Source organism: Alnus glutinosa, chromosome 10, assembly GCF_958979055.1.
Source record: "Alnus glutinosa chromosome 10, dhAlnGlut1.1, whole genome shotgun sequence".
NCBI lineage: Eukaryota > Viridiplantae > Streptophyta > Magnoliopsida > Fagales > Betulaceae > Alnus > Alnus glutinosa.
In genome coordinates, this window is record NC_084895.1 from 21,707,595 (window position 1) to 21,778,320 (window position 70,726).

The 70,726-nt window shown below is 34.5% G+C and overlaps 7 protein-coding genes and 1 pseudogene across 12 annotated transcripts in view; 7 read left to right on the forward strand and 1 right to left on the reverse strand.

Moving 5' to 3' along the window:
- Positions 1-9,152: 9,152 nt before the first annotated feature.
- Positions 9,153-15,682, forward strand: LOC133880111 (uncharacterized). Of its 3 annotated transcripts, none has more exons than XM_062318991.1 (9): positions 9,153-9,851; positions 10,870-10,979; positions 11,150-11,218; positions 11,485-11,600; positions 11,707-11,761; positions 14,175-14,295; positions 14,755-14,802; positions 15,020-15,114; positions 15,249-15,682. In XM_062318991.1, exons 1-9 carry the CDS (start codon positions 9,767-9,769, stop codon positions 15,348-15,350), a joined length of 801 nt encoding a protein of 266 aa, XP_062174975.1. In that variant the 5' UTR covers positions 9,153-9,766; the 3' UTR covers positions 15,351-15,682. The 3 variants fall into 3 exon arrangements, with proteins under 3 accessions (XP_062174975.1, XP_062174976.1, XP_062174977.1); XM_062318992.1 differs by lacking the exon at positions 9,153-9,851 and adding an exon at positions 9,906-10,111; XM_062318993.1 differs by lacking the exon at positions 9,153-9,851 and adding an exon at positions 9,907-10,138.
- A 2,711-nt stretch (positions 15,683-18,393) lies between these two features.
- Positions 18,394-20,314, reverse strand: LOC133879713 (nucleoside diphosphate kinase 1). Its single transcript, XM_062318413.1, has 4 exons — positions 20,159-20,314; positions 19,677-19,725; positions 18,985-19,216; positions 18,394-18,631 (listed from the first exon to the last, which is right to left on the reverse strand). Exons 1-4 carry the CDS (start codon positions 20,207-20,209, stop codon positions 18,517-18,519), a joined length of 447 nt encoding a protein of 148 aa, XP_062174397.1. The 5' UTR covers positions 20,210-20,314; the 3' UTR covers positions 18,394-18,516.
- A 9,482-nt stretch (positions 20,315-29,796) lies between these two features.
- Positions 29,797-31,978, forward strand: LOC133878874 (F-box/kelch-repeat protein At3g23880-like). The gene is made up of 2 exons (XM_062317428.1): positions 29,797-31,119; positions 31,753-31,978. The coding sequence occupies exon 1, from the start codon at positions 29,991-29,993 to the stop codon at positions 31,116-31,118; it is 1,128 nt and encodes a 375-aa protein (XP_062173412.1). The 5' UTR covers positions 29,797-29,990; the 3' UTR covers position 31,119; positions 31,753-31,978.
- A 2,375-nt stretch (positions 31,979-34,353) lies between these two features.
- LOC133878873 (F-box protein At3g07870-like) lies at positions 34,354-37,319 on the forward strand. The gene is made up of 2 exons (XM_062317427.1): positions 34,354-35,551; positions 37,167-37,319. Exon 1 carries the CDS (start codon positions 34,408-34,410, stop codon positions 35,548-35,550), a length of 1,143 nt encoding a protein of 380 aa, XP_062173411.1. The 5' UTR covers positions 34,354-34,407; the 3' UTR covers position 35,551; positions 37,167-37,319.
- A 5,452-nt stretch (positions 37,320-42,771) lies between these two features.
- Positions 42,772-47,342, forward strand: LOC133880470 (F-box/kelch-repeat protein At3g06240-like; annotated as a pseudogene).
- A 5,673-nt stretch (positions 47,343-53,015) lies between these two features.
- Positions 53,016-55,092, forward strand: LOC133880559 (F-box/kelch-repeat protein At3g23880-like). The gene is made up of 2 exons (XM_062319513.1): positions 53,016-54,202; positions 54,812-55,092. The coding sequence occupies exon 1, from the start codon at positions 53,074-53,076 to the stop codon at positions 54,199-54,201; it is 1,128 nt and encodes a 375-aa protein (XP_062175497.1). The 5' UTR covers positions 53,016-53,073; the 3' UTR covers position 54,202; positions 54,812-55,092.
- Positions 55,093-58,715: 3,623 nt separating this feature from the next.
- On the forward strand, positions 58,716-63,701 carry LOC133878885 (F-box/kelch-repeat protein At3g23880-like). 4 transcript variants are annotated; one of them, XM_062317445.1, is made up of 5 exons: positions 58,716-59,900; positions 61,272-61,424; positions 61,575-61,656; positions 61,950-61,998; positions 63,340-63,701. In XM_062317445.1, exons 1-5 carry the CDS (start codon positions 58,760-58,762, stop codon positions 63,388-63,390), a joined length of 1,476 nt encoding a protein of 491 aa, XP_062173429.1. In that variant the 5' UTR covers positions 58,716-58,759; the 3' UTR covers positions 63,391-63,701. The 4 variants fall into 4 exon arrangements, 3 of the variants coding, with proteins under 3 accessions (XP_062173429.1, XP_062173430.1, XP_062173431.1); XR_009902012.1 differs by having other exon boundaries at positions 58,720-59,900; positions 61,272-61,476; XM_062317446.1 differs by lacking the exon at positions 61,950-61,998 and having other exon boundaries at positions 58,719-59,900.
- Positions 63,702-68,870: 5,169 nt separating this feature from the next.
- The window catches only part of LOC133879986 (F-box/kelch-repeat protein At3g06240-like), a 2,122-nt gene continuing 266 nt past the window's right edge, over positions 68,871-70,726 (forward strand). Inside the window, exons 1-2 of the mRNA XM_062318822.1 lie at positions 68,871-70,054; positions 70,670-70,726. The exon at positions 70,670-70,726 is cut by the window's right edge and continues 266 nt beyond it. Coding sequence (XP_062174806.1) covers positions 69,271-70,053 — 783 coding nt within the window. The 5' untranslated portion in view covers positions 68,871-69,270 and the 3' untranslated portion in view covers position 70,054; positions 70,670-70,726. The remainder of the gene's footprint in view (positions 70,055-70,669) is intronic.

Sequence of the window (70,726 nt, forward strand, 5' to 3'; positions counted from 1 at the left end):
ATCCGGCACACCAATTTTGTAAAAAATTTGGAAAGTGTTGTTCACTCTCCAAATGTTAAAAAAATAAAATTGAAGTGTGTTACGATCCTTGTGTCACACATGGGTTAAATCTAGTACGTATTAATCGTGAGTATATAAGCTCTTAGATACCATTCCCTTCCAAGTTGGTTTTTAAGGGTGAGTTCTACTCAAAATTTGTATTATCTGGTATCAAAGTCAAACACTACGTTACGGGTTCGAGTCACGGAATGGGCGACCTATGGGCTGGATTAAAATACTAATAGGTGAGTAGAGCCGCCAAAAGATAAAAATTTACCATTGGGTCAATGTCGATAAAGTGAGCCGCTATGCACGTCGACTACGGAAGCGCAGTGGTATGTTACGATCCTTGTTTCTCACATGGGTTAAGTCAAATCTTAACTATGGGTATATAAACTCTTGAACACCCTCCCCTTACAAGCCGGTTTTCAATAGTGAATTTTACCCAAAGTTTGTATCAAAGTAAATGAAAATTAGAGGGGAAATTGTCTTATTTATATTGAGTGCATATGATTGTTGGAAAAGACAATTTTTTTAAAAAAAAAAAAAAAAAAATACAGTTAAGAAAATACAAATTATGAAAAATATGACCGTTATGAAAGACATATGAGAAATGATACAAATCTATCCCCTACCCATGTCATTTTTAAATTCACTATTGAATTTGTAAGAGCCACATTAGGTCCAACAAATTTAATGGTAAATTTGAAATTTTGTTGTATGAAAATTGATTAAAGATAGTTAGGAGATTGATGTCTAACACGTCAGTTTTCAAATATATGAATGTTAGACGGAGACAAATTTTCAAATATATGAATGTTGGAGAAAGAATAAATAAATCAAAAAAAAATGTTTAAATGAAATAGTGAAAATGAATCTCAATTTGCTGAGTCGGATATATGTGATTTTAAAAAAATAGATAGCTAAAATAATAAAATATAATTTTTAGCTAAAATAAAGAATAAATTTAGGGAGCCGTATAATGACTCTTTTTTCCGTCTAATATAATATATTAAATTGTCATTTATTTTTAGAGTACGTGCACCAATTTTTTTTAAATATATATATATATATATATATATAAATAAAAAAATCCTGGCCTCAATTTCTGTTTTATTTTTTCTTGGTTGTTGAATAAGTAGAAAGGTGTATTTTTTAGAAAAGAAAGGTTTATATTTTTACAAGTGGCAATGGCACATTGGCACCATTTCATTCCATAGTTATCTTTGAATTAGTGGACATGGCATTTATTTTTATAGTACAAGATCAGGTAAGCCTAGACCAAATTTGTTCCAATTGGACAGCTCATGGACATTTTTCAGTTACTAGTCTTTTCCTATACCTAAAAAGATATTTGATAATAAAAAAGGAGAACAACTTTTTGTTGCGAAAGGAAGTTTTGGTCCTCTCCTTTAATAAGAAAAAGAAGCTTATCTCCCACTTACGTTATGTGGCCATTTTAAGTGGTTGTGACACCATTTCTGCCTCTTTCACCCAAGGCCGGCTTAATAGGTATGAAAATTAAATTAGGCTATTGTTTAAGGTTATAAATGGAAGAGAAAAATAAATAAATAAAGGGCCTCAAAAAGAAGAAGGTCCTAAATATTGTTTTAAAAATTATGAGTATATTTTGTCTCTCTTCTTCGTGTAGGAATTTCAACACTTACGGGGCTATATATTCTCCCGGTAACAATTTTGTGTTCTGGTCGTTCATTTATACGCGAGTGGGAGATTTAGAGTCTATAACAATAAACCAACGAAAACTTCATTAGTAAAACGAAAAGAATGGATTTTAGAGAAGGGAAAAAATATATATATTTAATTAATTTTTAAAATTATAGCCTTAAACCTAAAAAAATTTCAAAGCCGTTATGTGTGCATGTTTCTATATCCAAATTGGTATGCTTTGTTAAAATGAGGAAAAATAAAAAATAAAATTGATGATAATATGTTACAAAATCTGAAGCTCATTAAAAAGAAGAAAAATAAAATAAAATTTAAGGAAGCTCATGGATTCAACATTAATGGATTCCAATGTGGCCCAAACATTAGATTTAGTTCAAAACAAAAGGTCATATTCTTTATTTTATATAAGGTGTTGTTAGGAATACTACAAACTTTATTATATATCTATTACAAATTGATCTAGTACTTATAAAGTAAGCCACTAAAACGTGCATTGTCACGTGATAATCCATGTAATACTTATTTTTCCACAAAATATGTAATTGCTTCTCTAGCTTAGAGTGGGAGGAAAAAAAAAAAAAAAAAAAACTCTTCTCATCGCCATTAGTTGTGGAGAAGTTCTATTTAGCAGTCTTCCGTCCTTCAAACTGTTGGATTTTGATTTTCAATATGTGGATTCTAAAGATCACATATGTCCTACAGATCTAATTGTTAATTTTAAAAAGAAATAATGATGAGAGAAGATGAGAGAATACTATCATTCTCTTAGTTGTGCTACTTTGTCCAACAAATATCATACTCATGTTTACCTAGGAAATCATTAAATTTCTAACAGTGCTTTTACTGCTTCAGCAATTTTTATTTTTTTTTTGGTGGTGGTTGTTGTTTTCAAGTGGGGGTATAGATAGGTTTGCTCTAATATTTTATCCTTTTAGCTTCTATTACCATATTGTACGGCACATTGAAAGGACCGAGTCACTTGTTTGACCCATTTCCTACCCTTTGTAATTATTTCAGTTCTATTTTAGTTTGGTTTGAGTCGACCGTTAGGAAGCCCACATCTTTTTCATTCATAGGATTGTTCACTTCTTCTTCATTTTGGATCATAAGAGGAAAATATCATTCATTGTAACCATTTTTCTTATTCAATTAGAAAGGGAAAAAAAATCATTAAATTCCCTTTTTCAATAATACTTTAGATAAAATTTTGTTTTAAATTGACTTTAAAGATTTTTGTTCAATTCTACCTCTAAAGTTGACACGTATTATTTAGTATGTAAAGATCACTTTTTTTTTTTAATAGAATTAAATCCTATTAAAAGAATTTGTAAGAATTCTATCAAAAGAATATGTGATTCTTACGTCTTCAAAGAATACATAAAAGTTTTATAGACTAAATTTCTTTTTAACTCAACTCAATTTAAAAGACAACTCTTTCCTTTTATATACACACACTATATATATATATATATATATATATATATTTTATTTTTTATTTTTTCTATTCAGAGAACCATGAAAGTATGAAACCCCAGTACCTGAGTCTGGAGTGCATCAGACACGTGGAATATGATCCGACAAAGGTCTTGATAGAATAGAGGTTCCACCTGGTCCTCAAGCTTTAACTTCAAGGAATATAAATAAATAAATAAAAATAAATATAAAAAAAAAAAAAAAAAAACAGTTGGTGTGCCACAACATGACAGGTACATCCAAATTTGACTAAATCTAAACAAAATCACGAGCATGCGTTGAGCAATGTTCCTCTCTGTTGTAATCGAAACCTAATACCCTTTGTGGAACAAAAATAATGTCCAAGTTCCAAGGACAAATGGAATTTCCATGCCATCTCGGATAATGAAACCCCATAAATTAATTAAATTTCCGCGAGATCCAATTCTGTTAAATTATTCATAGGATAATTACCTTTTTCTTTTTCTTTTTAATAATAGATGAGAAGAAAAAAAAAAATATTACAAGATCCTTTCCACCGGATTAGGATGCTCTTATAATTATTTGTCAGAATTTGAGATAATTCGAACAGGTAATTGTGAGAGACCACTTATAAAATCCATCTTACCAAATAAAAATTGGGTTGCCCAATCATTTATCGGGTTAGGTAAGTCTCATAAGTAGTTTCTCACAATCACATACCTAAATTCTTTCAAATTCGGACAAATAATTGTAGAGTATCTTGATCACGATCCACCTTCTAAGCCACGTTTCAACAAATGAAAAATAGGAGGAATGTCACCGATTAGTTAAACTGTGAGCGCGACCGTTTTCCCTCCTTTAAACTTTAAAAGTTGATCAATTTTTAAAATAAATTAGCTTATCAATTTATATACTTAAGTTATAGTTTTTTTTTAATAATGTTATTTAGTAAACTGTTACATAATTGTTATACAGTTTGATGATATGACAGAAAAAATTAATCATCACTCGTTAAAAAAAAAAAAATCAATAACTAATTTTGACTATATCGTAATCTCAATCGTATGACAGTTGTATTACGGTCTATTTTTTCATAATAAACTCGTAATTATGCTCCCAACCAATGTAATAATATGACCATTAGTTTAGTCTATTTTGGTCAAAGTGATAGTTGGATTGGTTAGACCAGAAGAACGAAAATACAAGTATAATAATGAATAGATATTTATCGGTTAGAGCATCATTAAGCAATGGGGGCAAAAGATTGCTCAGACTTTTTAAATTCTTTTTCTTGGGCCCTTATTGCCCAGCCTTGATGTTAGGATATTCTGTTGAACTAATTCAATTAAAACGGTTGAGAATTTTTGTTTTTTATAATTTTTTTTAAGAATTCAATATATGTACTTGGTAGAAGTAATTGTTGGTATGGGCAAATAAAAGCAATCGAATAAAAGTTTACTAAGGTTTCTGTTTGTTTCGGTGTAAAATATTTTTCACACATACAAAAAATCACAAATATATATTTTTTCATTAAATTATATTAGCCTACAAAAATTAATTTTTATGCGCAACATAAAAATATTAATATAAAATAATTAAAAAAATAAAAAATAACTTAATAATTTGAGTACCGACAGTGGTCTAGCAGATGCCCATTGATGGTTCGACTGTAGCCCAATGGTAGTTTGATGGTAGTCCGAGGGTGGATTAGTGGTAGTCTAGTGTTTTCAGCGGTGGCCCGATAACAGTCCGGAAGTGGTCCAATGTGGCTTAATGGTGGTTCGGGAATGGCTCGGTAGTGGTTCGAGGTGGGTCAATAATAGTCCAAAAGTGACTAGGTAGTTGTATGGTGATGATTCGGTACTAGCTTAGTAGTAGTCCGGAGGTGACTAAATACTGACGTAGTAGTGATCTAGCGGTTTGCAAAAGAAAAACTTAATCAAGGAAAAATGTTTTACAAAATTTAATAAAATGAAATTATTTTTTAAAACTAAATAAGTTTTTTTTTTTTTTGTCAAATCAAAAATATTTTTAATTTAACTATTATTTTTAATTGCACTATATATATATATATATATATATATATATATATATATAATATGCCGAAATAAACGACTTTCTGTGCGGATATTTTAATCTGAAAAGATATCACGAGTTTCTGTGCGGATGAATAATTAATCGTGTTGGCTTGTGTCCAGGACTTTCAGGCGGACAAGGTAGGGAAAGTGGCAAGGTTGTTTGTCGTGGAGGCATATATTTGACCACGATGTTTTTGTACACAAGCGATCTCCTGCCGGATTTTTCCCACATCGGAGTGGCATGCTTAGTTGGAATGCACATTACACACACATATATATATATATATGCACTTATGAGTAATGAAAAGCTTTTTAATCTAATAATGTCCCAAAATCTATTTGCCAGACTGCAAATCATTGTGCTTTTTATCTTGCCCAAGCAATGCCATGCTAAAACAGCTAGCTAGGTCTATTTCAACAAAAGCTGCCTCGCTACATCATTTATTCATTCCCAATGCTATGATGCTTTTATAAGAGTGTCTTCGGGGTGAAGATGTTTGTTAATCAAATTCTTATACTCATTGTTTTCTTGTTTGATTTGTCAGAACAGTTTCCTAATCTCAAATACCAGATCAAGAGCTTGTCAAGGGAGATATCGACCAAAAATAGCTTCGATGTTTAAGTTAGTACTGCATTTGAAGAGCAAAATTGAATGCAATAAATATGAATTTTTAGCTTAGGGCCAAAAATCATATTTTTCCTTGCTTCGGCTTACCTTTTTATAGTATTATGTATGTGTTAACTGCTTTTCTTCCACGTTTCAGCCTGCCACTTTCTATACTCTAGCCTTTAGGAATGCATTTGGTATAGTAGGTTTGAATGTGATTACATGGCCAGGTGTACGATTTATTGTTGTTGGAACGAATTTTCTACGGCGCATAGCATGGTGGGACTAGGTCCATAAACCGGTTTTTCACCTTACCAACTAATTTTCTGAGCCTATTTAACTATGTTTTGTGGGCCGTAGTGCTTTGTCGGCTCAATTCTCAATAATTACCATTCAAACTTGATCTATATATATATATATATATATATATATATATATATATATATATAGAGAGAGAGTAATGATACATGGGACGTTTTACCGTTTTTCAGCAGCCCCTTTTAACTAAAATAATGGTGTTTTAATGCAAAATGTCTTTTAATGTCACATCAAAAGACATTTTTGCATTAAAACACATTTTTTTTAATACAAAAGGCCTGTTGGGGGACGGTAAGACGTCTCCATGTATCATTACTCATATATATATATATATATTTGCTAATATTAATCATAATAAAGAAAAAAAAAAGAAGGTGTTAAAATATTAATTAATCATAATAAAGTCTTTTTTTTTTTAATCCAATATTGTTGGAATGAATGGTCCCAACCAGATTTTTTTAAGAACCCATATTAATTTTCAAAGAAATCCTTCTATATATATATTATTTTAGAAAACTTTCAAGGCACCCATTAAAGTATGGATACTTTCATGCTAGATTCAGCTCAACGTAAAGTGACCAAAACAGAAACTTTTGCTGGAGACCCATGCGGTGGACCCGAACTCTAATTGATTTGGAGGCATTAATCCTGATAATAAAGGAGCAAAGCACAAAATAATGTCAGTGTAGGGTCTCTCGCATAAATGAACCATATCCATCATCATGGTATGGTCCATGTTCGGTAACAACATCCCATGTGACACTTTCTTTCTTTTTCAAAGGGTGTTTTTGTCTTTTTGATTTTTATCCCCCCATCATTTTTTTAGTGACCAAAATTTGTAAAATTATCCAAACTTTTCGAAATTAATATATGCAGCATAGTACAAATATATATATATACACTGTTTTTCACTAGTGGCCTTTGAAAATTAAACGGGTCAAAATAAAATAAAATAATAAATAAATAAATTGGGGGGAGGGGGTGTAAAAATTTGATTTTAAAAGAATTGTAGAAATTAAAATGGGGCCTTTTTAATTTTAAACTATTAATATATTAAATATTAAAAATAATTCTTCTAACTCTTGAGATGTAGAATTACTTATTAATTTTTCATGTTCAAGTTTTGTTAATATATTATTTTTAATAAATAATATAACCAATATGTTTTTATCTTTATTGTAAGATAAAAGATTGTAAGTAAGATTTAATTAGTTGCGTATCGAAATCAACGACACTCAATTGGAACTCATGCCACCGACCAACTAAAAAGCAAAAAATTAGAATTGATGAAAGAAAATAAAAGTAAAAATAAATATAAAAAAAAACAAAAGTGAATCATGCTTTACTTTGAATTTTTTAAGATTTTAGACATCCGGAGAAAATTAACATTAGTGTTATTTTATTATGTTTGTGTGTTTTAGTTTTCATTTTTAATAAGGATTGACTTTTTCACTTTTTCATTAGGATTAGGATTAGGTTTTCTTTTTCCAATTAGGATTATGTTTTCATTTTTTAATTAAGATTTGTTTTTCTTTTTCACGTTAAATTATGAGGTACCTATCCTATAAAAAGGCCTATAGTATTTGTTATCTTGACAATCAAGCTTTGAATTATCAATTAAATTTTAAAGTTTTTCAGAGTTATTTTTTTATTTACTTATTTGGGACAATTAGAGGTTTTCTCTTTTCTATTTATTATTTTTTCTCTTTTTGAATTCTCTTTTCTATCTTCAATTCATAGTTTCTACTGTTCTCATACATTGTTTCTGTAAATTTGGTCTTTCCACCAATCTATGACATCGAAGATAATTTATTGAAGGAGGTAAGTTTTGTGGTTGATGAAATAAAATTTATTGAATAAAATAATGACTACCATGTGTTTGATAAAAGTCCAAATAATAAAGGATTTCAGTTGAGTAGTGAAGAAATTAGTTATGTTGATTTCTTTGGGATTGAAAATTTTATATCAAGTTCTCCTAGTAGTAAGTTGGATGTTGGATGACAATTCTAATTTTTGTGGTCAAGAAATAATTGATAATTCTATGAAGACTTTTATGAAGCGTGAATTGGATTAAATAAATTAAAGATGTGAGAAGAATGATTTATTTTAAGTTGGTGTGAGAAAATTCATATCTATTATTCGGAATCAACTTGTAATGGGTTGCAACTTGTTTATCTTATGGTTTCAAGTTATTTTGGTATTGAGAAGTATGGAATAAAATGAATTGATTGAGGCAAATATGATCTGAACTCAAGGGAGAGTTCTTTCCAACCCGAAGAGACTGATGTGCGTGTGTTTTAGTTTTCAATTTTAATAAGGATCGACTCTTCCCCTTTTCCACTAGAATTATGTTTTCCTTTTCAAATTAGGATTTATTTTGGCAATCAAATTTTGAATTATCAATTAATTTTTAAATATTTAAGAGTTATTTATCTATTTACCTATTTGGAGCAATTATAGATTTTTTCTTCCATACTAGTTATTTTTTTTTTCTCTTCCTTTTCTACTTCAATTCATAGTTTTAGGTACTATTATACATTGTCGAAATAATCTTAGTTCTGTCCGGTGTCAAGATCTTACATCACCACCTTCTCTCAATTTTTATTTTTTTTTGTTTGAAGCCTTTTTATTTTTATCTTGTTTTTTTTTTGACAAATTTAATATAAAATGTTTTATGAGTGGCTTAATTGGCCTAGCCATGAGCCGGCCTGAATTTACTAGAACAGCCTCGAATACCTTTTTACCCATTGGCAAAGCGGTAAACATGCGCCACTGAACACCCTTTCCCGCTTTTCAACTTTTTCAGTTCCACGCCACCATCCCATGTTCTATCACTCACTAGGGCCACTCCCAGTCTCCCACCATCATTTCACAATCCGTTACTCCAAAACAAATAAAATAAACCAAAAAACAAATTAAAATTAAAAATAAAAATAAAAAATTACTCCATAAAAACTAATTAAAATAACAGTACGCTTTTAAGATTCTAAAAACGTTTTGTAATCTCCGAAATCCTCCTCTCTCTGAAAAAGCCGTCCAAACAAAACGCCACCCACAGACAAAGAGAGAGAGAGAGCGACGAGAAACCAATATAAACGTAACTGAATCTCATGGACTCCCACTCTCAGATCTTGAGCGAACTATAGCCATAGCGATAGCAATATCCATTTCTTTTCCCAAAGATCTCCTCCATTTCCCTCAAGATTCTCCCTCGTTCTTCCAACAATCTGCTAGCTCCATTCCGATCCCTTTCTCGTCCGTTATGGTTGAGTTTTCGCCGGAATCGAGCTCGGTTTTTTTCTGGCTCTTCCTCTGAGCGGTAGAGTTTCTTGTTCTTGATCTTCGAATTCTGCGATTTCCGGCGGGTTTCGGACCGTTTCTTGCCCGTTCTTTCTCCGGCATTCTCTTTTTCGGACTGTACCGAACGAGCTTCTCGCGGTTTTCGTCCGATTCTGGTGATTTTTACTTGCAGGAGTCGTTGTGAGAGTTTCTTTAGGATTTTCTGGCTTGAAGTTCGGTTGTGGATTCTGGTGAGGGAGAGATTGGTTGGGGTTTGTGAGGTTGGCAATGAAGGTAGTAACGGTGTAGTGGCTTTGTGGTAAATATGGACGATAGAGGAGGGTCATTTGTCGCTGTCCGGAGGATTTCGCAAGGTCTTGAGCGAGGCAACACCTGCCATTCAACTTCTGGTAAACTTTTCTTGTGTATCAATTCTTTTTGTTTTCTTACTGTCTCCAACTTTCTCTCTCTAGAAAGTTACTCTGGCCTGTTATTCTAATGTTTCTCTCTCTAGAATTCTCCCCCCTTTATATCTGAATTTTCTCTCTTTTTTTGTTTTTTGATTTGAGGTTTAGATCTGTGACTTGGAAGTGAGTCATTAGGGCATATCTCTGAGAATATGCGAAGTTCTAAACTGACTTCATGTCTTCTGCTATTCTAGATTGCTTTGGTGGGTGATTTTTTGAGATGGCCACAGGTTTTTATTATAATTCATTATTTTATGTGATTTTTTTTTTTATGTTGTTGTGTAAATTTAGTGTATGCGAACCTCGGGAGCGAGAATATGATTATAACACTTTTATATGTGATTGATTTTTCTAGAAAGTAATTGAACTTGATTTGTACGCTAGGTTCCTTCACATTATGCATTTTGTCCTATTGATACCTCTAAAATCGCAACAATGTGTCTGTGGAAAAACGGTAACTATAACAAACTCATTGATCCATCACTGTTGATGCCTTTTCGACTGAGACTAGACGTTGCTTCTCTGCATCTCCTACTGGCCGGGGGTTTTAATCTGTGCTCTGCACATGTAGTTTGTTTTTAGATTTTACATTGTGATGTGCTTTTATTTTGCGTTGATTTAGTAGTCACAAATTGATTATTCAGTTATTAATTGTATTTTTATACCTCATGCGAAGCCCCAAGTTCTGGAAGTGGCTTAAGATGAAATGTTTGGTACTTCCAATTTTGGTAGCGTTTGCTGGATATGACTGGTTAAGCACAGAACGCACGATGTTCTGCTCCCTATTTTTGGCTTAGCTAATTGTTAGGCAATACTTTGTCCACACTCTTGAGACTACCCAAAGTATTGCAGCTGAAAAAAAAAATGAAGATATTTCTAGATCTCTGGTTAATTCTAAAACTTTGCGGCTGAACATTTATAAATTTGATTTTCATTAGTTTGTGGTTTTATTTTGTTACAGCTGAAGTTGTGGCAGGATCAGCGGCATGGCTTGGTCGAGGCCTTTCTTGTGTGTGTGTACAGAGAAGAGAGAGTGATGCTCGTCCCTCATTTGATTTAACCCCTGCCCAGGTAAAGTTCTTGTGGTTGATGATGGTTTCATCTTATTTCTCTATCATTAATGTAACATATTAACCATTAAAGCTTGCTAACTTGTCTTCTCAAACAGACCTTGTGGTTTATAGTGATTAGCATTTGTTCCATGATAGTCTACGTAATTTCTTTCACTTTGGTGCCATCAGGAGGAATGCTTGCAGAGGCTACAGAGCCGTATAGATGTTGCCTATGATAGTTCAACCCCTGAGCATCAGGTACCCCCTCTTGCTGAATATTCCATTGACTTTCTGGAAGTAGATCCAATTTTCAATTAAATTGATTGAATATGCACGAGTGTAATTTGCGTGGCTTCCTAGATTCTTTCTTTTTTATATCCTTATGGTTTGTTTGTTTGTTTGTTAAATTTACATGACTCATCTGTACATTCACCCAAGTTTGTTAAAATCCACATGGCTTATCTGTACATCAAAGTATTGAATTGTGAAGGCTCTGATATTTATATGCCATCTCATTGTTTTAGGAAGCTTTAAGGGCTTTATGGAATGCTGCTTTTCCTGAAGAGGAACTCCGTGGTTTAATATCTGAGCAGTGGAAAGATATGGGTTGGCAAGGGAAAGATCCATCAACAGATTTTAGGTAGATAGTGTTTCATCTATCATCTCTATAGCACATTTGTTGCTAACTCTTGCTTTCATTTTTTAACCTTTCATGTTTCATTTCAATTTGAACTTTTATCTGGCAGAGGCGGCGGTTTCATATCATTGGAGAATTTGTTGTACTTCGCCAAGAATTTTCCGGTATAGCCTATTTCTTATCTTGTTCTCAGTTCCCCTTGTTTCTCATCTTGTTTTCTATCCAAATCCCACCCCCCCCCCCCCCCCCCCCCCCCCCCGTCCTTTTCCCCCCCTTCAATAACTTCCATTTTAGTTAGGTGTTTCCTTTTGGATACTCCCGATGTACTTGAGAGCACCTTATGCTTTTAATAAGATTGATTTATTACTTATCAAAAAACAAATATTTCAAATGCTGACAAATAGATGTTTGGATGTAAGAGAATGCTTCCGTTAGCAAGTTGTTAAAACGTCTGATTATATGAAATGGAGAGGCAGTTGTGAAGTTTTTGAGTGATGAGCTTTTTAACATTGGAATGAATGGAAGAACCACTGGCCATCTATTTGTTTTTGTTTTTTCATTTTATAACATTTTCTCTAGAAATATTGTTACTAGTGGTTAGATGCTTTTTTCTTTCTTGGTGCCTACAGCTTTATTTGATGGTTGTTATTGCATTTAATAGTAAGAACAATGTTTTCCCTGTTTGAATGAATGTTATGCATTATTAATAAGTTAATTTGTTGGAAAGTAATTTATGAGGCGGGGATATATTTAATGAATTAAAACTGGAAATTTCTTACTAGTTAATTTCTATCAGGAGTCCTTTTGACCAATTCCTGGACTGGAGTTTTCTTTTTAGTAATAATTTGAGGTTCAATGCATTGGAGGGGTTTTTCGAGTGGTAAGTCACTTGGCCCTAGTATCTCATGAAGCATCAGGTCTAAGATTTGACCCCCCATTGAGTGCAAACAATTCATTGAGCTATTCATGTTGGCGAAAGCCCGAGCTTTACCTGATCCGTGTGGAGGGGCTGCTTTGCACGATCTCCCAGGGATCTAGTAGAGGTGAAGCCCCTTCGCCTCGATACCTAGGTTATCAAAAAAAAAAAAAAAAAATGCATTGGAGGGGTTTAGTTTTTCTTGAACTACTTGCAATGTTTCATCTAACATGACTTTTTATATATCCTTATGGGACACACTCACATTCTAAATACATCCAAAGATGAAGGTCTTTTGCCCATCGGAACTTAACTTGTTTAATGGGAAACGCTCTCACACTCTCTAAACACAACCAAAGATGAAGTTTGAAAGCTGTTGAGGCATAAATTTGGAAATTTCTCGAGTCTATGAATGGTTAAAACAGAACCTTGATATGTTTGTGGGATCTCTCTTTCTCTCTCAGCACCCTCCAAACTTTGCCATGTCAACACCTTCCCCTCTTCCAGTCCAAAAGATAAAAGAAATTAAAAATAAAAAACCGTACCTTTCTCTCCCTACTCTCACCGTCTCTTCATTTACCAGAGAATTTGGGAAGTCCTACATTTAGTTGCTTCTTAAACAATTTATCCACAAAAAAAAAAAAAAAAAAGATAAAATAAAAAGGATAGATAACCGGAAAAGTAAAAAAAAAAATCACTGAAGAAAAGGAAGAACACTAAAAGGTGGAAGACTACAACTGAAGCCACTGGATTTTGGTGGTTTATTCCTTCTTGGGCTGTGTTTTAAGCTCATTTCAAAATCCGAAGAACAACCTGCTCACCTTCCTTGTGATATTCCACATGTCTCTTCTGTTGAATGTAAAGTATTTTGAAGGGCCCCAAATGGATTTCCTTCCCCAAGATAACAATATATCCTGCTTCCCTTAACAATGATACTGTGAAGTGTTATGTTGCCTCCTTAAGTTCCATATATTTGAAAGCACTACCTGATACAAGTCACCGAAGCAAATGATAGGAGTTTTTCCCTTACATGTATCTTGAGTATCCTTCCACCACAGAATCCCAATAGAAAGGTTATACTGGGTAAAACGTTATGTGTAAGGAATGCGGAGCAAACGTTATGAATGACCGGTAGTATGGACTATTCCATAATCTTTGGGTCATTGGACAAGTTTGTTTGTTTGTTTTTTTTTTTTTTTTTTCTGTTGTGGGGGCCTTGTACCAAATTGCTTCAGGTCTAAACCTGGTGCCTGTCTGAATACTCTGCAATGATGATTTTTTCTACCTTTTGCTCGTCATCCCTTGTTTATTTTTTGATGTTGACATCAGGATGTGGGCGGTTGATTCTGATAAGCTCCTTGGTAAGTGGGCAATAACTAGTAAGATATAAATTATTTCAACATACATCTGTTATACATATGAGACACTTCTGTGTGTAACGTTGCATGACATAGTAAGTGCAAATATTACCAGATGTATAATACCTGCATGTCTGTCTGATCAACTTGTTTTTATTTGTTTAAAGTTGGAGGCACTCTGCAAATTTATTTTTAAGTTTCTTCGAAGGAAAATTTTCAGGTGGTTTAAATATGGGCCTTATCAGAAGCAGCTTTTGTTTCTATTTTTTCTAATCCGAAAACTTATGAAACCTTTAAATGCAGAAATCCTTCCAGGATCTACTCCGAAAGCAGGAAGGTGATCGGTCAGTGTGGGAATACCCATTTGCTGTAGCTGGTGTGAACATCACATTCATGCTAATTCAAATGCTTGATCTGGAATCAGGTTAATAACTTTTCTTTTTAGATTTGTGTTCAGATTGTTAGAAGGATTATCTGCCTTTTTCTGAAAGGAATGACAAATTTTCAGGGGGCAGTGCACCATGCCCTGTGGAAATTCTCATTCTTTGATTAGTGAATACTTTTTAGTCCCTTATTCTTCCATTGCACTTTGGCATGTGTGCGTATTGTGGAGTGTATTTTAAGTCTACTTAAAATGATTCCGTCCTTTTTCTTTTTTCCTTATTTTTTTTTTTTTGGGGGGGGAAGTACCTCTGGCACACCCAAGGTATGCTTGGTTGCGTCTCTTCTGAACTTAAGAAATACTTGTGCCCTATACAGTATGCTGGTAGACGAAATTGCCAGATTTGAGAGTCAACCTTTAATGGTCTTCTGTGTCTTTCAAGTCAATTTGAATAGGAATTTGACGCTTTTCATCTCTTAACTGCGTGATTCAACTGTACAGTGAAACCAAGAACACTGGTGGGAGCAACATTTTTGAAGTTTCTTGCAGGTAATGTTGGACTGGTTTTTAGTTCACAACACCTGCATTGTTTTACGTTGTTCTCCCGGTTAATTATGCTTTTCTGCATGCATTGTGTATAGAATTTGCCGGGATGCTTGCTGATGTGAATGTTCAACATGATAATCTAATTCATTCATTGAATTTAACCTCTGTTTGCAGTCAAATATATATATCCTAAAACATCGTAATTGCTTTTTGCTGACAGAAAATGAATCAGCATTTGATCTTCTATATTGCATCACCTTCAAGCTAATGGATCATGAATGGCTTTCTATGCGTGCATCATACATGGATTTCAATGTATGTATTCTCTGACCAGAAAGAGATGCAGTGTTTATGAGCAGCAGAGTCTATTATATTAACCTTGATGATTTTGGTTTGGTCGTAATTTTTCTTGATAAATTGTGCTTCTCTTGTGTTGTGTTTCCTCACAGACGGTGATGAAATCGACTCGGCGTCAGCTGGAAAAAGAGCTTTTGCTTGAAGACATAACATGGTTGGAGGACCTGCCCTCATACAGCCTTCTTACACGATAGTAGAGCAGTTGCTAGAGTTTTAACAAGCCATTATGTGACAGCAAGATTGATGCAATCACTGGAGACACTTGGTTTTAGCTAGATAGTATTTGTATATGATGTGGTGCGCCTCGTTTTTAACACTGCTTGCTCCCAATACAGCGTGTTGCGATTTGATTTCTCAAAAAGAGGGTTTCTTGAGTTTGTAAGGCTGAGACAAGTGCAGAGAATAATTTCAATCAGCAGGTTTAAACCCTGCAAGTTAACCTTTTACGAAGGTGAAGCAGACCATGGCATTCTCTCACTCATTACTGCAAATTTTGGTTTGGTTTAAAGTCGTTTTTACTCGATAAGTGCTTATTATCTCAAGTTGGCCCCAAAATGCAAGGGAACTCAAGAATAGAGTTTGGTCTTTTCTTTTTGATAACTTCATAGTTTTCTCATTGAGATTGATTCAATAAAGGACGCCCTTTTCTGCTACTTCCCCTAACATTAGCAGAATCTGAAGGTGTCCTTACTCAGTGTTCTATGGTGAATTTTTGGTTTATTTTTGTTGGATATTTCTATGTTAAAGGTGCAATCATTCTTTTCAAGGCATGCAGCTCTCATACGCATGCATGTACGCCCATGTTCACAGCCTACTATTTGTGTCCAAACCACCAGGAATAACCTTCAAATTTCAAGAGGCTGAAATGCTTTACCAAATACAATCTAAACGGTGATTGGGGCATGAAAACTAGAGTGGTGAATAGCGTGTGAAATCTTCAGCCTAACAACCTCTTCCTTTCGTTTTGGCATGAGAGTTGGATGGAGATGTCCGAATTGCTAGGGAGTTCATAGGAATTTAAAGCCCAAACTCACTGTTAAAGCCAAAACTCACGCTTTCTACCGACCTTTTTTTTTTCTCTCGCTCTCTTTGCGTGTACGAAGCCTCGCGCCCTCTGCAAAAACAGACCTTTTTTTTTTTTTTTTTTTTAACGAAGCCTCTACTCCTCTGCCTAGAAATGGATCCATCCTCTCTACTCAGAACTGGAGCCGTTGATTTTGCCAAGGATCCCAAACATCTCGGCAGGACCGCAGGTATCCCATTCTCACTCTCCATCTCAAAAGAAACTCTCTCTATGTATATTTGATTTGGGTTTATTGATTGGGAGGTTTTGTTGTAAAATTGTGGGTTTGTAAGTGATTTCTGATGTAATCCAGAGTATGATTTTGTAGAACGTGCAGTCTGCATTTTGGCATGATAGTGAGAATGGCATGAGAAAGACTTTATTACTGATTTGCAGTTATGATAATGCAGCAACTCTGAGAATGTTTGTAGCCCATGAGAATAAGTGTAGATTAAATGTACAACTATGAGAATGCTTGAGTAGCTGTAATGTTTAAAACGTTGGTATTTTTTTTTTTTTTTTTTTTTTTTTTTTTTTTTTTTTTTGTCGTATGAGTCTTAACGCTAAAAAATATTTTCAGAATTATTTTTTTATTTTTATTTTTTTTAAAAAAAATAATTTTATTGAAAATATTTTTCGTCGAAACAAACGAAATACAGAAATATACATGTATCTAGGATGTAGTATAATGGTTGTACATGTCCAATTCTTAGTTTCATTAATTGTATTTGGGAATCAATATATGGATTTTAATAATGGTTGTACGAAACCTATGTTTGTATGAAACAACCTCTGATTCTGGAAACATCTGTTTGGAAGAAACAACCGAAAGGAGTGGATTTTGTAAAAAAATAATTATTTCATTGGGCATTTTAGTACATTTTTTTGTTCTTTAAAAGGGAAATACATCCCAACGACCAGAGACGGAGCCCGAAACTCTTATGGGCAAGGGTTAGGGGCCAAAAAATTTTGTTGATAAGGTCTAGTAGGCTAATTTTTTTTTCCTTCTAATTTTTTTTTTACCTTTTTTATTTTATTTTATTTTTGTTGGAATTGAGCGGAGACCATGGCCCTTGCCGGCCCCCTAATTCCGTCCCTACCAATAAGTAGGTTCTGTAAAAAATAATTATAGGATTGAGCATACTAGGATAGTTTTTTTATTCTTTCCAGCAAAAATACATCTCTTTCATAACAAAAATTATTTCTTTCATGCAATACTATTTCAAAAAGAAAAATTTTTTGCTTTCAAAAACATTAAAAACTTCTGAACTAATAAAAACAATACACAAAACAAAAACTAACCTATCTGGGAGCTTTGGACGGCCTCTTTATCTGGAAACAGAGGGTTGGATACCCATTGGTGCAAATTCGATGCCATTTTTGCTTGTGTTCGTTCACCTTGATTATGGCCCAAATGAGCAGAGAATTTGAGATGTTTCAGTTTTTGGTTTCTCGCGACAGCATAAGCAAAGAGATATTTCCCACAAACAAAGTGGAAAAAAAGAAAAGAAAAAAGAAGGCTCTTTGGTTGTGTAACGGGGTGAAGTGACGGAGAAGTCACAAAAATTCTATCAAACAACAAGACGTGGATAGACAGCGTGAGTTTAGGATTTAAATTCATACGTTTGCATCCCAGCTGTAGACTTTTTCATAGCAGATAGGTTTTAGCCCCCGACAAACCTGCTGAGGCAGGTAAGCTCAAGCTTCTTATGGACTCACATTTTCTGTTCAAATTATTAACAATTTAGACAAAAAAATAAAATAAAATTGGAGATCCGGATCCGGAGTGTCACTCAGATTGTCATGCTGACGCAGTTTCACCAACATATCCAAGGTGCCTGTAAACCATGCATAATACAGGGCCTCCACCACTCTTCGCCTAAACAATCAAGACGAGCCATGAGTACATGCCCACCATATCACATCGTGTCGAACAACTTTGTAAATTCATCCAATTGGTTTCATATCCCACAAACATAAAAGCATCCTTTCGAGATATAGACATAATGCAACTGAAGTTTGTTTATTCGAAAGGGATTTTCTCCCGATACCAATAACAGCAGGAACCCTGGATATCGACGACTCATGCAAACCCACGTTCAAATAACTAATGGTGTGTTTGGTTCGTAGTGATATTCAATATTCGAACCGGGTTTTTACATTAAATAAGCAGATCTAAAGTTTCAAGGAAACAGACATAACAAGCTAAGCCAAAACTTCATAACTAGATCAAATAGTAGTCATAACAATACTCGGAGCGAGGAGGATGCCGGGCATCAAACAACTCAATCAAGCATTTACTCGTAGATCCAGGAGTGGAGGCTGCTCTCCCAGCTAACAGGCGCTTCAGGGAACCACAGTGCAATTTCTTTCCTTGCACTCTCAACTGAATCACTTCCGTGAATGACATTCCTGCAAAAAGTAACTTCAGCATCAGATATTTTCCAATCTCATGTATCACAAATCCAAGGTTACAATTAATTTCATCGCTTCAAACAAGTCCTCCAGAAGATTTTCAAAAGAAGAAAGCCAAGCATTTTTACATATGATGATACCCATGTTGAGAAAATCTGTTAAACCCCGAACCAAACCAATTGATAAATGCACAAAAACAACACTAAGCCATTTATGCCTACATGATATGGCTATAACTTACAACAAAATTACAAAGAGATTATGGTACCAAGATCGCCGAATACTACAAGCAAAAGAAACCAACCCTGGTATTCTACAATGTCAATCAGTAAAAGGAAAAATTATGTTACCTGCCAATTTCAACTGCAAAATCACCACGAATGGTTCCAGGGGCAGAGTCCGAGGGGTTTGTGGCTCCAATAATCTTTCGACCAGTTGTCACAACATTCTTACCCTCCCAAACGGTAGCAACAACAGGACCAGATATAATGTAGTCAACCAACCCACTGAAAAAGGGCTTTGCAGACAGGTCGGCGTAGTGCCTCTCAGCAAAAGAACGGTCCACAGTTATGAGCTTCAAACCTAAACACAAGTCACACTTACTCAATAAAGACCAAGGAAGGTTTCTAATATTCACCAGCTAGTTTTAAGTCATACTCAGTCAGAGTAGGTCATAATGTTAAGCAAAATTTCTTGAAAATATTTTTATAAACTTCGGAAGAATAAGCCATCTAAATATTCCTTTACCCATAACGGAGAGTCTGTACTCGTTTAGAAACTGATTTTTTTATGTTTTAGTTTTCCCTTTACTTAAAAATAAGACAGAAAATTTGGAAATTCCGATGAAAATTCATCCAGAAACATGAGTATTTATGATTGAACTTTCTAGGAGTAGGTACATGATATAGCTTGCATTTCAAGTTAAAATTGGGGTATAATATTTCCTAAACAAATCATATATTGGAAACCATTACACATGTTGCAGCCAACCCATAACTATCGCAGCTCATGTTATAAGGATCAACTGTTAAAATGAAATTACCTTTCAAATAGAAGCCCTTCTTCTCAAATCTGCTAATGATCTCACCAACCTGAAACACAGATTAAATGCTTTAGAAAATTGAACCCTGTCGCTGTTACCAGCAATTGCAAGCTGAAAATGAAATATAAACATCCAAATAATAATTTACAATCTTGGTTTCCAACAGATAAAAGTTGCCAACTTAATTAAGCAAAACTAGTTGTACGATGGACTAATCTGATTACGTTTTCTGTCATTTTCCTCCCGTTTCTCATCAACCAAACACTTAGATCTATAAACACTACCTCGCATAACAGACGAAGACCAACAAACCCAATTCAGATTCAATCGAAAACTTGCAAGTTCTGGTCTCAGAAATATAGGAAAAAGAAAAAACCCAAAACTTTCCTTTCCTACAATTTCGATTCAGCCAAACACAAGATCCATACACAGTAAAAAAAAAAAATTTACGCTTTCAAATAAAAACGAAAAAGCCCACGTACCAAGCCTCTCTGGACGCCATCGGGCTTGATCATGATGAAGGTCTGCTCCATCGTTTTCTCTGTGAAGTATTTTTGTGTTAAACCTCTGAAGATAAGTGAGAGCGTGACTTTATGATTTGAGAGAAAGAGTAGTGGTATTTATAGATATATATATGGCTGAAAAGAAAACCCTAGCCCGGCCCCTAATTGCAAGAGAATATTCGCTTGAGAACCGTTTGTTTTTCTTCCATTTCTTCAAAATTTATTTTCATTACTTAGATTCAGACCCTTTGCCCTTTGGAAGCGTATTAGATGCTTTGAAAATTTTGTGCGGTTTAAATTTAATTAAGTATTTTTCTTTAATTTAAAACAATAAAAGGAAATAAAATATGTTTTGAAAAAAGAATAAAGTATGTAATTTTTATCTCCAGTCGTAACTAAATTTGTCCAGAATGATTTAGTTGGTATATAACGTAATAATTATGAATTACATAAACCAGTTTTCACACAGTGAGTTTGGATCATCATATTTTATTGACATTTGGATCGGCATGCTGCATGCAACAACAAAAAATTAAATTAAATCAAATACCTCGCCAAATATCTTATTATTTTCAACAAAAAAAAATTAAAAGTATATATATTTTATCAAATTATCATGCAATTTGTAATGTTCTCTCTTCCAAACTAAAAATTGCATCAATATATCTCTTCCAACTAAAAAATTTTAGATTTTTTTTTTTTTTTTTTTTGAAAAAATAAAGTTTTAAGATTTTTTCTTAGTAGGGGTATTTTTGTCATTAAGGGTATATTGCAATTTTTTTTATAGCTTGGAATGGACGTTAATGCAATTTTTAGTTTGGAGAGACATTACAAACAATGGAGCAGTATATATATGTACTATTCTAAAAAGATATATATATAATTTTTTTTTGAAGGAATAAAAAATAAATGGTTGTAGTCGATGGCCAAACCATTTAATCCGTAATCTCAACAATATTTTATGGCCAAAATAACTATACGGTTTTTATCTCCGGTTGTTATCCAAATATATTAGTGTTTTCTTCATCTATCGACCCGTTATTCTTTTTCCAAACACACATTTTATTTCCTTTTATTGTTTTAAGTTAAAAAATAATTGGTTAAATATAGGCTAAACAAATGCTGATAGCATGTATGCGGCAGTTAAAACTACTGCATATAAGCCACATCCCTTACCCTTTGGGAACATTGGATGGGTCCAATACCTGCCTTTTTACTTATGACAAGTGACAACAAAATAAAAACCGATGGCTGAAAAAGAAAAAGGTCGTTGCTGTTGGTGGGTGAACCATATCCTTTGCATGGTTTGGCTAGTCAAAAATGGTGGTTTGACTACCTTTGAGGGTTCAATTTAGAGGGACTAACCCATTTCCTTGGCCAAAAGGTGGGTCGGGGTGGCACGACCACTTTCAATGAGAAATGGGGTGGTTATTATCACTACTGATGGGTTGAAACTTAGGAGTGACCGTAATCTCAACTATAGTAGAATTGTCGTTTGGAATGGCCAAATCATTTTCTTAATAATAAAGATGGTTTTACTACCCAACCATTTAAAGCAATAATTTAGCCACCCCAACAGACCCGGAAAGGCCACGTTTTTCATTTTTTTTTTCTCATTCCTTTTGCATTGTTGTTGGACCGTTGATTTTAAATTAACAGTCTTAATTCACTTTGTTCTATCAAGATATTTTTTAAAAATAAATAAATTTAGCAGCTTTCTCACAGTGATAGAACACATGGCCAATTTCCCAAGTATTTTTTTAAAGAAAATTGAACTAAACATTAAGAATAATTTAAAAAATTATTTTCTTTTCTGAACGAAAGTATTTTTTTTTTCAAAAGAATGGTAGTTTTGTCTTTTGAAGGATGAGTACCGAAAAAATATATATTTTTAATTTTAATGATGAGGAAGAATATTCAAGGTTTCATCTCGATTATTTTAGCCTTATTATTCATATATTTTATTTCTCTCAAAAAGTTGGGTGCTTTCTAATAAGTTATAATGATAATCTAAAAGACTAAGTAAAGTTGGGATAACCCAATTAGTGGTAGTCCAAATGGCACCACATCCTCCTTAAAAACATAATATTCTAATTTAAAGTAAAGCAGATGGAATGGCATAACATACTTTTTTGTTAAATCCTTTATATATATGTTTGTTTATACAAGGACAATTAGTCTCTTAACAAGTGCTACATTCTTCAGCAATGGGGTTGAAATGATCAAGTGCCATACATATTCTATAAATATTTTATTTAGTTGATGTGGTAAAGTTTAGTAGTAATTGATTTTATTTTTTATTTTCTAACAAAGGCGGATCCAATAACTACTACTACACTTTATCACATTAACTTTATAAGATATATTTGTGGGATATTTATGTGGTATGTATCATTTTTCTCTATACCACAATTCATTTAGAATATGGGCCTATTTGTTATTTTAGGAACACCTTATGAAATAATGATTTTTTATAATTAGGTCAGCGGAAATAAGTAGGCTCTACAACTCATCTCTCATAGATTATGTTATTAAGAAAGTCTAATAAAAGAAAATCTCAATCCAGCCTTATGACCGTAAGATCTTTGTTGCATGTAATCATTTCGGGGTAGTTAAACTCAGAAAATTACTATAATAAAGAAGAGCAATAATACATGCACAAGGAAACTTACGAACCCCTTTTGTAACTACTACACTTTGTACGATAATGAGCTCTCTACTTGCCTTATAGCTTGCAAATCTTCTTTGAGTGTCTTTCCTCGTCGATCCATCTGTAGACTCTTTACGGTTGAATGATATGTATGGTATGGCTTAAAATCAAAAACAAAATTACAACTTCAAGAGAGGGATAGCTCAATGTTTTTTTTTCCACGTCCTCTCTTGGAACAACAATGGTGAAGCAAGAAAGACTTCGAGAAAACATCGATGGATCTCAACCAATACCCTCTTGCATCACAATGGAGAAGCAAGAACTCCTCTTAAGAGGCTCTTTACTCTCAATTTCATGCTTGGTCGTCCAAATTAGCAAAGGGGGCATCCTATTTTATTTTATAGGAAGGGAAAGGGTAAAGTGAAAGAGGCTTAAAAGTTGTGAGGGAATACAAATCAATCAAGGTATTTTGCCCGTAAGTTTTGAAACTCAGATTGGCGCAAACGCAACAGCGTTGGAAAGCTCATCCCTATATCTAAAACTTTGTGTATAACAACATTGTTCCACTTTGAACATTTGCTATGTCAAAAATGGCTGGCAAGATTTTACAGATGTGTTGCGACATCATGACGAAAAATTATCCTATCGTAACGACCAGAACCTAAACCTCACTGCCTTAGAACGTCAAAATGATGTCATGATGCCTATTTGACGTCCATAAACAGTCTAGGGATGTTAGAACTATGGCCCGTTTAAAATTCACTTTTTCCTCCACTTTCCTTATTTTCACTTCTTCTAAAAAAAACATCAATTTCAATACTTTTTTCACTTTTTATATCACATCAACACTTTTTTATTATTTTTAAAATAAAAAATTAACTACAATATAACTTTTTTACTTTTTTTTAAGAGTAAGGTTAAGAGATTTTCAAACGGGGCATATGTCATGGCGTCCAAATGATGTTCAGAAATATCCTAAATGATGTCACAACTTCCAAATGACCCCTAGGCGATGTCCAGGTGCCGGATCTCTTTGGAACACAAAAAGTCTTCAAACAAGGGACATTATCGCTTCAATTTGACATCTATTTGATGATGTCAACAATAGCTTATTTGAAATTTAATGTCATGACGGGCTTTTGTTGTTGGAAGGCAAAGGCTTCATGGGACTTACTGTCATGACGCCTCTCTAACAGCTATGTGACCGGGGGTAGGAAGGCAAAAACCTTTGACCTTATCACTTAAAAATATGACCTTATTACAAATTTTCATGCCTAAGTCTATGAGGGTTGTTAGTCTTGGGGAATCCATTATATTTTGTACATCTTATTCAGGTAGTTTGAAAGTAGGGTCTTACAGAAGAGGATTTAGAAAGGGACATGCAAAGATTTGAGATTCAACATGGAATTGGGAGATGGGCATACCATCTGCACCATATTTATGCCAAATTATAAGGAGTTTGTGTCTCTCATGGCTTTCATATCCCTTTGCTTACATTCCATGCTATATTTGTTGAGAAACTGATGCAAGAGAAACCAATATTGCAATGATAGCAAAATTGAAGAAATTGAGCTGAAGAAGAGACGAAATAAGGGGAGAGAAACGTGAAAGCCCCAAAGAAGGGGAGGGAGAAACTTGAAACAAAGGGGGACAATTGACAAACCATCCATTTAAATTTTCAGTAATCATAAGCTGTCGATTAAAATAGAAAATAATGCTTAAATAGATTAAGAATGTGTTTGAAATTACGATTTTATAGACAAAATGTGAGATTTTAAACAAAATCGCATAAAATGAACCGTTTAAAAATTGCATTTTTAAAAAATTGCGATTTGAAAATACAGAAATCTGTATTTTCAAATCACAAGCAGGTTGATGCTTTTTTTAAAACGCAAAATTTTAAAGGCTAACCTGCGATTTTAAAGGCCAAACTGCGATTTTGTCAAACGCTTAACTACGTTTTTAAAAATCACTTTTCTAAATTGCACATTTTAAAATCACTATTTTAAAAATACATTTTTTGAAATCTTAAACCCAAACGGACTCTAAGAGACTAAACCCTAACCCTAACCCAACCCTAAGGCAACACACATTTGATAACTTTCCCAGCATAATTTATACTCACAGTATTTTTCTTAATTAATCATTCTGATTATTTTAAATTAATCACGTTTATACCAGTTTGGTACCCATATCTTGTTAAAAGTATCCGTAGCATTTCTCTATTAAAAAAAAGTTAGACGTCTGTTTGATAAAATGTTTCATTTATAGTTTTCTGCGCTGTATAGAAAGGACGAAAAAAAAATACGATATTTAGAAAATAAATAAAGAAATAATATTTAAACTATACGGGAAATAATAGATGATAAGATGAAAAATGTCTTTTAAAATTCATTAAGGTTAAATTTTTCTCCTGAATTTTTATAATTTTATTCTTTTCCTTATTTATTTTACTTTCAATTACTTAAGGTACATCACTTATGGGCATATATCTAACTAGTACTTCCATTTATCTTTCATCAACAAAACTAATGAAATTCTACGTCCAACCACTCAAAATTTGACATGTGTTATATATTTTTTCGGTTGTCCAAACCATCCCCAAACCAAATAGGGGTGGCCGCACTAGCCTCAAAGGGCTAAAAAGATAATATATATATATATATATATAGGGGTTTGGTCTCTTTGGGAGTGGCCAAAATCACCCCAAACCTTACGAGGGTGGAAGCACCACTTCCATTGGCCTAAAGGGGTGGCTAAACCCTTTGGGTTTTTTTTTTTTTTTTTTTTTTCACATTAGTTTATAGTTGTTTTCTAATTATTTTTTTTCTTGATTTTTACACTTAAGTTTTTTAAATTTTATTATTTTATAATATTGTATATGACACGTGTCAAGTTTCGATTGGTTTGACATAAAATTTCGTTAATTTTCTTGACGGAAGTACTATTTGGGTATATGCCCATAAGCGAGATACCTCAAGTATGTTGAAAATTATTTCATGAAAATTTAAGTTTTCTTCCAATTTGAATATTTCAACTTTCCCTCTATTTTTTCAATTACTCTTTGTGTGTGCTTTACAAGCATTTATCTTGCTATTATACTATATAGGATTTTGAGTACACATGTGCTAGTTGTGTCATCTCGTCGCACACATGTGTGTCGCTTAATCGCTTTAGACGCATTTAGTACTTACGCATCGTTGCACACGAGTTTATTGTTTACTTGGGTATTTTTCTGATGTGGACAACTGTTTTTTTAACAGTAATATTTTTTTTGAATAATTAACTGTTTACTCAACCGTCAAAAACTAAATTTTCTAAGTATTTTTTTAACAGTCAGAAACTTTTTTTTTCAACGGTCAAAAACTGCTATAAACTGTTTCTGCAATTTAGATAATTTTTTTTTTTTTCAGCATTTTTTGGTTAATCTTTTTATTTTTCTTCTTCTTCTATGCTGTTCTAATTTTTGTTTCAGAGTACTATTTTAGAATTTGCAATCTACATATTATATTCAGACAATATTATATTCTGAGGCCGTAATTTTTTGGTTTCTTTAATTTCTATAGTACCACATAGGGATGTAATCGAGTCGAGCCAAGTCGAGTTCGAAGATTTCAAGACTGGCTCATTTATGAGTCGAGCTTGAATTCGAGCTGAGCTATAAATTACATGTTCAAGCTCGGCTCGTTTAAAACTCGGGCGAGCTCGAGTTCGTTGAAAATGACATTCGAGCCGAGCCGGGTTACTGGACAAGTTCGGCTCAACTAGAACTCGATGTAAACTATTAAATTTTTCAATAAGTGATCAAAGCAGAATTCAAGCCCAAGTTTATGAACAACCTCTATGCATTTATTAATAACACACATATATAATATGTAAGTATATAAGGCATGTTATAAAATATATTACATAACTATAGTTTATAAGTAACAAATTAATAATATGTTATTATATATAAATACATAGTATAAACTATGGTATATGTATAATGTGAACAAATAGTAAGTCTAATATATTCTATATAACTAAGTAACTATAATATAAGTATAATATATAACTATTGTTAACCATGTGTGATGTGATATATGTGTTTATATATATATGCTAACTATTTAATATTGTTATATTGTTATATACTAACTATTAATAACTTAATATGTTAATATAACATACTAAATATTGTTATCAAAGTATTATAATTAATATGTAATACTATATATATTATACTATGTTTACTATTTACTAATATATATGTAAGATATGAACGAGCTAACGAGTCGAACTAACGAGTCGGGCGAGCAATCCGGTTGAGCTTTAAACGAGTTGAGCTCGCGAGCCTCTATCGAGTTTTATCGAGCGAGTCGGATATGTATCATTTACTAATCGAGCGAGTTTCAACAGTAACGATCGAGTTTCTACAGTATCAAGCTCGAGTTCGAATCGGGCTAAACCGAGCGGGTATCGAGCGGACTGTTGAACAGACTGGCTTATTTACATCCCTAGACTACTACCACATCTTTATTTGTAACAAAATAATTGAAAAGGCAAAAAAAAAATAAAAGGGAAAAATATATATTAACCTCCCAAATTATCACCCTTTCTCCGGATGGCACCCTGAACTACCAATACTTGCACTCCGACCCCCCAAACTACCACTTTCTGATTTTTTGGCCCCATCCGTCTATTTATACCGTTAATTCTAACAGAATTTGACCAAAAACTCAAAAATACCCCTCCCTTAATCGTGAGGGAGGGGTATTTTTCGAAATTCTGTTTGAAATTGACGGTATAAATGGACGGATGTAGCCAAAAAATCAGAAAGTGGTAGTTTAGGGGGCCAGAATCTAAGCATTGGAAATTTAGGAGGCCATCCGAATAAAGGATGGTAGTTTGGGGGCTAATATATATTTTTTCCAAAATAAAATTACCAAAATTCACTAGAAAAAGGGATTTAACCTAATTTTTTTTAATTAAATCCGGATAAAGCGAATTTTGGTGAATATAAAAATATAGACAGCCATTGATTGGAAGGGTCTGGGTCAGCTTTGCGTGTTTGGTCAAGTAAAGTGAGTAGGCAGTAGTGTATAGTCGAGTCACGGGGCCTTCTAAGTATCAAATCACTTGGCATTTTCCGGTGTTGTCATTGTGCGGTCAAATCAGTAGCGTCCTTTGAAATGATTGAATCATTTATTTATTTTATTTGTATTTTTAAATTGTTTTAGTTTGGTTTGATTATAATGTCAAAAAATTTACCCATTTTTCAATATTTGAATTAAGGGTTAAATACTTATGAGGTACTTGAGTTTTACGTGTTTTTAAATTTAGTACTTCAGTTTCATTTCGTATCACAGGTAGTACCTGAATTTGGGAGAAAAAATCATTGTACTATTTCTTGTCCAAATTTCAACTTCTCGCCACGTGTCAACCTCAGCGGTTGACACGTGGTACCACATAAAAAAAATTAAAAATTAAAAAATTAAAAAAATGATTAAAATTAAAAAAAAAAAAAGAAAAAAAAAGAGGGGTGGCTGAGCCACCCCCCTTGGCCACCATGGGGTGGTTCGGCCACCCCAGACCGGCCAGACCGGCCAAGGGGGTGGGCGGCACCCCCATGGTGGCCAAGGGGGGTGGGCAGCACCCCCATGGTGGCCAAGGGGGGTGGCTTCTCTTTTTTTTTTTTTTTTTTTTTTTTTTTTAATTTTAATCATTTTTTTAATTTTTTTTAATTTTTTTTTATGTGGTGCCACGTGTCAACCTCAGCGGTTGACACGTGGCGAGAAGTTGAAATTTGGACGAGAAATAGCACAATGATTTTTTCTTCCAAATTCAGGTACTACCTGTGATACGAAATGAAACTGAAGTACTAAATTTAAAAACACGTAAAACTCAAGTACCTCTGGGGTATTTAACCCTTGAATTAACCATCTTCTCTTTTGTTCAGATCAGAAGTAGGACAGGTCTTCCTATGTAACCCTTTCCCTCAATTAAATAGAAAAACAAAAAAAATAAAATAAAATCAATAGCATCGTCTCCCAAATCAAAATTCATATTAGCATAAAATAGCAAACAAATGGGATTGTTAAGATTTAAAAATATATATCATAGTTAGGTGATTTTATATTATTTAAATTTTTAAAAGATGTGTTAATATTGATTTCATACATATCGTTAAATTAATTAACTTTAAATTCTGACTTTTCATTTAAAATAAAATAAAAAAGCTCTTGTTCCTATGAAGGAGTTATTTCTAAATTTTTGTATTTGGATGGGGTTGTGATTCAGGTATTACTACTGTGCACAACCCCAAGATATATTGAGGTGGGACTTATATAATAGGTCTCATCTGAGTCATCTTAATTTGTCTTAAGGTTGTGAACTAATTGTATTTTTATCATTTCTCATTCGGACGAAATGTGATATTTTTACACCTTTTTTATAGTTTTTACACATTTTGTATTTGCATTTATATTTGATGTGTGATTTATGTATGTATGTGACTCATATTAGACAATTCCAAAGTAAGTTTAAATTTTTAAATTACCTCACTCAGGCTATCCATAATCATCAAAACGCTTGAAAATGCCGCTAATTAAAAATGTGGCATGAGTTACACAAAAATAATTTTCATTCTAAAAGGTTTATTTTTACATTAGAAATCACTATTCACTTCTCATTCAATTGTTTTTACTTTCCATTCAATTGTTTTTTTACAAAATATATTATTTCTTTTATACTTGTTAATCTTTTCCTTACCTTTAATTAAAGTAAAAGGAAAAAATTAATATTTTAATGATATAAGAAAAAATAAAAAAAAGTTCCGGTGGTGGTGTTTTTTATAAGAAAGTAAAATGTATTTTTATTTTCTATATTTAAAGAAAATAGTTAAAAAAACTGATATTAATGCTCTAATATCACATCAATCTCATGTTAAATAACTCTTCAAACAAAAGTTCTACTACAAAATGGTTTCCCAAACATACCAAATTTTTGGCTCAATTTTTTTTTTAGAACAGCAAGAATCTGTTCAAAATATACTCGATTCACAGCACTAATCTATAATCTTTTTAATTTTAGGGATGCCTAAAAATGGCTGTAATTTAAGAATTTAAAATTTATTGTCCCATTTTTGTGAGAGCAGAGCTTGAGCTTGAGCTGGGAAGAATGGCAAGATATGTGCCTGAGGAAGTGGTGGTGAAGATACTGTCGAGGCTGCCTCCAAAATCTCTTATCCGATTCAAGAGTGTCTCCAAAAGGTGGCAAGCTCTCATAGGAAACCCTGATTTCCTCTCCAAAAACCTACTCAACCACTCCATTATCACCCAAAGCTCCAGTGATCCTCTCCGTCATATCATCTTCTTTGCCAGAGACAAATACGACCCCGGAACGCAAATACACTCTTTCCGCTCTTACGACTCCCTCCACTGCGCGTCTCAAGCACCTCTGAATCTCCCACCAGCACCAACATTTGACATAGTCGCTTCCTGTAATGGCATGCTCTGCCTCTGGGCCTATGTGCCAAGCGACGTCTATCTCTGGAATCCTGCAACTTCATCAGAACTCAAGGCTCTCCCGGCCGCGTCTTCTCACCGTCGACGTGCAGCCGATGTGTATCAGGTCGGGTTCGGTTTCGACTCTCGATCTAACGACTTCAAAGTGGTCAGGCTTCTTCATTTTGTAGACGGAGCTGGTACTCGATGGTATGAAGAAGAAATATACAGCCTAAGATGCGGTTCTTGGAGACAGCTTGATCTAAGCGTGGCCTTTGGGATATATGTCGATTCGCGGAGGGCAGCATTGGATGGGGTTTTCCTATGGTATCTTGACTACGGATACGAGGAACACCCTGTGGACGAAGATAAGGAGATAATAGTTGCATTTGACTTCAGCGATGAGGAGTTCCGAACAATGCTGTTTCTAGATGCTCGTTTTTTCCGTGATTACGGTCAATGCACGCGGACTGTCACGGAGTTGAAGGGATCTCTTGCTATGTTTGTTTTTCCTTGCCGGAAGAAAAACATGCATTTGGATATATGGGTCATGCTTGAATTTGGTGTTAGGGAGTCGTGGACTAGACTTCTTAGCATTGGATTCCCATTGCATTTGGAAAGGCCATTAGGGTTTTGGAAGAACGGAGAGTTGTTCATCGTGAATAGGGAGAGGCATCTGGTCTTGTATGATGTTTTGGCACAAACAGAGACGAATCTTCAATTTGAAGGGTCTCGGGAGTTTCAAGTTGTAGACTACAAGCTGAGTTCGGCTTTGATCAATGGAGGGGAGGATAATCCTTGAGGTATGGCCCCATGCCCTTTGCTTGTTCAATTCATGTTTCTTTCTTTCTTTCTTTCTTTTGTTAAATAAGAATGTTTGGTCCTAAATTTTGAGTTTCATGTTATTGAGTGAAAGCTGGTTTGATACGGATCATACAGCATCATTTTCATATATAGAATTAGGTAAAAAGACTGAATTGAACAACGCATGTGTTTGACAAATTAACTGAAAGAGTAGTTGATTGCCTTTAGACTTTTATTAGGTAAAAAGAGTGATATATTTCAGCGATGCAGGCCCAATTCTAAGAGACCCAGGATTTTCATTGTTTCATTGCCACTCATTTTGTTTTTTGACATCAATGATAGGCTCAGCAACTTGCCCCAAGATGTTCTTCATAACTTGCAATTGGTTAGCATTTACTTAATGGGCTGCTCATGTTGGCCACAAACCGAGGTGTAAAAGAGCTTGATCTTGATCTTGATCTTGAATCTGACATTTGTGAACACTGACAAGGACATCACTTTTTCAAATCTCTAGCATAACCAGATTATAGTTTATTTCATTAATGATGAATGTGTTTAGGTTTAGCTATTTTTTTAAAAGAGGTTATATGTTATTGACTCAATGCATTATTTATCTTTTGATTCTTTTTCAGCATCTTTCCCACCTGCGTGGTAAAGAAGGACGCTTTCACTAAATTGAAGACCTCAACTGTGCATGTAGCCATGTCTCAAGCACTCACCCATCTTTGAAGCAGTTTGTTTTGATTTTGAATTAGTAAATGGCAATGTCTGAAACATTTTAGCCATGAATGTCTTTCCCTCTATCTATCTGTATATATCTATATATCATGTGTAAATATTCCAAACTGTAGGACCTGTTTGTTGCGTAGGAAATGTCTCTTTAGACAGTCATGTACTCTTTATAAGTTTCTGCTGTTTCATTTAAAATTAGTCCTTTTGTGATATGCTCTGCATTTTTCAAGCGCAAATCTGATGTCGTAACAGAGTTGAGTAATGTTACACACACTCAAACTTCTCTCTACCTAATTTTCACACTTCCCTAAATGGCTTTTAAACATCTATTTCAAATTCAATGGTGGTTTGGTTTGTATCAAGATCTTCTACAATTTTTTTCTCAAATTACAGAATTTAGGCTATATTTAGGCATTGAAACGCTTGAAAAATTCGGTAGCATATTATCGAGACAACCCGAAAGAATTTTTCTCCCACAAGGCATTTTTTTTTTAATTTTTGTGTAGATGCTTTTTTTTTCTTTTTAAAGAGAATTAAAATACAGTTTTGACTTAATTTTTTTTTTTTTTTTTTATGAGATAGAGAGCAAGAAGTTTATGAAAATATATTTAATTTTCAACAGTAATATGTTGCATTTTTATTAATAGATAGCATTTTTGTAGTGTTTTGATGCTTTGAAACAAATTAAGTTTCCTAATTTCAGAATTAGGATCCGGATTTGATTTAAAAGCTACTCGAGAGATTGGGGCAATGAGTGGAGATAAGTGATAGTGTGTAGCATAATACTGGATTCTCAGTTATTAACCAAGGACTATCATGAAAATTTTCCAAAGCAATTGGCTGGTGCAGAAATGATGATTGTTACTTGTTACTTATTTTTAACTGCCATTTTGCCCTATCTTTAGATCATTCTTTGACCATTTGAATTACGGTGTATGAGTTTTTACCGGTTTATTTCAAAATTGTTCTTTTTTAAATATTATTTTCTATCAATCGTGTAGAATACAAAGCACAAATATCTTCTTCTCTTTTTATTTATTTATTTATTTATTATTATTTTTGTGAATACTCTGTTCTGACTGTGAATCTTCATTGGAGCTATTAACTAAGCAATTAACAAACCAAACTCACCGAAATCTAATATTGCTTTGAAAAAAACAAATATCCAATATGTTTTTGGTATTTGCATGCTCCTATAACTGGCATATACACACTATGAGATCGAATTCAATTTCTAAAACATTTTCTACTAAACCTTCAAGTGAAGTACGGTTTCGTTTTGTATTGTTTATGTTTTATTTTATTTTTTCCTATTCAATATTGGGAAGGGGAAAAGGGTTTAGTGAAGTAGTTTAAATGGCCATTAAATTTCTTGGCATAATTTTTTTTACTAGAAAAAAATGATATAGTATACATACCCAGAAAACTCTCACTCTATTGAATATTAATAATGGTTTTCTCCAAAGTCTAAACAATCAATTGTATCAATGTCCATCATAAACTATTAAAAAAATGTCAATGTCCTTAATTGACTAAAATACTATTCATGAAATTAAAAAAATTGCACTAAAAAAAGTAAAAAGTAAAATAAAAATTATTAAAAAAATCTAAAAAAAGAGCCACCCCTTAGATTATTAATTTTTTATTAAAATTTATATATATATTTTTTAATAATTTTCAGTTAAGCCAAACAACCCCCATTTTTTCCTCTTTTTTTTCATTAATTTTATTATTCCTTATATATATAATTTTATAATTGTTTATAATTTTTCTACTTCTTTAGATTTAATATTTTTTTTACTTCAAATTTATAAAAATATTTTTGTCTTATTGAATTTTTTTTTAGAATCATTCTTATTCTTTTGTTGGCAATGGAATATTGACATTTTTTTTTTAATTTTTTTGATAGTTTAGAAACATTGAGAAGTCACTCTTATGACCCTCTAATAGTGATGTGGCTTTTAAAATCATCATTAGCTTAATTGATCATTGTTGAGTTTTGATCGGGTAATTTTATAAGTCCTTCATGTGTCATTTTTGTGTTCCTAAAAAGTGAAGTAGCTTTTAAAATCACAATTTGATCAAAATTTAATAGTAATCAATTATAAGTACAATGGTAATTTTAAAAGTCACCTTATTTTTGAAAGGACACAAGAGATACATGAAGGACTTCTAGCATTACTCGTTTTGATCGAGTGGTAATTTTAAAAGTCACCTTATTATTAGAGGGACACAAAAGAGACATGTGTATGGTGTTCAAAATTACTCCATCGGCACAATTGATAGTTTTAGAGAAATGTTAACAATTAAAATGATAGTTTAAAGGAAGTATGTGTTATTTATTTATTTCTTAATAAAATCATGCCAAATTGCCAATAACCCAATCAAAATGTATTGGATGTAATTTCTTATATAATAATAATAATAATAAAATCAAAAGTTCACAATAAACTTACTAAAACTTTCCTTTCAAAAAAAATAAAAAACTTACTAAAATTTAGAGAACCGAGAAGACCTTGTAGCCTTTAACCAGACGCAGAGCAAAGGTCGGGAGAATGGCAAGCTATCTGCCGGAGGAAGTGGTTGTGAAGATACTGTCGAGGCTGCCTCCAAAATGTCTGATCCGATTCAAGAGTGTCTCCAAAAGATGGCGTGCTCTCATAGGAAACCCTGATTTCCTCTCCAAAAACCTCCTCAATCACTCCATTCTCACCCCAAACCCCAGTCATCCTCTCCGTCTTATTCTCTTCTTCGCCGATGACATATCCAAATCCGGAAAGCGAATACACTCTTTCCGTTATTACGACTCCCTCTGCTGCGCGTCTCAAACCCCTCTGAATTTTCCACCAGCACCACCACACTTTGACATCGTCGCTTCCTGTAATGGCTTGCTCTGTCTCTGGGACGTAATGCTAAGCAACATCTATCTCTGGAATCCCGCCACGTCATCAGACCTTGAGGCTCTCCCGGCCGCGCCTTCTCGCTGTCACACTGGACTCAGAGTCCCCAACGATGATTTTGGGTTCCATTATGTGGGGTTCGGTTTCGATTCGGGATCCAATGACTTCAAGGTGGTCACACTTGTAGACGCAGATGTCGGTAGATGGTTGAAAGCAGAAATATACAGCCTAAGATCTGGATCTTGGAGACTGCTTGATATGAGCGTGAACATTGAGAAGCATCTCATTTTGCAGAGCGCAGCATTGGATGGGATTTTTCTATGGTATGATTACTACACATACAAAGATTATGTGGACGACAGAATAGTTGCTTTTGACTTCAGCAATGAGGAGTTCCGAATAATGCTGTTTCCAGATGCTCGTTTTTTCCGTGCTTACGGTGAATGCACGCGGACTGTCACGGAGTTGAAGGGATCTCTTGCTATGTTTGTTTGTCCTCCTGATCACTTTCAGAAGAAAATGATGTATTTGGATATATGGGTCATGCTTGAATTTGGTGTTAGGGAGTCGTGGACTAGACTTCTTAGCATTCGACTCCCATTGCATTTGAAAAGTCCATTGGGGTTTTGGAAGAACGGAGAGTTGTTCGTCGTGAATAGTGAGAGGCAGCTGGTCTTGTTTGATATTTTGGCACAAACAGAGACGAATCTTCAATTTGAAGGGTCTCGGAACACGTTTCAAGTCGTAGACTACAAGCTGAGTTCGGTTTTGAACAATGGAGGGGAGGATAATCCGTGAGGTATGGCTCCATGCCCTTATCTTCTTCAATTCATGTTTCTGTCTTTCTTTTCTTGTTTAATAAGAATGTTTGGTCCTAAATTTTGAGATTCATTTTATTGAGTGAAAGCTGGTTTGATACGGATCATACAACTTCATTTTCATATATAGAATTAGGTAAAAAGACTCAATTGAACGCATGTGTTTGACAAATTGATTGCCTTTAGACGTTTATTAGGTAAAAAGAGTGATGTATTTCAGCGATGCAGCCCAATTCTAAGGGACCCAGGATTCTCATTGCCACCCATTTTGTTTTTGACATCAATGATAGGCTCAGCAACTTGCCCCAAGATGTTCTTCATAACTTGCAATTGGTTAGCATTTAGGCCATCTCCGGCCGTTAGAGTTAAAATAGCTACTCAAAAAGTATCAATCTCTACTTTAAACACCAACTATCTTAAAAATACTCCAACAATAATCTCTATTCCACTCTTCATTTTCTTAAAATATTATTTTTTTAATCTTTTCTTTATTTTTTATTTTTTCTCTCCCTCTTCCCCCTCTCTCTCTCTCTACGGTCACTCATCGCCGGTGGGTTCACCAGAATTCCACCCCCAACCAATTTCCGGCCAAAACACTCTCCGTTCACTCCTCCTCCGGTGGGTTCAGTAGAATTCCACACCCAATTAACTTCTGGCCAAAACAACAACAAACACAAATTATCTCCAAAATTGATCAAACCCAAATTCACAAATCAGGGGACGAGTAAACAGGGATTGCAAAATATTATCCATCAAATCTCATGGGTTTGTCTAAAATTCAACAAGAGATTCACACACACACACGGCCGGAAGTTCACAACACAGCCAACACACACAACCGAAATTACTGACGCCACCACAGAGAACACACCAAATTGGCTAACTAAGGAAAAATCCACAGAAAACAACTTTCAACCTCTGGAAGTCGCCGGAAATCACTCTTCAACCGTTGGGCGACGACCCGCAACCCACAGGAAAATCGGTGCCTCTACTCGATGGAAATCGGGGCCTCTGCTCGCCGGAAAAAATCAGCGCCTCTCCTCGGTCGACCCACCTTTCTTAGATCTCCTTCTTCGATTCTTCTCCTTCCTTCTTCGTCGAACCCTAAGTGGGGAAGTGGGGGACATGCGGATTTGAAAGAGAGGGATGGAGATGAGAAATGAGCGAGCGAGAGAGAGATTGAAGTGAGGGAGAGGGTGAGAGAAAGAGAAAATATAATAAAAAATTAGATAACTGATGAACAGTGAATAGCCAGTAGTAGCTATTCACTGTTGATGAAGTTAAGAAAAAAGTTAAGATGACTAATCTGCTGGAGGAAGAAAAAAAGACAAAAATAGCCAAATTTAACTAAAGTAGAGCATATGCGGGAGATGCCCTTACTTAATGGGCTGCTCCTGGTGGCCACAAACCGTGGTGTAAAAGAGCTTGATCTTGATCTTGATCTTGAATCTGACATTTGTGAACACTGACAAGGACATCACTTTTTCAAATCTCTAGCATAACCCGCTTATAGTATATTTCATTGAGATGAATGTGTTTAAAAGAGGTTATATGTTATTGACTCGATGCTTTATTTATCTTTTGATTCCTTTTCAGCATCTTTCCCACCTGCATGGTAAAGAAGGACGCTTTCACTAAATTGAAGACCTCATCTGTGCATGTAGGATTGACTCAAGCACTCACCCATCTTTGAAGCAGTTTGATTTGATATCGAATTAGTAAATGGCAATGTCTGAAACATTTTAGCCATGAATATCTTTCCCTCTATCTATCTATATATATCTATATATAATGTGTGTAAATATTCCAAACTGTAGGACCTGTTTGTTGGGTAGGAAATGTCTCTGTAGACACTCGTGTACTCTTTATAAGTTTCTGCTGCTTCATTTAAAATTAGTCCTTGAGTTATGTTCTGCATTTTCAAGTGCAAATCTAATATGTGATGGAGTTGAGTAATGCTACACACACTCAAATTTCTTTATGCTGATTTTCACACTTCTTTAAAAGGCTTTTTAAAGATCTATTTCAAATTCAATGGTGGTTTGCTTTGGATCATGATCTTCTGTAATTTCTTTCTCAAATTAGCAAATTTAGGTTGTTTTTAGACATCGAAACTCTTGAAAAATGCCACATTAAAAATGTAGCATATTATCGAGATAACCAAAAAGAATTTTCTTCTCAAAATGTGTCTTTTTCACATTTGCTTCAAAGCTTTTTTTTAGAGAACTAAAAAACAAATTTTGACTTTTTTCTCAATTGTAATGTGTCACATTTTTTATTTATAATAAGTAGCACTTTTGAAGCGATTTGATGTCTAAATACGGTATAAATTTTTAATTGAGAAATTGTAGATCTTCATCCATTTAAAAGTCACCCAAGAGAGTGGGGGCAATAAATGTGGGTAATTGGGAATGTGTGTAGCATAATACTCTATACTAAGTTATTAACCACTGCCTATCATGGAAATTTTCTAGTGCAAGTGGTTGGTGTAGAAATACTCATTGTTACTTGTTTCATATTTTTAACTGCCATTTTGCCTTATCATTAGATCATTCTTTGACCATTTGAATTAAGATTGTTCTTTTTCAAAAATTATTTTCGATCAATCTTGCAGTATACAACGCATTCATGTTTGGGTAACACTTGTTTTTTTATTATATTTTATTATTTTTCAATCCAAACTCACCGAAATCTAATATTGCTTTGAAAAAAAAAATTCAATATGTTTTTAGGGTGGGGAATTGCAGGCTCCTATCACAGGCTTCTAAACACTATGAGATCGAATTCAATTTCTAAAATATTTTCTAGGAAACCTTAAAGTGAAGTACGGTTTTGTTTTGTTTTTGTTGTTTTTTTATGTTGTTGTTGTTTTCTTTATTTATTTATTTATTATTATCTATTCAATATTGGGAAGGGGAAAATGGTTTTAGTAAAGTAGTTTAAATGGCCATTAGATTAGGCCACTAAATTTCTTGGCATAATTTTTTTTAATAGAAAAAAAATGGAAAATTATACATACTTTTAAAATATTACTCCATTGTTAATGTCTTCCTGCATATAATTAAAAGGCTAGGTTTCTGTCAAGCTAGGAAATAAATCCTCATCAAATGTGTGATCCAAGCCATTCCAACATACAGCATGAATGTTTTTCTCTTCTATTTGGGTTTGAGTACTAAAATTAATTGCATGATGCAGAAATTTTGGTGGAGACAAAAAAAATAAATAAATAAATAAAATGAATCCAAGATCTATTGAATGAGTTGGAAGAAACTGAGATTCTCGAAATCGAAGAGTGGTATGGGTTTTCGTAATTTGCGGTGTTTCAATAGAGCTTTGCTAGCAAAACAGTGATGCCAACTTATTTAGAATCTTAATAGTTTTGTTGGCCAGATTTTAAAAGCTAAATACTTTCCAAGTGTGATTTTTTTGGAGGCCAATCTAGGAAGCAGACCTTCATTTGCATGGCGAAGCATTTTTGGTGCAAAAGATTTTCTCAAAGAATGTCTAATATGGAGAATTGAGGATGATAGAGATGTGAAAATCTGATAGGATAAATGGCTCCCCACTCCAACTACATATGCTATTCAATCTCTAAAGGCTTTATTTCTTGCAAATGCTACGGTTAGAGTATTAATTGATCAGGATTCTCATTGTTGGAATGGGTAGCTTCTTAACTCTCTTTTCTACAAGGCCGAATTAGATATCATTTCACAAATCCCTCTAAGTCGGTATGACCACAATGACATTATAACGTGGCAGGAGACTACCACAGGGGAATTCACTGTGCGCTGTGCTTTTTTTTTTTTTTTTTTTTTGAAGGGTGTGCAATGCTTATTACATGGAAAAGAACCGCTTAGATGCTTTCCATGGTGAATTTTCTCACCAATGGAAACAATTCCTGTTGTGCGAGGGCCCGAAGATCTTCTAGTTCCTTTTGGAGAAATACATTGGCAATCACCACCAACAGGGACGTACTAAGCAAATTGGGATGTTGCTATTGACTCAAAGAATGGCAAACTGGGTTTTGGTTGAATTATGAGTGACTTTCAGGCAATGGTGCATGATGCTTTTTGCCATTTAGTGAATGTTTTGGTTGATCTGATAGTAGCAGAGGCTCTTGTGGCTCTTCATACGATATAATTCTTTAGAAATCGGGGGTATACAAAGCTCATTTTGGAGGGAGACTCTTTACTTGTGGTATATGCTATTAACCGCACAGGGGTAAATTGGAGTAGGCATAGAAATATTATAGCAGATATTAAAGAATAAAGAGGTTCTTACCGGTATTTATAGTTGGAAAACCTATCACACTAAACAGAGGGCAAACTCGGTTGCCCACATTTTTGCACAAGTAAGAGCCCACCATGCTACTCACTGTATTTGGATTGGTTGTATTCTTGATTGTATTATAGAGATTATTTTATCAAAGATTACATATCTGATTTTGTAGAGCTTTTATGCTCTAGTTGGTTTTCAAGTTATCAATGAAATCAGTATTATTTCGTTAAAAAAAAAAAATTAATTGTGTCAATATCCATCATAACTATTAAAAAATGTCAATGTTTTCAATTGACAAAAATAACATTCATGAAATTTTTACTAAAAAAAGTAAAAAGTAATAAAAAGGTCGAGATCGGATCCGACGGTGACGGCGTAGTCGACAGAGGCGTGGATTTTGGTGTGGGGGAAGAAGGCAACGGCGTGTTGGAGGTCGAGCATCTCGCCGCGAAGCTTGTCGGGCTTGGTGTCGACGAGGACGAGCTCATCGATGAGGTCTTGGGTGAGAACGACGACGTTGCTGGGGACGGAGGAAAGAAGGGCAGTGGTGGTGACCGAGAGGGGTGGAGGAAAGAAAGGCATCAGGACTGGGAGGGACGAAGAGGGAGAGTGATAAAATATTAATAAAAAATGTTTGTAGTGTTGAATAGTAATTTACTGTTCACTGTTAAAGAAAAATGGTTAAAGTAGCTAATATGCTGGAGAAGAAAAAAGGCCAAAAATAGTTAAATTTGACTTTTTGGCTAAAGTAGAGCATCTATTGGAAATGCTCTTAGGCTTTGGTAGGATGCTGGTGGGATATTGGTGGGTACCTCAGAATTTCCCTTTCAACATATTCTTATATTTTGGTGTTGTTTGGCAACATTTTGTACAGGCTAGACTAGTGTTTTTGTACTGTTCATACATTTTTTTCTCACTTTTTCAATAACAACTAACATCAAAATATTTTTATTTTTTTTCATTTTTTATATCAATTTAATAATTTTTTTACTATTCAAATAAAAAAAATTCGCTACAATACAATTTTTTTTTTACTTTTTTATAAAAATATTTTTTACATTATTTCATATTTATCATTTTCTATAATTTTAAAATTAACAATTCACTGTTCAGTAAAAACTTGTCAAAAAAATTTGATATGTTTAGTAAATGATTGTGTAGTAGAACTTTTCTTTGAAGAGTTATATATATATTGAAAAGTGAAAATATTAAAAAAAATTATGTTTTAAGTTTGACTTTTTTTAGAAAAAATAAAATCAAAAGTGAAAATGAAGCTTTTTAGGATAAAAATTATTTTTGTGTAACTCATGCCACATTCTTGATGAGCGGCATTTTTCAAAAGTTTCAATAATTACAGACAGCTTAGATGACGTAATTTAAAAGTTTAAATTTTTTTAAAAATTGTTTAATCTCAATTAATCACACACCAAATATAAATATATGTAATAAAAAAAAAAATCATCCGAATATAAATCAATGGCGGTTTTGAGAGGGTAGGTCCTCCAGATTGTTTTCTTTATCTATGCTGACATGAATTGGTAGACGATGCTACTGATTTGACTACACAATGACAACTTCGAAGTTCGAAGGCCTCGTGATTTGACTCGCTTTACTTTGACCACACACGCAAAGCTGACCCAGAACCTTCCAATCAATGTCTGTCTATATTTTTATCCGGTTTTAATTAAAAGCTTTGGGTTTAATACCTTTTTCTCCTGAATTTTGATAAATTTTTATTTTTATTTTTATTTTTTATTTTTTATTTTTTATTTTTTATTTTTTATTTTTTTTTCTGTTTCACTTCCTATCACTAATTTCGATCACTAAGGTACATAGTTTAATATGTATATACTCAATTTTCAAATAGTTTTTCCGTTCATCTTCTATAAGAAAACTAACATAATTTCACATTAAACTAATTGAAACTTCACCCGTGGCATTTATCATTATCATATTATAAAGGGAAATGCTAGAGTTGTTACCCCTATACCACCCCAATCCCACCAATCCTAAGTGATTTTAATTTTTTATTTAATAAATTCATTTTCAGATTTTTACACTTAGGGTTTGTGAGATGGGAGTGAGATAGAAGTGGGAACACTAACATTTCTCTATTATAAAATGAAAAATGCCGAGTTACCCACCAGTATCCTACTGGTATCCTACTAAAGCCTAAGTAAAAAAACTGAAAATAAATTTACTAAATAAAAAATAAAGCCACTTAAACTTTTGTGGGATGCTTGTGAGATACTGGTGGGTACTCAGCATTTCTCATGTTTTTTTTTTTTGAACGGAGAACGGAGCTCCTTAAATTAAAAGCCCAAAGGCCTAACACAGTGAGTAAAAATGCAAACATCCTACACACTAAGTCAGATAATTTTACTTCGGTGCTGCCTACAACCACACAAATATTACAAAAATTGGCATTTGAGCCACTCTCTCACAATAACGCTCCACTACTAAAAAGAGAGGGTCGATCCAAACTAACAAGCCCTAAAACAGACTCATAATATCTTCAAAAATCATAGGCAGACTTTGAAACCACGTAAAAAATATAAGAGAAGAAATAAAAAGGCAGAAAAACCAACACAGATCCGGCCAATACTTGGAGTTGAAAATATACTCCATTCACAACACCAATATACCATCTTTTTAATTGGGGAAATTTTTTTTTAGATGCCAAAAATGGCTGTAATTTAAGAATAAAAAATGTATTTGCCAGAGGATCCTAATCCTATAGAAAAATATCTTTACACATCAATATTATGTATCAATCACACCTCAATCCTGAATATTCAGGTTGTAAAAATACTTGCATTCTGGGCAAAGATCACTGCTTTTGTCGTTTTTCTTAAAAGCGCATATATATATATATATATATATATATATATATATATATAGCTAAGTGTTTTGTCGCATTTTGTGAGAGGTCACTGAGAGCCGAGCTTGAGCTTGAACTTGAAGAATGGCAAGCTATGTGCCTGAGGAAGTGTTGGTGAAGATACTGTCGAGGTTGCCTCCAAAATCTCTTATCCGATTCAAGAGTGTCTCCAAAAGGTGGCAAGCTCTCATAGGAAACCCTGATTTCCTCTCCAAAAACCTACTCAACGACTCAATTATCACCCAAAGCTCCAGTGATCCTCTCCGTCATATCATCTTCTTTGCCAGAGACAAATACGACCCCGGAACGCAAATACACTCTTTCCGCTCTTACGACTCCCTCCACTGCGCGTCTCAAGCACCTCTGAATCTCCCACCAGCACCAACATTTGACATCGTCGCTTCCTGTAATGGCATGCTCTGCCTCTGGGCCTATGAGCCAAGCGACGTCTATCTCTGGAATCCCGCAAAGTCATCAGAACTCAAGGCTCTTCCGGCCGCGTCTTCTCACCGTCGACGTACAGTCGATGTGTATCAGGTGGGGTTCGGTTTCGACTCTCGATCTAACGACTTGAAAGTGGTCAGGCTTCTTCAGGTTGCAGACGAAGATGTTACTTGATGGGATGAAGTAGAAATATACAGCCTAAGAGGCGGTTCTTGGAGACAGCTTGATCCAAGCAGTGACTTTCAAATATATGAGGGATCGCGGAGTGCAGCATTGGACGGGGTTTTCCTATGGTATCTTGGCTACGGATACGAGGACAATGAGATAATAGTTGCTTTTGACTTCAGCGATGAGGAGTTCCGAACAATGCTGTTTCCAGATGCTCGTTTTTTCCGTGATTACGGTCAATGCACGCGGACTGTCACGGAGTTGAAGGGATCTCTTGCTATGTTTGTTTTTCCTTGCCGGAAGAAAAACATGCATTTGGATATATGGGTCATGCTTGAATTTGGTGTTAGGGAGTCGTGGACTAGACTTCTTAGCATTGGATTCCCATTGCATTTGGAAAGGCCATTAGGGTTTTGGAAGAACGGAGAGTTGTTCATCGTGAATAGGGAGAGGCATCTGGTCTTGTATGATGTTTTGGCACAAACAGAGACGAATCTTCAATTTGAAGGGTCTCGGGAGTTTCAAGTTGTAGACTACAAGCTGAGTTCGGCTTTGATCAATGGAGGGGAGGATAATCCTTGAGGTATGGCCCCATGCCCTTTGCTTGTTCAATTCATGTTTCTTTCTTTTTTTTGTTTAATAAGAATGTGTGGTCCTAAATTTTGAGTTTCATTTTATTGAGTGAAAGCTGGTTTGATACGGATCATACAGCATCATTTTCATATATAGAATTAGGTAAAAAGACTGAGTTGAACAACGCATGTGTTTGACAAATTGACTGAAAGAGTAGTTGATTGCCATTAGACGTTTATTAGGTAAAAAGAGTGATCTATTTCAGGGATGGAGCCCAATTCTAAGAGACCCAGGATTTTCATTGCCACTCATTTTGTTTTTTGACATCAATGATGGGCTCAGCAACTTGCCCCAAGATGTTCTTCATAACTTTCCATTGGTTAGAGCACTCACACCGGCTTGTCTATTTCTCAATCTAAAATAGCTAACCAAAACTCACTTTATCTAGTTTAGCTAATGAATTTTAAAAACACCATACATCCGATTATCTATTCTTATCCCTATATTCTTTCTGTATTATTTTTTATTGCTTTTTTATTGACAAGTTCGCGCCATTCAATTTCACCAACCGTTCCAGAAAAACACTGAAATTTTCAGAAAACTCCTCATTCGGCCAATCCAAAAAACTCACCCACCAAAAATTTCCAACAATCAGCCCCGCGCTGAAGATCTCGCTCCCGAGCAAAAGCAAAACAAGTTGATCCAATTCGGGAACCCAACCTCAACCTTCCCTGTCCGTTCCGGAAAACCCAAGTGTAGAAGTGAAAAGGCACTACAGAGGCGTGCGACAACGGCCTTGGGGCAAGTACGCAGCGGAGATCCGAGATTCCAATCGTCGCGACTCATGAGTGTGGCCGGGGACCTTCGACACGGCTATAGAAGCCGCCAAGGCCTATGACCGAGCCGCGTTCAAGCTCTGCGGCGTGAGATCAACACAGAGAGGGGGAGGGGGAGGGGGAGGGGGGGGGGGGGGACAATCGTGGCTCAGATGGGTCCACCGAAGACGACGGCAAAGGCTGGGCGCACAATCTCACATGAGGCATTTGACGATTTGGTGAAGGAAAACATGGAAGATCTCGGGATAGACCCCGCCGAGGGTCTCCAGGACGCCATCCAAACCCTAACTCTCCAGGGCGTCGATCTCTCCGCTCCAATCTCTCAAAATCCCCATTTTCACGCTACCCTCCATTTGGCCGATCCGGCAGAAAAAGCTTCAACAAAGATGATGGAAAGGTAGAGGCCGGCGTCGGTAGGGAAAGGAAAAGGGAAAAAAAGAAGAAGGAGAAGAGTATGAGAGAGAAGCGGAGAAACAAGAGAAAGAGGCAAAAAGGTGAAACGAAAGTGAAAGAAATAATAAAATAAGCAATAGATGTGTGTACAGTGCAACGCCTCATCTGGCGTTGCACTGTACATGAATCTATGCCAACGCTACTTTGCATTTCGTTTACATAAACCGATGGAAGAGGATTTTACGAATTCTGCTATCTATTTTAACTAAAAACAGGTTTTACATAACCTGGTGGGACTGCTCTTAGCATTTACTTAATGGGCTGCTCATGGTGGCCACAAACCGTTGTGTAAGAGCAATTGTAATGAACTCGCCACAGTTTAGTCAGATTTTGGCTAAAAAGTGCACTTTAGTTATTTTAGCTATCCACTTTTTAAAGACATCAAATATTAAACTCTCTAAATATTGCCTACTTTAAATAATAATTTTTTTTTTTATTGATTTTAAAAACAACCGCTTCCAATCACTTTCAACTGTCATGAAGCCAAAATTTACTGGTTTCACTTTCAATATCAGAACAACTCAACATTCAGAAGCGAAAACAATGCATGCAATCTGAACAAAAAACACAGAAAATAGAACTTTTCACATTCCTTCTCCCTCACCCCCTCAATTTTTTAGGGAAACAAACAAACAAACCACTAAAAGCAATCAAAATGCACAGAACCCATAAAACTCAAACCCAAATAACCAAAAACCATTCACTTACCCACGAAAAATGATGTAATTGAATCCATTAAACTGGGCTGTCCCTAACCCTCGCGAAAGACAAAAGAGGCTCTTTTCCAATTGCTTGTCTGATGATAGTGTCTACAGGATCATTTCCCTCCTCCGATTTCATTAATTCTAGAGAATTAGAGGCCTTGAGTTTTGCAACTAGCATCAGTAGCTATGTGCGGGGATCGATATGGTGAGAGAGAATCTTTGGAGATCAAATGGATTTAAATGCGGCGTAGAAAGCTTCCAGGGAATGTTTCGCAGGGAGCAAAATCGCCGAGAAAGTCTGAGAAATTAGGACGACGACGTTTCGTCCTCAAGAACCCCATAAACCAAATTCTTATACAACCCACCACGAACTACAATCCCAAAACCCTAAAACCCAATTATTTTCCCACCAAGAAACCCAAAAGCCCAACATTAATGGAAATTCAAGCAAACCCAAACCTTAATTCCCCAAACAAAACACACCCAGAAACCCAAATCACCCAAAAAGCAAGCATATTTAGAGTGAAAATACCCAGCAACGAATGCGTTGATCTCCCTCTCCCGTGGATCTTCTTCTATCTCTGGTAGACACAAAACCGGCGTGAAAGAGCTTTGAGGCTGAACGAATACGCGGGGAAATGAAATAAAAAAATGAAAAATATGAAGAGACGATCAAAAGTCGCTCGGCTGAATAGACGATGGTCTCTGACAATCGCCTAAATTACTGTAGCAATAACGAGTTTGATGCAGACGTGAATTTGAGCAAAATCGTCTAATTTTAGTGATTTCGTTAGTTTGACGATTTCACTACAAATGCTCTAAAAGAGCTCTTAATCTTGAATCTGACATTTGTGAACACCGACAAGGACATCACTTTTTCAAATATCTAGCATACCCAGCTTATTATATTGGAGATTTTTGATAAATAATTGTGTAATGGAATATTTATTTGAATGGTAGAAAGAAGTTATTGATGTGATATAAAATTTGAAAATTTTTTATAGAAAAGTGAAAAAGTTTTGTTCTGTAGTGAGTTTTTTTATTTGAATAGTAATAAAATTATTATTGATGTGATGTAAAAAATTTAAAAAAAATAGAATGTTTTTTATTTGATTTTTTTGGGAAAAGTAAAAAATGCTTTGAAAATTTTAGGGTTGCTTGCCAAACAACTTCGTTATATTTCATTGAGATGGATGTGTTTAGGTTTTATCTATTTTTTTAAAAGAGGTTGTGTTATTGACTCGATGCTTTATTTATGTTTTGATTGTTTTTCAGCATCTTTCCCACCTGCATGGTAAAGAAGGACGCTTCCACTAAATTGAAGACCTCAACTGTGCATGTAGGATTGACTCAAGCATTCACCCATCTTTGAAGCAGTTTGTTTTGATTTCGAATTTGTACTCTTTTTAAGTTACTGCTGCTTCATTTAAAATCAGTCCTTGTGTTATGCTCGGCATTTTCAAGTGCAAATCTGATATGTGATGGAGTCGAAATGCTACACACATTCAAATTTCTTTACGCCGATTTTCACACTTCCTTAAATGGCTTTTTAAAGATCCATTTCAAATTCAATGGTGGTTTGGTTTGGATCATGATCTTTTGCAATTTTTTTTTCAAATTACAGAATTTAGGTTGTTTAGGACATAAAAACTTTTGAAAAATGCCACATTAAAAATGTAGCGTATTATTGAGACATTCAGTAAGAATTTTCTTTCTCAAAATGTGTCTTTTTCACTTTTGCTTCAAAGCTTTTTTTTTTTATAGAACTAAAAAACAGTTTTTGATTCTTTATTTTTTTTATAACATTGAGAGTAAGAACTTGATGAAAATGTACTTAATTTTCAATTGTAATTAATCACATATTTAATTTTTAATAAGTAGCACTTTTGAAGCGATTTGATATCTAAATATTGTATAAATTTTTAATTGAGAAATTGTAGTTCTTCATCCATTTAAAAGTCACCCAAGAGAGTGGGGGCAATAAATGTGGATAATGGGGAATGTGTGTAGCATAATCCTCTATACTAAGTTATTAATCACTGCCTATCATGGAAAATTGGAAAAAGTACACATAACGCCCTTAAACTATCACCTCATTGTTAATGTCCCCCCTAAACTACCAATTGTGTCAATGTCCTCCCCTTAAACTACCAAAAACTGTAAATATCCTCCTAATGACAAAAATACCCTCCAGAAAATTATTAAAATAAAATTAAAATTAAAAAATATAAAATAACAAAAACTTATACAAAAAAAATAACAAAAAATTAAAAACTGGTTTTTTTTTTTTTTGTTAAAACAAATTATTTTTGTAAGTTTCAGTTATTTTTTTGTTTAGTTTTTTTTTTTAAAAAAAAAAAATCATTCTTTTTCTTTTTTTTAATTTAATAAAAAACTGGTTTTTCCTTTTTCTTTTTCGTTTGTTTTTATTTTTTTTAAAAAAAATTGTTTTTATTTTTTTCAGTTATTTTTCGTTTGTTTTTTTTTAAAAAAAAAAAAAAACTTTCTTTTTCGTTTTTTTATTTAATTTATTTAATTTCTTTTTTAAAAAATAATTTTTTAGTTTTTTTTTTTTTAATTTATAAGGACATTTTTGTCTTATTCAAAAAAAATTAGGGTTATTTTTGTCTTTTTGTTAGTATTAGGGGGACATTGACATTTTTTGATAGTTTGAGGGGGGCAATTGACACAATTGGTAGTCTCATGGTACATTGACAATTGAGTGATAGTTTGAGTGGGATATGTGTATTTTTCCCTGAAAATTTTCTAATGCAATTGGTTGGTGCAAAAATGCTCATTGTTACTTGCTCTTTATTTTTAACTACCATTTTGCCCTATCATTAGATCATTCTTTGACCATTTGAATTAAGATTGTTCTTTTTCAAATATTATTTTCGTTAAATCTTGCAGTATTCAATGCATTCATGTTTGGGTGATACTTGTTTTTTTATTATATTTTATTAATTTTCAATCCAAAATCACTGAGATTTAATATTGCTTTGAAGAAAAAAAATCCAATATGTCTTTAGGGTGGGGAATTGCACGCTCCTATCACAGGCATATACACACTATGAGATCGAATTCAATTTTTAAAATATTTTCTAGAAAACCTTAAAGTGAAGAGTACAGTTTTGTTTTGTTTTTGTTGTTTTTTATGTTATTATTATTATTATCTATTCAATATTGGGAAGGGGAAAAGGGTTTTAGTGAAGTAGTTTAAATGGCCATTAGATTAGGCCACTAAATTTCTTGCCATAATTTTTTTTAATAGAAAAAAAATGAAAAATTGTACATACTCTTAAAACTATTACTCTATTGTTAATGTTTTCATGCATGATTAAAAGACTAAGTTTCTGTCTCAAACTGAGAAAGAAATCCTACTCAAATATGTGATCCAAGCCATTCCAACATACAGCATAAGTGTTTTTCTTTTCTATTTGGATTTGAGCACCAAAATCAATTGCATGATGTACAAATTTTGGTAGAGACAGAAAAAATGAATCCAAGATTCATTGAATGAATTGGGATTCTCAAAATCGAATGGTGGTATGGGTTTTCGTGATTTGCGATGTTTCAATAGAGTTTTGCTAGTAAAACAGGGATGCCAACTTATTTAGAATCCTAATTGTTTTGCTGGCTAGATTTTAAAAGTTAAATACTTTCTAAGTGTGATTTTTTTGGAGGCCAATCTAGGAAGCAGACCTTCATTTGCATGGCGGAGCATTTTTTGTTCAAAAGATCTTTTCAAAGAATGTCTAATATGGAGAATTGAGGATGGTAAAGATGTGAAAATTTGGCAGGATAAATGGCTCCCCACTTCAACTACATATGCTATTCAATCTCTAAGGGCTTCATTTCTTGCAAATGCTACGGTTAGCGTATTAATTGATCAAGATTCTCATTGGTGGAATGGGTAGCTTCTTAACTTTGTTTTCTGCAAGGCTGAAGCAGATATCATTTCATAAATCCCTCTAAGTTGGTATGACCACAATGACATTATAACCTAGCGGGGGACTACCACAGGGGAATTTACTGTGCGTAATGCTTATTACATGGAAAAGAATAGCCTAGATGTTGTCCATGGTGAATGTTCTCACCAACGGAAACAATTCTTGTTGTGCGAGGTCCCAAGGGTCTTTTAGTTCCTTATGGAGAAATACATTGGCAATCACCACCGACATGGACGTACAAAGCAAATTAGGATGTTGCTATTGACTCAAAGAATGGCAAACTAGGTTTTGGTTGCATTATGCGTGACTTTCAGGGAATGGTGCATGCTGCTTTTTGCCATTTAGTGGATGTTTTGGTTGATCCGATTGTAGCAGAGGCTCTTGCAGCTCTTCGCATGGTAGAATTCTTCAGAAACCAGGGTTATATAAGACTCATTTTGGAGGGAGACTCTTTACTTGTGGTACAGGCTATTAACTGCACATGGGTAAATTGGAGTAGGCATGAGAATATTATAGCATATATTAAAGAGGTTCTTACGAGTATTTATAGTTGGAAAAGCTGCCACACTAAACGGATGGCAAACTCGACTGCCCACATTTTGGCACAAGTAGGAGCCCACCATGCTACTCACTATATTTGGATTGGTTGTATTCTTAATTGTATTAAAATTGTACTAAAAAAAGTAAAAAGTAAAATAAAAGTTATTAAAAAATCTATAAAAAAATTATAAAAAAAGCTAAAAAATAAAAGCGGGCCACCCATTAGTTTTTTATTTTATTTTATTTTAATTAAAATTTAGATTTTATTTTAATAACTTAAGTCGTTTTAAAGTTTAGGTACCTTATTTCAAAAAGGATAAAAATTCAAAAATTATAGATGAAGTTTTTCCTTTAAAAAATTATTTTCTTTTTTGAACAAAAATATTTTTTTTCAAAATAATGGTAGTTTTGTCTTTTGAAGGATGAGTGCTGAAAAATATATATTTTTAATTTTAATGATGAGGAAGAATATTCAAGGCTTCATCTCGATTATTTTAGCTTTATTATTCTCATATTTTATTTCTCTTAGAAAGTTGGGTGCTTTCTAATAAGTTATATTGATAATCTAAAAGACGAAGTAAAGTTGGGATAATCCAATTAGTGGTAGTCCAAATGGCACCACATCCTCCTTAAAAACATAATATTCTAATTTAAAGTAAAGCAGATGGAAATAGGGGTGGGCGTCAGTTTGGTAGGCGGTTAAGTCGGTTAATTCGGTCGGTTAACCGACTTTTATCGGAATGTAGTCGGTAAAATTATTTCGATTAAGTCTGTTAAGTGGTTAATAGGCGGTCGGTTAAGTCGGTTAAGCGGTTAATAGGCGGTCGGTTAAATCGGTTAACATTCGGTTAAAATGGGTAATGAAACGACGTCATTTTGATTTTTTTAAAGAAAAAAAAATGATTATACGTTTCGTTCTTACTAAAACGACGTCGTTTCGTTTTATGTCGGTTCGGTTAATTGGTCGGAATAGAATTTGGTTCGGTTCGATTCAGCTGTCGATCCGGCTTTCGGAATAAAATTTTATACCGACTACCGAACTAAAATTAGTCGGTTCGGTAGGCGGTCGATGACGAATCGGTTCGATTCGGTAAGCGATCGGTAAGCGGTAGACGGATAATTTGTCTGCCCCTAGATGGAATGGCATAACATACTTTTTTGTTAAATCCTTTATATATATAAAGGATTTTTTTTAGTTTATAGTTGTTTTTTTAATTATTTTTTCATGATTTTTACATTTAAGTTTTAAACTTTTATTATTTTATAATATAATAAATGACACGCGTCAAATTTCAATCAGTTTAATGTGAAATTATGTTAGTTTTCTTATAGAAGATGAACGGAAATACTATTTGAAAATTGATTATATACCTATTAAACGATGTACCTTAGCGATCGAAATTAGTGATGGGAAGTGCAAGCGAAAAAAAAAAAAAAAAAAAAAAAAAATAAAAATTCAGTAGAAAAAGGTATTAAACCCAAAGCTTTTAATTAAAACCGGATAAAAATATAGACAGCCATTGATAATTTGATTGGAAGGGTCTGGGTAGGCAGTGTATTGTCAAATCACGAGGCCTTCGAACTTCGAAGTTGTCATTGTGTAGTCAAATCAGTAGATAAAGAAAACAATCTGGAGGACCTACCCTTTCAAAATCGCCATTGATTTATATCCGGATGAATTTTTTTTTTTTTTTTTTAACATATATTTATATTTGGTGTGTGATTAATTGAGATTAAACAATTTTTAAAAAAATTAAAACTTTTAAATTACGTCATCTAGGTTGTCTGTAATTATCGAAACGTTTAAAAAGTACCGCCTCATTAAAAATGTGGCCTGTGTTACACAAAAATAATTTTCATCGTAAAAAGCTTCATTTTCGCTTTTAATAAAAACGCTTCTTCTTCGTAAGATAAGAAAAAAATATAAAAAAAAAATATAGCACTTTTAGCAGTCCGTTTTAATTTTTTTTAAAAAAGTCAAACTAAAAACATAATTTTTTATTTTATTTTATTTTAACTTTTTCATATAATTTTTTTATTTATTTAATATCACAAGAACCACTTGTTATAACTCTGGAAAGAAAAGTTCAACTACAAAATCATTTATTAAACATACCAAATTTTTTGACATGCTTTTAAAGAGTTGTTAATTTTGAAATTATAAAAAGTGATAAATGTGATATAAAGTAAAAAATATTTTTATAAAAAAGTAAAAAAAAATGTATTATAATGATTTTTTTTATTTAAATAGTAAAAATAATTATTAATTTGATATAAAAAGTGAAAAAAAATAAAAATATTTTGATGTTAATTATTATTAAAAAAGTGAAAAAAAAAATGACATCAACAGTACAAAAACACTAGTCTGACCTGTACAAAGCAATGCCTAACAACACCAAAATATGAGAATATGTTGAAAATATACTCGATTCACAACCCTAATATACTATTTATTTAATTGGTGACATTTTTTTTTTTAGGGATGCCTAAAAATGGCTGTTATTTAAGAATAAAAAATGTATTTGCCAGAGGACCCTAAAATCCTATAGAAAAATATCTTTACACAACAATATTATGTATCAATCACACCTCAATCCTGTATATTAAGGTTGTAAAAATACTTGCATTCTGGGCAAAGCTCACTGCTTTTGTGAGAGCAGAGCTTGAGCTTGAAGAATGGCAAGCTATGTGCCTGAGGAAGTGGTGGTGAAGATACTGTCGAGGCTGCATCCAAAATCTCTTATCCGATTCAAATGTGTCTCCAAAAGGTGGGAAGCTCTCATAGGAAACCCTGATTTCCTCTCCAAAAACCTACTCAACCACTCCATTGTTACCCAAAACCCCAGTGATCCTCTCCGTTATATCATCTTCTTTGCCAGAGACAAATACGACCGCGGAACGCAAATACACTCTTTCCGCTCTTACGACTCCCTCCACTGCCCGTCCCAGACACCTCTGAGTCTCCCACCAGCACCAACATTTGACATCGTCGCTTCCTGTAATGGCATGCTCTGCCTCTGGGCCTATGCGCCAAGCGACGTCTATCTCTGGAATCCCGCAAAGTCGTCAGAACTCAAGGCTCTTCCGGCCGCGTCTTCTCACCGTCGACGTACAGTCTCTGTGTTTAAGGTGGGGTTCGGTTTCCACTCTCGATCTAACGACTTGAAAGTGGTCAGGCTTCTTCAGGTTGAAGACGAAGATGGTACTGATTGGGATGAAGTAGAAATATACAGCCTAAGAGACGGTTCTTGGAGACAGCTTGATCTAAGCGTGGCCTTTGGGATATATGAAGATTCGCTGAGCGCAGCATTGGATGGGTTTTTTCTATGGTATCGTGACGACGGATACGAGGGCCATGTGGACGACGGTAATGAGATAATAGTTGCTTTTGACTTCAGCGATGAGGAGTTTCGAACAATGCTGTTTCCAGATGCTCGTTTTTTCCTTGATTACGGTAAATGCACGCGGACTGTCACAGAGTTGAAGGGATCTCTTGCTATGTTCGTTTTTTCTCGCCGGAAGAAAAACATGCATTTGGATATATGGGTCATGCTTGAATTTGGTGTTAGGGAGTCGTGGACTAGACTTCTTAGCATTCGACTCCCATTGCATTTGAAAAGTCCATTGGGGTTTTGGAAGAACGGGGAGTTGTTCATCGAGAATAGGGAGGGGCAGCTGGTCTTGTATGATCTTTTTGCACAAACAGAGACGAATCTTCAATTTAAAGGGTCTCGGGACACGTTTCAAGTTGTAGACTACAAGCTGAGTTCGGTTTTGATCAATGGAGGGGAAGATAATCCGTGAGGTATGGCTCCATGCCCTTAGCTTGTTCAATTCATGTTTCTGTCTTTCTTTTTTTGTTTATTAAGAATGTTTGGTCCTAAATTTTGAGAGTCATTTTATTGAGTGAAAGCTGGTTTGATACGGATCATACAGCATCATTTTCATATATAGAGTTAGGTAAAAAGACTGAATTGAACAACGCATGTGTTTGACAAATTGACTGAAAGAGTAGTTGATTGCCTTTAGACGTTTATTAGGTAAAAAGAGTGATCTATTTCAGCGATGGAGCCCAATTCTAAGAGACCCAGGATTTTCATTGCCACCCATTTTGTTTTTTGACATCAATGATAGGCTCAGCAAGTTGCCCCAAGATGTTCTTCATAACTTGCAATTGGTTAGCATTTACTTAATGGGCTACTCATGGTGGCCACAAACCGTGTTGTAGAAGAGCTTGATCTTGATCTTGAATCTGACATTTGTGAACACTGACAAGGACATCACTTTTTCAAATCTCTAGCATAACCAGCTTATAGTATATTTCATTGAGATGAATGTGTTTAGGTTTATCTATTTTTTTAAAGAGGTTATGTTATTGACTCGATGCTTTATTTATCTTTTGTTTCTTTTTCAGCATCTTTCCCACCTGCATGGTAAAGAAGGAACGCTTTCACTAAATTGAAGACCTCATCTGTGCATGTAGGATTGACTCAAGCACTCACCCATCTTTGAAGCAGTTTATTTTGATTTTGAATTAGTAAATGGCAATGTCTGAAACATTTTAGCCATGAATATCTTTCCCTCTATCTATCTACCTATATATTTATATATAATATGTGTAAATATTCCGAACTGTAGGACCTGTTTGTTGTGTAGGAAATGTCTCAGTAGACACTCATGTACTCTCTTTATAATTATCTGCTACTTCATTTAAAATTAGTCCTCTTGTGTTATGCTCTGCATTTTCAAGCACAAGTCTGATACCGAAGATATAGTTGAGTAATGCTACACACACTCAAATTTCTCTCCGCGCTGATTTCCACACTTTCTTAAATGGTTTTTGAAGATTTATTTCAAATTCAATGGTGGTTTGGATCTAGATCTTATACAATTTTTTTTTTCTCAAATTACATAATTTAGGTTGTTTCTAAACATCATAACGCTTGAAAAATGTCACATATTAGAAATGTGGCATATTATGGAGATAACCAGAAAGAATTTTCCTCACAAAATGTGTCTTTTTAACTTTTGTTTCAATGCTTTTTTTTTTTATTAGAGAACTAAAAGATCGTTTTTGACTCAATTTTTTTTTTTTTTGTTATAACATATATAGCAAGAATCTGAAAAAAAAAAATATACTGAATTTTTTAACATAACATGACCTATTTTTAATAGGTAGCATTTTTAAGCGTTTTGATGTTTAGAAACAACCTAAATTTCTTAATTTGCAAATCGGAATCCTGATTTGATTTCTGGATTCTTAGTTATTAACCAATGATTATCACGGAAATTCTCTGAAGCAATTGGTTTGTGCAGAAATGCTCATCGTTACTTATTCCTTATTTTTAACTGCCATTTTGCCCTATCTTTAGAATTTAGATCATTCTTTGACCATTTGAATTACGATGCATGAGTTTTTGCCCAATTATTTCAAAATTGTTCTTTTTGGAATATTATTTTCGATCAATCTTCTAGTATACAATGCATAAATATCGTTGTCTTTTTTTTTTTTGGGCGAATACTATGTTCTGACTGAATTCTAATTTTGCTTTGAAAAACGAAAAAATCCAATATTTATTTTGGGTGGGGAATTGCACGCTCCTATCACAAGCATATACCATACACACTATGAGATCAAATTCAATTTCTAAAACATTTTCTAGGAAACCTACAAGTGAAGTATGGATTTGTTTTTTTTTTTTTTTTTTAATCAAAATTGGGAGGGGGGAAAAGGGTTTCAGTGAAGAAGTTTAAATGGCTATTAGATTAGGCCATTAAATTTCTTGGCATAATTTTTTTTAATAGAAAAAAATGGAACAGGATGGATACTGCTAAAACTATTACTCCATTGAAATGTCTTCTCTCTCGGGTATGTATAAAATAAATTAGGATGGGGCCATTTATTCAAAAAAATTGACATATGGGTATTGGTATAATAGCACGGGATTGTAAAGGCTAGGTGATTGCGGCCAAAAGCCCGACCATATGTGTAAGGAGCTTGTGATAGCAGAAGCCCAAGCAGCATTTGGGGGCGGTGGAATTCAATTGTGATTTGAGACTTCAAAATATTATTTTAGAAGGGGATTTTTTTGGCAGGTTGTTAGCGCTGTAAAGGCAAATGTCCCAAATTGGTGAAGGTACGGGCAATTGGTGGCCGACATATGAGATGTTCTTTCGAATTGACATTTTTGACAAATTAGGCATATCCGAAGAGTAGCAAATTATCTGGTCCATGGCGTTTGCTATGGCAGCAGTAAAACAAAGCATGGATTGAGTAAATCCTTGTGAGTATCCGTGATATTGTAATTTTAGAACATTCTGATCTTGCTTTATAGAGATTTTAGTCTATTGTTTTAGGTTCTAGAGTTTATGCTCTAGCCTTTTCCCTATTGGGTGGAATATATATCAAATTTTGACCAAAAAAAAAAAACAACAAATTGTGTCAATGTGCATCATAAACTACTAAAAAATATCTATATCTTTAATTGAAAAAAATAACATTTATGAAATTAAAAAAAAAAAAAATGTACCAAAAAAAGTAAAAAGTAAATTAAAAATGATTAAAAAAATCTAAAAAAAAAAAACCAAAATATATATATATAAAAAAGAGCCACCCCTTAGTTTTTTATTTTATTTTATTTAAAATTTATATATATATTTTTAATAATTTTCAGTTAGGCCAAACAACCAGGGGCGGAACTAAGTGCATGGGTGGGGGGACGAATGTCTCTCCAAAAGTTTTGAAATTCTTTTTAAAATATGTAAATTTATAAATTTGTCCCTCTAAAATAAATTGTCCCCCCTAAAAAATTTTCTTTATATTTTGACCCTCTTTCATTCTGAAAGACAAAAAATATTCTTTATATTTTAACCCCTCTTTCATCTGCTTGTTTCTGTTTCAGTTTGACTGTTTGAGGGTTAAGAATTAGGTTAAAAGAAAGGTAGAAGAAGGAAAAGGGAAGAAGATGACTTTTTTTTATTTTGTTAAAAACGGACCGTTTAACTAAATATCAAAACACATCGTTTTTAGAATTTGAAACAACACAACCCTTAAAAGTGTGCTGCGCGGCATAAACTTTTAATTTTTTTTAAAAAGGCAGTAGACCACCAACTGAAGGCTGAAAAAAAAAATAAAAAAATCCTTAGGGCTAAATTGGGGCGCAGACTTCTAAGGGTTTTACTCTCTTTATTTATTTTTTCTTTTCTTTTTTTTTCTACTCTATCAGTATTTTACTTTTTTTTTTTTTTTTTTTTTTTTTTATTTCTTTTTTTTTGAAAGAGCACACTTTAAACTAAACTTAAAAGTAAGAGCCAATTTTTTATTTTTTATTTACAAAAAAAATAACTAAACCTAAGAGCTAGTCAATTTAGAATTTCTCTACAACCCTTTATAAAATTCAGTTTTACCTAGTAAACAGTAACGAAGTAATGTGAGACTCAATACCTATTAATATCTTTATAAGAGTAATGTTTCTTGCTCATTTTTTGTACAACTCTAACAACTTTTTTTTTAATATCAACCATTAAATATTTAGGGCTCATATGTAGAAAAACAAATTCAATAGTTGATCATAAAAAAAAAAAAAAAAAAGTTGTCAGAGATTTTTACAAAAATTATAGGAAAGTTGTACACCAATCATTTATCTCCTTATAAACCACTAACTCTACGTGAGATCTTCATTTTTTTTTTCTAATATGGGACCGGAGTGTTACAATATTAAACTTTTTAAATTAATTATTTATGAATATATATAGTGTTGCATATTTTAATTGTATGAAATATATAATTGTAGTTACCTGAGATTATGAATTGAATTTCAATCAAATTTTAAACGAGCTCCAACAAAAAAAAATTGACCCATCTAAACTAAAATTCTCCTATTTATGCAGTTATGTATTTATATAAATTTGTCCCCCCTTATCAAAAATTCTGGTTCCGCCCCTGCAAACAACCCCCATTTTCTCATTTTTTTTCACTATTATTATTTTTTAATAATTTTTTTAATTGTTTTTATAATTAGGTTTTGATTGAGTAGTAATTTTAAAGTCACCTAATTATTAGAAGAACAAAAGAAAAATATAGGTAGGAACACAAAAAAGACATGAGTACGTCGTTTAAAATTACTCCATCAACAAAATTGATAATTTTAGGGAAATACTAATAATGATAATGATAATTTGAAAGAAGTATCTGTAATATATATATTTGTTATAATTTAAATCATGCCAATAACCCAATCAAAGTATATTGGATGTAATTTCTTATATAAAACAAAAAACAAAAAATAAAAAATCGAAAGTTCACAATAAACTTACTAAAACTTAGCGAACCTAAAATGAATACCCATTATAGCCTTTAACCATGCCGCGCAGAGCAAAGGTCGGAAGAATGGCAAGCTATTTACCGGAGGAAGTGGTTGTGAAGATACTGTCGAGGCTGCCTCCAAAATGTCTGATCCGATTCAAGAGTGTCTCCAAAAGATGGCGTGCTCTCATAGGAAGCCCTGATTTCCTCTCCAAAAACCTCCTCAATGACTCCATTCTCACCCAGAACCCCAGTCATCCTCTCCGTCATATCCTCCTCTTTGCCAGAGACAAGTACGACCTCGGAACGCTAATACACTCTTTCCGCTCTTACGACTCTCTCCACTGCGTTCCTCAAACACCTCTGAATCTCCCAACAGCACCACCACCCTTTGACGTCGTCGCTTCCTGTAATGGCTTGCTCTGTCTCTGGGCCGTAACGCTAAGCAACATCTATCTCTGGAATCCCGCCACGTCATCAGACCTTGAGGCTCTCCCGGCCGCGCCTTCTCGCTGTCACACCGGACTTAGGGTCTCTAACCCTGATTTTGGGTTCCATAATGTGGGGTTCGGTTTCGACGCGGGATCCAACGACTTCAAGGTGGTCACACTTGTAGACACAGATGAGGACGGGTGGTTGGAAGCCGAAATATACAGCCTAAAATCTGGATCTTGGAGACCGCTTGATATGAGCGTGAACATTGAGATACATCTCGTTTCGCAGAGCGCAGCGTTGGATGGGGTTTTTCTATGGTACGACGACTACACATACGACGATTGTGTGGACGACAGAATAGTTGTTTTTGACTTCAACGACGAGGAGTTCCAAATAATGCAGTTTCCAGATGCTAGCCTTTTTTGTGATTACGATGAATACACTCGGACTCTCACGGAGTTGAAGGGATCTGTTGCTATGATGGTTTTTGCTCTTGATGACGACGAGAAAAAGAAAGATTTGGAAATATGGGTTATGCTTGAATTTGGTGTTAGTGAGTCGTGGACTAGACTTCTTATCATTCAACTCCCATTGCATTTGGAAAGGCCATTGAGGTTTTGGAAGAACGGAGAGTTGCTTATGGAGAATAATGAGGGGCAAGTGGTATTGTATGATCTTTTGGTACAAACAGAGACGAATCTTCAGTTTGAAGGGTATCGGGGAACGTTAATAGTTGTAGACTGCAATTTTTTTCAGTTTGAAGGTATGGCTTCATGCCCCTTCGTTAGTTTAATTCATGCTTCTGTCTTTTTTTCTTTTTTTTCTTTTTTTGAAATAAGAATGTTTGGTCCTAAATTTGGCTGCTCGCGTTAATCTTTCTTCCTGCGTCTCCAGCTCCCATTTTAGCTTATCTTTCTTCTGTCATCGGGGATGGTAGGAATTAAGGAGAGTTCTGGGCGGGTAGGTTTGATGCTAGCTTTGTTGCCTTGGCATTGGCTGACTAAAGACATCCTCGCAAAGGCGCCATCTTTCTTCAGTAAAAACGTGACTTTCATAGGCCTCTAGGTCTTTTAATGGTGCTCTGCTTGAAAACTCAATAATTGAGTTTTTGAGACTCCGTTTTGTTAACAACAGGTACTGTTTCTGCCTTCACGGGTAAGGATCATCTGTGCTGAGTTTCTCTTCCTCGTTAGAGAATCTCTTGTGCACCAAAATCTTTGTAAATAAGAGTCTTCGGATTGGATAGGCAGTAGAGATAGGAACTCTTATCTGTAGGGTGGGCTTTCAAGCCAGAGATGCATTATTATGTAAATTTGCTTTCTTGAGATCCATTTTGTTGAGTGAAGCTAGATTGATACAGATCAATTAGCATCATTTTCAAAGCCAGGGCACCAGAATAGCACAACCGGCCATGTTATGACCTGCATCACAGAAAACAGCCATGGCCTGCATCACCGGAAAACGGCAAAATCATGCAGAAAAATAAAATCAAAGCATATGGTTGAATCATCAGTTGAGTCTGTTGTGATTGATTGGAGATTAATTTAAGAGTTTAAATAATTACCACTTCGTCTAGCTGCTGAATTGAATTGAATGCATGTGTTTGACAATTTGACTGAAAGAGTAGTTGATTGCTTTTAGACGTTTATTAGGTCAAAAGAGTGATACATTTCATCGATGCAGACCAATTCCTAGAGACCCAGGATTTTAATTGCCACCCATTTGGTTTTGACATCAATGTTAAGCTCAGCAACTTGCCCCAAGATGTTCTTTCACTTCCTCGATACTGGAAACGCACTACACTCAAGCATATTGTTAAGAAGATAGAGGCGCATTTGTTCTTCGGTGTTTTCCTATGTGTCCACCAACGCCCATTTGGATCATTGATTGGTTGACAATGAGTTTACAAGATGGGTCTGATATGAAACTTTTTTGTTTGTTGTGCAGCGTGATTGGTTAGCGTTTACTTAATGGGCTGCTCATGTTTTTGACTATATTCTAAGCAACCACATAAAGAATGGTTTTGGGAGCTTGTCTGAATGGACAACTTTGATGTACAAACATGTTTTATAATGACTTAGTAACTTGATGAGTGTTATAGTCATCTAAACCATTTACATGGATATGGTTGTAGGAATGGGGAGTGGTGTCATACCTACCCCGTCATGTTCATGTTGTTTGCATTACGCCACCCAATTCAACGACCATGAAGACTGTAGGAGAAAACAACAGGAGATAGAGCAGAAATTGGAAGACACACAAATCTTACTGCGGGATATGCAAGAAGGTATGTCGAAGATGCAGGAAGAGATAGATATGTTAATGGCACTTGTAAGAAGGTTAGAGAATCTTTCCAATATAATTTATTTTTTCACACGCACACATTAACTAATTGTTAGAATGGACATGATTATGATATGGAATTCTTTTCTCCTAGGCCTGGAGGGAGCTTTGGAGGTGATCCAAGCCAAGGCAACCTGTGAGTGGGGTGTAGCTGCAAGTGAGAGTTCTAGAAAGAGGTATTACTACCATCTCTTGTCATTTTTTGTTTAGTTCTCATGATAATGGGATTGTAGTGTGCATTGGGTGTTGAGATTAATTTTGACTTGATTATGAGGGGAAGCATATATGGTTGAATTAAGTTGATTCCCGAATTTGTGAAAACCTGTCTATTGTGATTTTTGTACGGATAGAAAATAAATCAGATAATTTGGCTTGACATATCTACTGCCAAAAGTCTCTACTCCTTTTATATTTCCTACTTTGGGTAAAACGATGAGCTGATAACAGTGGCTTCTTTTCCATGGATCAGAGTCACTAGAATGACTTCGAACTGCAAATTAGAGATCTGGAGCCAAATGGTATGGATTTTGAGTTCGCTATGAATTTTGTAAAATAAAAAACAAATAGCTATGGTATGATATTCAACTGTTTCTATGAGCTTGAGCCTTTGTTAATTAATGGAACCGTGACTGTTTACCCAAGGCTTGGTCCGTGGGGCCTTTTTGCCTGGTTGAGCCACCAAAGGTTCCACCAGAACCCCACAGTAAGCCTACATGGGTGCAGTGGCTTGACAAGAAGCGTGAGCAGGGAAAACTCAGTTCTATATGTAGCCTTTAGATCTCAGGTAGTGATTTCGCCTGCACAACTCAAAGAACAACAAAGATTTCTTGCAAACTGGGTTGGAGGAAGTTCTTCAACCTAATCTAAAAAAAATGACGTGTCCATTTTTTTTAATAGCATGCTTTTTTACTAAAATTCATTCTAACTTTGTCCCTGTTATTAAAAAGACATGTGCTTTTCACATGCTCAAGGGACTCGTCATTTTTATAGACTGGATTGAAAGAACTTTCTCCAACCCAGTTTGGAGGAAAACTCTATCCCTCAAAAGAAATAGCAACTGGGTTGGAAGAATCTAAAGTGAATTTCTTGTGGGTGATAAGAAAGAGTGAGTCGGAGCTTTTGGAGGGATTTGAAAAGAGTGAAAGAGGAATTGTAGAGAGAGACTAGGTTGAATAAAGGGAGATTTTGATGCATGAGTGTGTGCAAGGCTTTCTAAGCCACTGGATGGAATTCTGTTTTGGAGAACGAATATGATCTTCTTCATTGTCTTCCTCTTCTTTGTAGTCCTGGAATAAGAGAAAAATATGGATTTGTTAATTATTTATTTACAGGAAGTGATGAAATAACGTGCATTGAATGGGAGATTAATAATGAGACTTTTCTTTTAGACTTGTAATTGGAGATGTATGAAAACTTATGACCATGCAGCTTTCATGTCTTGTTATTTTCCTTCTTTTGTCTATTATTATTATTATTATTATTATTATTTATTCAATGGCAATATCATTGCCTTGTATTGTAGTCTTGCCTTTTGGGAAGTCAAAAAGCTGGTCTTGCTTGTTAAGTCTTTAGTAGGAATTAACTAGTTTTCATATCTTTGGTGTTCTGGGATATTTCCTGACTTTAGCTTTTATTTATTTTTTACCAATCAAACTGCATTTTCTCCCTTCTTGGCATGTCCGGCGGTTCCCCTTGCTCTCCAGAAGTGGATATGTCCATGAGTGCCATTTAGTTATTTTCCTGTAACGAATATATCCTTGTTATTATAGCAGAAATAACAATTCACAACAGGTTTACCTTTGTTTAATTTAATTACGTTTTTTGTTCCTTATTTTTATTATTGGTTGTTGTCGTACCAGGTTGATGATTGGCTTGAAAGATTGATTGATGAAAATGGGGAGGACTTGTAAAGAATGAAGGGCATCTTTTGTTGCAATGAATTTAGAGTTTTGAAGACCTCAACTGTGCATGTAGGATTGACTCAAGTACTCACCTATCTTTGAAGCAGTTTGTTTTGATTTTGAATTAGTAAATAGCAATGTCTGAAACATTTTAGCCATGAATATCTTTCTCTCTCTCTATCTATCTATCTATGTATATATATATATAATATGTGTAAATATTCCAAACTGTAGGACCTGTTTGTTGTGTAGGAAATGTCTCTTTAGAGTTTAGACAGTCATGTACTCGTTATAAGTTTCTGCTGCTTCATTTAAAATTAGTCCATGTGTTATGCTCTGCATTTTCAAGCGCAAATTTGGTATGTGATTGAGTTGAGTAATGCTACACACACTCAAATTTCTTTGCGCTGATTTTCACGTTTCCTTAAATGACTTTTTAAAGATCTCTTTCAAATTCAGTGGTGGTTTGGTTTGGATCATGATCTTCTGTAATTTCTTTTTCAAATTACAGAATTTAGGTTGTTTATAGACATCGAGACTCCTGAAAAATGGCACATTAAAAATGTAGCATATTATCGAGACAACAAGAAATAATTTTCTTCTCAAAATGTGTCTTTTTCACTTTTGCTTTGAAGCTTTTTTATTTTTTTTAAGAGGACTAAAAGACAGTTTTTGACGTTTTTTATTTTTTATTTTTTTTTATAACATTGAGAGATAGAACTTGATGAAAATGTTCTCAATTCTCAATTGTATTGTGCCACATTTTTAATTTTTAATAGGTAGCACTTTTGAAGCATTTTGTTGTCTAAAGAGGGTATAAATTTTTAGTTTGAGAAATTGTAGATCTTCATCCATTTAAAAGTCACCCAAGAGAGTCGGGGCAATAAATGTGGATGATTGGAAATGCGTGTAGCATAATACTCGATACTAAGTTATTAACCACCGCCTATCATGGAAATTTTCTAAAGCAATTGGTTGGTGTAAAAATGCTTATTGTTACTTGTTCCTTATTTTTAATTGCCATTTTGACCTATCATTAGATCATTCTTTGACCATTTGAATTAAATTGTTCTTTTTCAAATATTATTTTCGATCAATCTTGTAGTATACAACAACGCATTCATGTTTGGGTAAAACTTGTTTTTTTTATTATATTTTATTATTTTTCAATCCAAACTCACCGAAATCTAATATTGCTTTGAAAAAAAAAATCCAATTTGTTTTTTGGGTGGGGAATTGCACGCGCTCCTATCACTGGCATATACACACTATGAGATCGAATTCAATTTTTAAAATATTTTCTAGGAAACCTTAAAGTGAAGTACGGTTTTTTTTTTTTTTTTTTTTTTTTGGCTCTATTGAATATTGGGAAGGGGAAAAGGGTTTTAGTGAAGTAGTTTAAATGGCCATTAGATTAGGCCACTAAATTTCTTGGCATAATTTTTTTTAATAAAAAAAAATGGAAAATTATACATACTCTTAAAACTATTATTCCATTATTAATGTCTTCCGGCATGATTAGAAGACTAAGTTTCCGTCTCAAGCTGGGAAAGAAATCCTCCTCAAATATGTGACCCAAGCCATTCCAACGTATAACATAAGTGTTTTACTCTTCCATTTGGGTTTGAGCACTAAAATCAATTGCATGATACAAAAGTTATGGTGGGGACATAAAGAAAATAACCGGCTAGCGGTGGCTTAGTTACCCCCAAAAGGAATTTAGGGGTGGTTTGAAGGCCACACCGGCTAGCGGTGGCCATGTGCCACACCTGGCAACCTCTTGGGGTGCCTCCACACCTAGAAGGGTTCTAGGGGTGGCCCGAAGGCCACCCCCGGCACTTAGGGGTAGCCGCGTGCCACCCTCAAAGTGGTGGTTGCCCAACTAGCTGCCACCCTTAAAGGTTTTTTTTTTTTTTTTTTTTTTTTTTTTTTTTTTTTTTTTAATATATGTATATAAAAAAATTGTAATTTACCCTCACAAAGTTTCTAAAATTTTCAATTCAATCCCTAAAAGGGAAAAACGACATTGTTTTGGAGTGGTCAAAATTCCGTCTGGTCTGACCGTCAAACTAGACAGAATGCTTGAATTGAAATTTTTTGAAACTTTAGAGGGTACATTGTAAATTTTTAAACTTTGGTATCCAAATTGAAAATAATTGACAACTTCGAGGGTGAATTGTATTTAATCCAAAGAAAAGTTAGACTTCTATTTGATAAAATGTTTCATTTACAGATTTCTGTGCCGTATAGAAAGGACAAAAAAAATACGATATTCAGAAAATAAATAAAGAAATAATATTTAAACCATACATAAAATAATAGACGATAAGATGAAAAATGTCTTTTAAAATTCATTAAGGTTAAATACCTTTTTTTCCTGAATTTTGATAATTTTATTTTTTTCCTTTTTGATTTCACTTTCGATTACTTGAAGTACATCACTTATGGGCATATACATAAATAGTATTTCCGTTCATTTTTCATCAAGAAAACTAATGAAATTTCACGTTAAAACCAATCGAAATTTGACATGCTCATAAACGAAGAGAAATGATGGAGGGGGACCTTTAACAGGCTCCCCTCCCTCCTTTACAATAAAAAAGAGAAAATTGCACCGTTGATTCCTGTGGTATGTCATAATTATTTTTTTTTCCCTATGGTTTAAAAAGTTCATGGGAAGTCCTCGTGGTATGCAATAATTACAAATCGATCCCTGGCGTCAAATTCTGTTAAATTTTTTAACAAATTCCATCAAATGCCACGTCAACGACACGTGTCGCCAATAAGATGGTGACACGTGTCCATCTTAATAAAAAAATATAAATTTATTAAAAAATAAATAAAAATACTTATTTCTTTTAAATAAAAAATAAAAAAAAAAGACTGAAAGGATGGCCGCGTGCCATCCCCAGTGGCCGCAGGGGGTGGCGCGCGGCCACCCCCAGTTGCCTGGGGTGGCCATTGGGCCACCCCCTGTAGCTTGGGGGCGGCCAGGCCACTGCCAAGCCACCCGGTCGGTTTATTTTTTTTTTGAATTTTTTATTTTATTTTTTTTAAAAAAAATAAGTATTTTTATTTATTTTTTAATAAATTTATATTTTTTTATTAAAATAGACTTATTGGCAACGCGTGTCGCTGACGTGGCATTTGACGGAATCTGTTAAAAAATTTAACAGAATTTGACGCAAGGGATCGATTTGTAATTATTGCATACCACGAGGACCTCCCATGAACTTTTTAAACCATAGGGAGTAAAAAATAATTATGTCATACCACAGGGACCAACGATGCAATTTTCCATTTATAATAAAAAATACAAATTTATTCAAAAAAAAAAAAAAAAAAACTTTTTGATTGTTTTATTTTTTTCCTTTTCAATACAATTACATTTTTTATTGTAAAAAAAAAAGAAACAGTCCCCTCTCTATCATTTCTCACAAAGGAGATACCTTACGTAATTGAAATGGAAAAAAATAAAATTTATTAAAATTCAGGGGAAAAAGGTATTTAACAAACTCAATTCGTTAATTAAAACCGGATAAAGCCGAGTTTGGTGAATATAAAAATATAGACAAAAAGCCATTGATTGGAAGGGTGTCGGTTCAGCATTGCATGTGCGGTCAAGTAATTAAAGTGAGTAGGGAGTGTATAGTCAAATCACGAGGCCTTCGAAGAATCAAATCACAAAGGCATTTCCCAGTGTTGTCATTGTGTAGCCAAATCAGTAGCATCGTCTCCCAATTCATGTCAGCATAGATAAACAAAACAATCCGGAGGATTTTCTTCGACAAATTGATTTATATTCGGACGAAGGTTGTTACCGAACCGACTCGAACCAAATATTATGCGTTTCAATTCGGTTGGTTTAATTTTTTTTTAAACACAAACCGAGTTTAAGCTTAGTATAATCAAAAAATTTATTCAAGCTCTGTTCATTTAGCTTAAACTAGTTTATGAGCTATTCAATTAATTTAATCATTTCATATATAAAGTAAATGTCGCGTTTGTTTAATTTTTTTTAAAATTAATACTAATTTTTAGTGACTTAATAATGATTAAATGCACTTATATTTATATCCAGACTAACAATTTTAATAATTTAACCTATATTTATTATATTACTAAGAATTTTTATTTTTATTTTTTTTAAAAAAAACTTAAACCTCTTCTCATTACAAAGTTAAAAATAATAAAAATGAAGTTATACGAGGCGAGCTGAGCCGAACTTAAATTTATACAAGCTTGAAATTTTTTGTTCAAACTTTATACGTTTAATAAACGAACTGATCTCAAGCCGAACTAATAAAAATCAAGTCTAAACATATTCACAAATAGCTCTGCTTGGTGAAGGTGCTTTTCGGATGAGATGTGTTATTTCTTATATTAAAAAAAGTGAAGTTTTTAATTTTTTTTTTTTTTTTGAAAGAAAGTTAGAACTTTCATTGCTGGAAACATATTACAAACAATACACTGAAAACGGCGAACAGAACACCACCCCAAGGGTGTACAACCAGCATGAGTTTAACTACAGACAGCTGCAACTAAACAAATCCAATCACCAGACTAGTGCCTATGTGTTAACATAAACCTTTACTTGCACAAGGAATCGGTCACACAATCTGAGATACAACTAAAGACTGGATTAATACAAACACGAAGCAAACTGTCAGAAAAAAACACAAAAACCCAACAACAGAAAACAACACAGACCACCGGCATCGGAAAACGCCGTCTCCAGCGGCGGCGCGTGGAGCACACGCGCCCCCCAGGGACCTCCCTCTTCAAAACAGACGCCATCGAATACACCCGAACCACCGAAAACCACCAGCCACGTCCCCGGAAGTCATGCCGCAACCCACACACGCCGAAACAGGGAGTGACCTCCCTAGCGCGTGCAGGCCACGTGCCGATAAGGAAAGCGCGTCACGGCCAAGGATGGAGGTTGTAGGACCAGAGAAGGCCGACGACTACCGTGGAGAGGTCTGTGTCTTTGAGAACCCGGCAGAAGTGAGTAGATCTGACACCAAACAAACACTAAGGAAGCATGGTCAGAACTTCGCCGAAGACACGCAGAGCCGCCGTTCCCCAACGCCAAATCTCCGGTGAAATCTTCTGTCAAGGGATAAAACCACCACCGGAAAACCAGGGGGACTAAAACCCCATAGCCCTACTGGCCAGGAGACCAACTAAACTACCCAAAAAAACAAAAAAAAACAACCCTAACCCAAAAGAGCAAGAAGAAAACCATCACCAGAGGGGGAAGGCGTGGAACGCCCCCCCCCCCCCCCCTCCTGGCTAACAAACTCTTCACAAACTCTCTCTCTCTCCAGAAGACTTCCGAGACCCTCTCTCTCTCTAGAAAGACGATTTTTATCTCTTTCCTTCTCTCTCTTTGAAGTTTTTAATTTAAGTCAGCACGAAGACCCAAGAAGAATAGTAGATGATAATATGATATACCATTTTTCATGTGTATATATATATATATATATTTTTGAACAAATAGCATATAGCGAAGTTTTTATCCCATTTTGTGAGAGCAGAGATTGGAAGAATGGCAAGGCAGGAAAGCTATGTGCCTGAGGAAGTGGTGGTGAAGATACTGTCGAGGCTGCATCCAAAATCTCTTATCCGATTCAAGTGTGTCTCCAAAAGGTGGCAAGCTCTCATGGAAACCCTGATTTCCTATCCAAAAACCTACTCAACCACTCCATTGTCACCCAAAACCCCAGCGATCCTCTCCGTCATATCATCTTCTTTGCCAGAGACAAATACGACCCCGGAACGCAAATACACTCTTTCCGCTCTTACGACTCCCTCCACTGCGCGTCTCAAACACCTCTGAATCTCCCACCAGCACCAACATTTGACATCGTCGCTTCCTGTAATGGCATGCTCTGCCTCTGGGCCTATGTGCCAAGCGACGTCTATCTCTGGAATCCCGCAAAGTCATCAGAACTCAAGGCTCTTCCGGCCGCGTCTTCTCACCGTCGACGTACAGTCGATGTGGATCAGGTGGGGTTCGGTTTCGACTCTCGATCTAACGACTTGAAAGTGGTCAGGCTTCTTCGGGTTGTAGACGAAGATGGTACTGGATGGTATGTAGAAGAAATATACAGCCTAAGATGCGGTTCTTGGAGACAGCTTGATCCAAGCGGGGACTTTCAAATATATGAGGGTTCGCGGAGCGCAGCATTGAATGGGGTTTTTCTATGGTATCATGACGGCGAATACGAGGATAGTGAGATAATAGTTGCTTTTGACTTCAGCGATGAGGAGTTCCGAACAATGCTGTTTCCAGATGCTCGTTTTTTCCGTGATTACGGTAAATGCACGCGGACTGTCACGGAGTTGAAGGGATATCTTGCTATGTTTGTTTTTCCTCGCCGGAAGAAAAACATGCATTTGGATATATGGGTCATGCTTGAATTTGGTGTTAGGGAGTCGTGGACTAGACTTCTTAGCATTCGACTCCCATTGCATTTGAAAAGTCCATTGGGGTTTTGGAAGAACGGGGAGTTGTTTATCGAGAATAGGGAGGAGAAGCTGGTCTTGTATGATCTTTTTGCACAAACAGAGACGAATCTTCAATTTGAAGGGTCTCGGGACACGTTTCAAGTTGTAGACTACAAGCTGAGTTCGGTTTTGATCAATGGAGGGGAGGATAATCCGTGAGGTATGGCTCCATGCCCTTAGCTTGTTCAATTCATGTTTCTTTCTTTCTTTCTTTTTTTGTTTAATAAGAATGTTTGGTCCTAAATTTTGAGATTCATTTTATTGAGTGAAAGCTGGTTTGATACGGATCATACAGCATCATTTTCATATATAGAATTAGGTAAAAAGACTGAATTGAACAACGCATGTGTTTGACAAATTGACTGAAAGAGTGGTTGATTGCCTTTAGACTTTTATTAGGTAAAAAGAGTGATATATTTCAGCGATGCAGGCCCAATTCTAAGAGACCCAGGATTTTCATTGCCACCCATTTTTTTTTTTGACATCAATGATAGGCTCAGCAAGTTGCCCCAAGATGTTCTTCATAACTTGCAATTGGTTAGCATTTACTTAATGGGCTACTCATGGTGGCCGCAAACCGTGGTGTAGAAGAGCTTGATCTTGATCTTGAATCTGACATTTGTGAACACTGAAAAGGACATCACTTTTTCAAATCTCTAGCATAACCAGCTTATAGTATATTTCATTGAGATGAATGTGTTTAGGTTTATCTATTTTTTTAAAAGAGGTTATGTTATTGACTCGATGCTTTATTTATCTTTTGATTCTTTTTCAGCATCTTTCCCACCTGCATGGTAAAGAAGGACGCTTTCACTAAATTGAAGACCTCAAC

Excerpts from the sequence above, each read along its gene's own strand:
- LOC133880111 (XM_062318991.1), top strand. The coding sequence starts at position 9,767 with ATGGACGATAGAGGAGGGTCATTTGTCGCTGTCCGGAGGATTTCGCAA. Across the intron at positions 11,601-11,706 it reads GATCCATCAACAGATTTTAG|AGGCGGCGGTTTCATATCAT; the intron begins GTAGATAGTGTT and ends TTTATCTGGCAG. Across the intron at positions 15,115-15,248 it reads CATCATACATGGATTTCAAT|ACGGTGATGAAATCGACTCG; the intron begins GTATGTATTCTC and ends GTTTCCTCACAG.
- LOC133879713 (XM_062318413.1), bottom strand. The coding sequence starts at position 20,209 with ATGGAGCAGACCTTCATCATGATCAAGCCCGATGGCGTCCAGAGAGGC. Across the intron at positions 19,217-19,676 it reads GAAGGGCTTCTATTTGAAAG|GTTTGAAGCTCATAACTGTG; the intron begins GTAATTTCATTT and ends ACTTGTGTTTAG. Across the intron at positions 18,632-18,984 it reads TTTGCAGTTGAAATTGGCAG|GAATGTCATTCACGGAAGTG; the intron begins GTAACATAATTT and ends TACTTTTTGCAG.
- LOC133878874 (XM_062317428.1), top strand. The coding sequence starts at position 29,991 with ATGGCAAGATATGTGCCTGAGGAAGTGGTGGTGAAGATACTGTCGAGG.
- LOC133878873 (XM_062317427.1), top strand. The coding sequence starts at position 34,408 with ATGGCAAGCTATCTGCCGGAGGAAGTGGTTGTGAAGATACTGTCGAGG.
- LOC133880559 (XM_062319513.1), top strand. The coding sequence starts at position 53,074 with ATGGCAAGCTATGTGCCTGAGGAAGTGGTGGTGAAGATACTGTCGAGG.
- LOC133878885 (XM_062317445.1), top strand. The coding sequence starts at position 58,760 with ATGCCGCGCAGAGCAAAGGTCGGAAGAATGGCAAGCTATTTACCGGAG. Across the intron at positions 61,657-61,949 it reads AGTGAGAGTTCTAGAAAGAG|AGTCACTAGAATGACTTCGA; the intron begins GTATTACTACCA and ends TCCATGGATCAG. Across the intron at positions 61,999-63,339 it reads TAGAGATCTGGAGCCAAATG|GTTGATGATTGGCTTGAAAG; the intron begins GTATGGATTTTG and ends TTGTCGTACCAG.